Here is a 72,089-nt window from a genome sequence, read left to right on the forward strand (position 1 = left end):
ACAAGGATGATCTCCAAGTTTTAAAAGAAGGGCTACAATTATGATCCCAAGAAGAAAAAATTCACCCAAAGAAATTTGATAAGTTTGGTGGCAGAGACAAGAAGAAGTGCTACAATTGTGGTAACCTTGCCCACATATTATATGATTGCCCTCATCCCAATAAGAGAAACAAGAACAAGTCCAAGAAGATTGACGCAATTGAGGATGAGGATAAGCACAAGAAGAAGGATCAAGACAAAAGGAAGAAGAAGCTCTTCAACAAGAAGGGTGGAGACCGCAAGGTCTACATTGCTAATGAATGGGTCTTCAGTGAAAGCTCAAGCGATGATGAAGACAACAACTTCACGGGCCTCGCCATCACCAATGATGATCCACCTCTACCTCCACCACCTATGTGCCTCATGGAAAAAGGTAACAACAAGATGAGTAGTGAGGATGATGGTAGTAGTAGTGATGATGATGGTCTTTCTCCTAATGATCTATCTAAGCTCATGAATGACTATGCTACTATCATCAAGAAATAAAAAGTTAAAATGAAGTCTCTTGAAAATGCTAATGCTATGCTTAGTTTTAATCATAACGAGTTGTTTGCTAAATACAATGATGTGCTTAAGAAACATGATGAAGTAGTTGCATCTAGCAAGTCACTTGAGGATAGTAACAAGAAGCTAAAACTTGAGTATGTTGACTTGAAATGCAAATATCAAGAACTTGAGCTAGCTTATGATGCTATTGATCATAGCATAAATGAATTGCCTACTATTGATGTTGTTAGGGTCAACGCATCTACTTCTTGCGATGATCTTCTTGCTATACCATGCTCCTATTCATATGATAATATATCATCTTCTAAGACTAATCATGAAAGGGAGCAAGAGCTCAAAGAGGAGATTGCAAATCTCAATTCATGTGTGGCCCGGTTGACTAAGGGAGAGTACAAGCACAAGGAAATTCTCATGAAGAATACATTGTACTACAACAAGAGAGACCTTGGATGCTTCCCTAAACCAGTGGATAAGATCATCAAGTCACCGGAGATCAAGAATTGCTTCATCAAGGAAGTTGGTTCATATTGCCAACATTGTGAAGTCACCGGTCACCACACAAGGGAGTGTCCAATTCCTACTAAACCCCTTCCTACTTTGCCTTCCAAATACAAGTCTACTTTCAATGGTCACCATTTTCTATTGCATAAACTTAAAAGTGGCAAAGTCATGGCTAAATTCATTGGAACACAAGCTAAGGGAAAGCTTCCTAGGCAAATTTGGGTGTCTAAAGCTCTTGTGAGCCACTTCAAAGGTACCAAACCTGGTTAGGTAACTAAACAAAAAACTTGATCCATGTGTGTATGTGAACTACAAAGCTGGTGGAAAACATTGGGTGCTCGATAGTGGATGTACACAACATATGACCGGCAATGTAAAGATGTACACAACACATTGGGTGCTCGATAGTGGGTGATCATGACAAAGTCACTTTTGGTGATAATTCTAAGGCAAATATGGTAGGGTTAGGTAAGATAGAAATCTCCAATGATCTCTCTATTTCCAATATTCTTTTAGTAGAGTCACTTAGCTTTAATTTGCTTTCCGTAGCTCAACTATGTGGTTTAAGCTTCACATGTTTATTTAGTGATGTTGACGTTATTATAACTAGCAAGAAGTATAATGATCTAATCTTTAAAGTCTTTAGACATGGACATATATATCTTGTGGATTTCTCCTCTAATGAAGCTAGCTTGACTGCATGTCTCTTTACCAAAGCATCTATGGGTTGGCTTTGGTATTGTCGACTTACAAACATTGGAATGAGCCAACTTAAGAAGGTGTTCAAGAATGGAATTGTAGTTGGATTGAAAGATGTTGTATTCAAGAAGGACAAGTTGTGCAGCGCCTGCCAAGGGGGAAAACAAGTTGCAAGCTCACATCCATAAAAATCTATGATGTCTACATCAAGATCCTTAGAGCTTCTACACATGGATCTCTTCGGACCAACTACCTTCAAATGTCTTGGTGGTAATCTCTATTGCCTTGTTATTGTTTATGATTATACAAGATACACTTGAACTTTCTTTCTAAATTACAAGAGCAAGACCGTTGGGATCTTCAAGAAGTTCGCGAAGAGAGCTCAAAATGAATCTGAGTCCAAAATTGTGAAGATTTGAAGTGACAATGGTACGGAGTTCAAGAACACATACATTGAAGAATTTTGTGATGATAGAGGTATCAAACATAAGTTCTCATCAAACTACACCCCTCAACAAAATGGCGTGGTGGAGAGGAAGAATAAAACCGTGATCACTCTTGCAAGAGCAATGTTGGATAAGTATGGTACACTAGAGAAGTTTTGGGCAGAAGCAATCAATACGGCGTGTCATGCATCCAACCGAGTATATCTCCACCGACTCTTGAAAAAGACACCATACGAGCTTCTCATTGGGAGGCAACCAAATATCTCATACTTCCGGGTTTTCGGTTGAGAAGGTGTTTCTTGTGATGATGTAGGTGATGAACCCCTGGGAGATGCAATAAAAAAATATGGCAATTGGTGATATTAAGCCTAAGGAGGATAATGAAGATGTACCCTCTACCTCAATTCCACACACCTCTATGGCGCCACATGTTGATGAAGATGTGGACAAGGATGATCAACCACTTCCATCACATGATATCCATATCTCTCAAGAGGAAGCTCAAGCTCAAGTTCAAGATGTTGCATCACCGCAAGATACATCTCAAGAACCACAAGTTAAACATACACATATTTCCAAGGATCACCCCATTGATTTGATCATTGGAAGTCCATCTAGGGGAGTACGAACTCGCTCTCGTCAATATGCTTTATTTTGTGAACATTACTCGTTTGTCTCTTGTTTGGAACCCACACATATAGATGAGGCTGTTAAGGATCTAGATTGGATGATAGCCATGCAAGAAGAACTCAATAACTTCACTCGCAATGAAGTATGGATTCTTGAAGAAAAGCCTCAAGATAAGAATGTAATAGGAACCAAGTGGGTCTTCAGCAACAAGCAAGATGAACATGGTATGGTGGTACGCAACAAGGTAAGACTAGTCGCACAAGACTTTGCACAAGTTGAAAGTTTGGATTTTGGTGAAACATTCGCTCCCGTGGCAAGGCTTGAGGCCATTCATATCCTTCTTGCATTTTCTTCACATCATAACATTAAGTTTTATCAAATAGATGTGAAGAGTGTATTCTTAAATGACTTCATTAATGAACTTGTCTATGTTGAACAACCCCTTGGTTTCGAAGATCCTAGATATCCTAATGAATTACATTAGCGCGGTTAAGAGGATCCTTAGATACCTAAAGCATACTCCTAGCATAGGCTTGTGGTATCCCAAAGGTGCTAGTTTCTTACTCTTGGGTTACTCGGATTCGGACTTTGTCGGTTGCCGTGTGGATCGTAAGAGTACTTCGGGTGGGTGCCACTTGCTAGGGCAGTCCCTAGTCTCATGGTCTTCTAAGAAGCAAAATTACGCGGCCTTGTCCACCGCGAAAGCTGAATAGATAGCCGCCAGAGCATGTTATGCTCAAATCCTTTATATGAAGAAAACCTTGTTAGACTTTGGTGTTCATTTAGAGAAGAGTGCCATAAAAATTACAAACAATCCCATTCAACACTTTCGCACAAAGCACATTAATATTCGCCATCACTTCCTTAGAGATCATGTAGCTAATAATGATATCTCTCTTAGTAGTGTAAAGTCGGAAGATCAATTGGTGGATATCTTCACAAAACCTCTAGATGAAACCATATTTCATAGATTGTGAAGTGAGTTGAACGTGATAGATGCTTCAAACATCATGTGATGCCTTGTCATATAGATGCATTTCATAATAGGTGCTTGTCTAACCTTCTCAAGATAGTGGTAAGCATGGGTTTTGCCTGAGTTGGTGGTCCTCTAGTTTCACTCAAGGCATGTTGTTGGGTTCACCATGAAGAAACTTGAGAAGGGAAGTAATATGACAAGATAGATTTATGTTATGTTATTCATTCACATGTCATATAGTGTGCACTCATGTTTACTTTCATGTATATGTTTTGCACTACAAGTGCATTGGCGGTAGAGAGATCAAAAAGGAGGATATCACTTTTTGAGAAGGTTGTTCACTCTCAATGTGAACTTACACCTTAATAAGTATGATTAGATAGATGTGAGTGCTTAATGCCTATTGAGTCATGTCCTAGCGAATTTAAAGCCTTAATCTTTAAGTTCATAGGCAATATAACTCAAACATTTTCTTGGAGTTTCCTTTCTCCTGTCTTTAGTTTTTGTTGCCTATTTCAAATTTATTATAAGATAGTTGTTTGGTAAATATTTCCAAATGAGTATTTGAGAGGGTGAGACTTCACTCAAACTGGTCCAAATATGTCTTTTTGTTAAGTGGTTATTTGAAATTTGGACTCAGTGAGATAGTTTAGTTCAATAGAAAGTTTTTCTTCTCACCGGATGATCTGGTGCTCCTTTCTTTCTTCTCAGCAGATCATTCGGCGCTCAGTTCTTTCTCAGTCCTGCTAAACCCTGAAAAATATTCTGGCGTTTCCTTGAGGTCATCACCGGACCTTACGGTGTTCAATCAAAATCAGAAAGTCTGAACATAAATTCAGTGCATATGTCCGGTGGGCAGTGCAAAATCACCATAATATCCAGTGAGTGAAAGTGGTTTTGGCTGAGGTTTCGAATGCTCTCTACAAGAATTTGTCCGGTGCTCTGTGTCAGCATGACCGGACAATCCGGTGCTCACAAAATTCGCGGGACCCACCTGTCATATATGAGCATATCGGTCGGCGTCTTCCTCGCTATTTCTGCACTCAGTCGTCATCGCCCGTACGCCCGCCTGTCTCCCCGGCTCATCGCTGCTCACTGAAGCTATGGCCGTCCGTGCACCCTGCGCCCTCACCGCCGTTCACCGCCGCCAGCTCGCCGCCGCTCCACTGAGCTCCCGCGCCCAGAGCCACCGAGTCGTCGTGTCCCAGCGCGACCTCCGTGTCCAGCGTCGTCGTTTGACGTCTCCGGTTGCCGTGACTTCCTCACCGCCGGCTCCTTCCTCAATCTCATCGCGGTGAGCACAAATTCGGTTGAATTTATCGAATTTTGCAAACCCTAGATGAAAATTCATGCAAATTTATGCAAGATTTGAGCAAATTCATGCTAAATTTTTTCAAATATGAGCAAATTTGTTGCAATGTCATGAATTTAGGGCATGTTGATCAAATTTCATGATTGAATTGCTAAATTCTTTCAAATCCAAGCAAATCATACAAAATTGGCTCAAATTTATGCCAACCTTGGTCAATTTGTTCAAATTCAAGTCATATAATGTGCAATTGATCAATGCCTTGTGTCGCTAACTTGAATTGATAGCGTGTTCATCCAAATTCACATCCAATTCATGTGTATGGTTCAATTTCGGGTCGTTTTCATGCAATCTTCTTATACCCGAAGCTCTCGCTCATCCATATGTCATCTTTCCTTCTGTTAGATGGGTCGTGATCACAGTGACAAGAGCAAGGGCAAGGCGAATCAGCAGCCGGAGAAGAAGAAGTCAAAGGCTTAGAAAGAGATGGATCGAGCTATTGCCACCGCAGATGCAGCAGAGTCTCAGAGGGGTTTTGAGATCAGAGACGACACTACTCCAGCACGTCGGTCCACCCGCACTCATTCTGTCGTGGGGTTGGGCTCGACGCCTTTCAGCCAGTCAGGCAGCCGGATGAGGGCTCGTCAGGAGCCAATGACAGAGGAGGAGAAGGAGCAGCCGCAGCCAGAGCAGCCTCAACCCCAGGGAGAGATCCGCTTGCGTGACTTGACCTCTTACAAGTCACCAAAGATCAAGAAGCTGAGGTTTGTGTCGATCACCGAGTCATTTCCTTCAGTCAGAGAGGAGGGAGCCAATCCCAGGTTCCAGACCATACTGCAAGAGAGTTTCTTCATCTCTTCCATCAGGAAAAAGGTCAAGTTGAGTGTGCACAGGACGCTCAACTGGTGCTATATGCAGTTGGTTGCAGGGGGAGTGGACGTGAAGCACCACTTTGACTCCATCTCAGGACTTTCAGCTCTGCTCACAGGTGTGGACAGATATGTTGAGGAGTGGGTCAGAGTCTTCTACGCTACTGTGTAGATTCCAGCAGAGAGGTCGTTCGTTCAGTTCATGTTCCAGGGAGAGGTGCACAGGGTATACAGGAACACTCTTCTTGAGGCTTTAGGGGTTCAGGCAAGTTCCAGATATCTACATGAGATTGTTCATCCGGACGCTAAACCCGCTCATCATCCTTTGACTGGCGGTGTCTTTCTCACTAATGATGAGATCAGACCGCTGTTCAGGCCACCCTTCACTCCAAGTTCACCGAGGATACCAGACATGCTTACACCTAAGGCGAAGGCCATTCAATTTGGTTTGAGACGTAGTTTGCTGCCGAGGATCAGCTATGGAGAGGCTATCACCAGTTTGCAGCAGTGGTTGCTTCTTTCTATCATCACTCACCAGCACTTTGATATAGTGGATCTGATTCTGTGTGAGATCAAGGATTCTATTGCAAAGGGGATGTCCCTAACTAGACAACAGCCTTATGCACACTTCATCTCCCACATTTTGGCTTATTTGATTCATCATCCTGAGTTCCTTAAGGCCTACGAGGATTCCCCTACTCAGTTCTACCAGTATATTCCTAACTCTCCTATCGACAGAAGTCGTGGTCAACATGCCATGGTTCGTGCTTAGCAGCAGATACCAGTTGAGGAGAGGGACACATCAGCAGCAGAGGATCATACCCTAGCAAAGGCCGAGGTAGAGCTTCCACATTATATATTTGATGTGGACAGCGATAACGATAGTGACTCAGGCGACCACGACTACTTTCCGCATGTCGCTAGAGCACACGACGCCAAGGCAAGAGGTTCTTCTCAGGCTACCCTCCAAACTTCAATTCCCACTGCTTTAGCACCTGCGACTACACCTCCAGTGACTCCTGCTGCATCGCCTTCAGAGACAACACTCCTTTTGCAGTAGATGCAGTAGCAACAGTTGATGATGGAGCAGCAGATGGCAACCCAGGCAGAGATGCAGGCGAAGCTTCAGGATGATATGCTTCTAGCAGGAGTAGCAGACGGTACTCATGCAGTCACTCCAGCAGCAGTAGCAGGCCATGTTTGCAGCACTTTCGGTAGACAGGGAGAACAACTCTCGAATGTTCTCGTTCCTGCTTCAGCATACAGGTCTTCAGTTGCCAGCTGCACCTCTAGCTCCAGCTCCGAGTCCTCTCCCAGGCAGTGTTGGTGGTCTCTTGAGTACTTTGGTATCAGGCTTCCCACTTTCAGCTCTTTTCACCACCGGTCTTATCTCTACCTATCGGGACTTCTCAGAGGCCAGTGCTTCCTTCGTTGACATCACCTCTGACCACTGGACCTCTTAGCTTCGAGGACTCTCTACAGCCGATCGTCCCTGCTCAGCCCTCTTCAGTCGAGCCTCCTTTAGTTGTATAGTCATCTTTTGATGAGCTTGAGGCTACTCTTCAGCAGATAGTAGCTCAGGGTGTTGTTTCTTACAGCTCCGACCCCTATCCCGACGCAGTGTCGTCAGAGGTTCCTGCTCCCTCTGCATCTGTTCAGCCTTCAGCAGGATCACTCTCACCTGTTGTTGATGCTGCCGCCGAGCTCATCTCTTCCGACTCAGAGTCCGATGCTTCTCAGTTTGTGATGCCACCTTCTTCAACTGCGTTGGCTCCTCCGTCTTCTTCAGCCCCGGATGTACAGATGTGTTCTCTTTTTGGTTCTTAGATGCCAAGGGGGAGAGAGTCTAGTGATAGGGGGAGTTGGGAGAGAGAGTCTTAGCTTGAGTGTCTAACGAGCTTTTGTTTCAAGGGGCGTTTAGGAGTTTGGGTGGTTAGGTTCGGTTTATTGGATCTTATGGGTTTTGATGTAATGACAGGCTATTTGGCTCTCTCTATGGATGTGTTTCGCTTGTCATCACATTGTGTTTTATTTCATACTTGTTTAATTCTTATTATACTAGCATGATAGGTTGTTCTAGTGCTAGATTTTCTCTTGCTTAATTGTTATATGCTAAAAATTGCCTAGTATGATAGGGTGTACTTCAATTCATATCTCTATATTCTCAATTGTGTTGTCATCAATCACCAAAAAGGGGGAGATTGTAGCATCTAGGCCCCTAGGTAAGTGGTAAGTGTTTTGGTGATTAATGACAACCGTATCACTGTGACTAATAAATTTGTTTTGAAGGGTATACAAATTTTTAGTTCATAATGATGATTAGGTATTCTTAGTCCCTAAGTTGATTATATGGATGATCAAATGAGATGTGAATCAAGATTAAGGATCTTTTAGTTATAAGTGTCACCAAGGAGATGAATGACACTTAGAGTAGTATAGGTCTTCTTTCTTAGTCTTTTGATCGTACTATAAAGAGGGGATAAGAGTAGTAGCTTGATCTAGTTGAGTCTAGACTTGGTTTGATGCACACTTGTGAAATTCTAGCACTACGTAGCTCAGAGAAGCCCATGGTAGAGATGTCAAGAAGTTAGAGCTCAAAGAAGTTTGAATTGGATGAGCTCGGAGATGTTTACTTCACCGGATAGTCCGGTCATGTGAAAGGTGAACTCACCGGATAAATTTTGTTTCTCAACTCAGGAATTGAGTCACCAAATGGTTCGGTGATAAAGAAGGTCTTCGCACCGAAGCATCTTCTTCGTGACACGTGTCCTCAAATTTTTTAAGTGTTTTACCGGATAGTCCAGTGTTACACTTGTGGGAGTACCAGAGCTTTTTCAACTGAAGTGAAATTTCCTAGGAAAATTCAAGTTGAACTCACCAGATTATCCGGTGAGGGAAAGAGGGGATCAACAGACTATTTCTTGTAGAGGCTAATTCAAAGTGCAAAAAAATGAAGCTCTACTTATTGGATAGTCCGGTATTTACGTTGTGCTCACCGGACAAAAACACCGGAGCAATGTTGTAACGAGGTTTAGAAGAGGCTTCACTTATTGGATGGTCCGGCGCATGCATAGAGGGATTACCAGACTATTTCTTGCAGAGAGGTTTGCAACTGGTGTTTTGGCCTGGTTCTTCTGACCGGATTGTCCGGTGTGACTTCAGTGTTCATCAGATGAGTACACCGGAGGATGAACAGCTAATGACAGCTGGCACAATGTGGCTTGGAGTCTGTACTCACCGGATTGTCCGGTGTGAGTGAGATAGTAATCACCGGATCATCCGGTGTTAACAGAAAAAGTTGGTGGTTAGGCAACGGCTATAATTTGGATCTCTAGCCTAATAATACCCCTCCACTTATTTTCATTTCGTGTGCAAGCGACCCAGAGAAGCTCATACATTGTGTGTGTCATCAAGAAGCAAGAGAGAGCACTTGAGTTGATTTTCAAGTCCCTAATTGAAGATTAAGGACATTATTAGTGATTGGGGAGTAGCAAGTGTGAATCTACCTGTAGTCTAGGCTTGATCTTGGTTAAGTGAAGCTATTAGCTTGTTACTCTTGGTGGTTGGCAACACATATCCGGTCTTGGTGATTGTGGTGTTATCGGTGAGCTCTTAAAGTTCTTGTGGGAGCCTTGGGAAGAGCTTTGTACTTGGTTTGATGCCCGCCAATCCGAAGATGGAGAAGTGGCAATCATGAGGGAGCACTTGAGTCTTGGTGACTCAAGCAACTCCAACGAGGACTAGGGGGGAGTGCTAACTCCTCGATACCTCGGGGAAAAATCTGGTGTTCGCTTATCCATCTCTTTACTATTCCGTAAATTAATTTGAGCATTTACATTCTTGTAAGCTTTAAATTCCGCATTTTCTTAGTGTCTTTGCTTGCTTGTTTAGTTGTCTTCTCCTAGTTTGTTTGTGTAGCCGTATTTCATTTCTTCCAAGTTTAGGTTGCTTTTGTTCCAGTTTTTCGGTATATGTTTTTTGGTTGCCCAATTCACCCCCCCCCCTCTTGGGCCATTCGATCCTTTCAACAGAGCACCACGTGTCACCTTCATTAATCCAGTTAGTGCCCCATCATCGTCCACCTCAGCAGCCCCATCAACCGCTTTGACAACGTGTTAGCCCAGCCACCAGCTACATCAGCCATCAATTTACCCAATCAATTTTAATGGTTTTTAATTCGGCAAAATTAGTAATGTTGCACTTTAGCCCCTGAACTTCTATGTACTTACCAAAAAGCTCCTATCTTTTATAGTTTAGTCCTTAAACTTTTATTTATTTACAAATAGGTCCCTCTATTTTTACAAAAAGGCTCATTTCCTCTCTGGTTTATTCAAAACAAGTCTTTTTCTTTTACAGTTATCCCTAAACTTATTTTTAGCGTAACTTTCTCGTCCTAGCTCCGATTTAGACGATTTTCACGCTCTCACATTTGTAGCAATGTGTACTATCTTTTAGTACCTTTTTCATAGATGTTGGCTATTGTTTGGTGTACTTTTATTAGTTAGTTCTGTTATGTGCTTTTTTGGTGTGTTCCGAGAGCACATGAGGAGCAGTTCGATAATCTTCAGGACCAAATCTTCGAAGAGTCTGAGCAGCAAGTTGAAAGAGGAAAGTGTCCTTGAACATTCTGATCCAAGATTTTCAAATGTGTTCTTTATTTCAAACATGCATGCTGTTAATTCTGAATCCTATTTACTTATAGTACTATGTTCCATATATTTCTTTTCGCCTAGTTGTCAATAGTTGTTATGTTGGGTAACTTATGCTTAGCTTTGCACAAGGGTATGGATGGGTAGTCAGTTGAACATTACTAATGATCTATGCAACTATGAGTTAGAAAATTTTGGTAATGGTATAGCAACATGAAACCTTAGGTCTTGAGCAAAAAGGTGCTAGTGATGGTGAGTTACAGTTAAGTTGTTGGTTTGGCAATTGCTCAAGTGATCTAAGTAAGGAACAGTTCATGGAGTGACAACCCAAGAAGTATCGTACCAACCACGAGACCTGGTAAGGGATAAGCTTGGCCTATTAAATAGTGGATTCTAGTTTTGTGTGTGCCAAACTGTAATAGTGGATGTGTGGGGACGGTTAAGGTTAGAATCATTTGGTTAGTGGTATGGGATGTGTAGTGGAAGGGAAGAGTGAAATCTTGCTGGAGCTACAAGGCGCAAAAGAGGGCTTCTAAGTGGCGTGAATAACATTTTGACGGCATGAAACCTAGCGGGTGTGCACATACTAGATGAAACTTTGTAATGGCCTTGTAGTGATTTTCTGAGCGACATATATGGGTGTGTTTTAAGTGTTTCGCGGACATGGCAACAAAGAAAACATGACTCATGGGGAAAGATGGACAACCTCTACAGAATTTAAAATCTGATATATCATCCATGCTCACGATCATGAGATACTTGGATCCTCACATGATTAGTTTGTCGGTATGGTTTAGTTGGATTGGTTGGTGGGTTGCTACTTATGATGGGTATCAAGTCAGTTGGTTTGGGATCTCGATGTGATGTTCAGGTAGTTGGAGAACATATGAAGATATTTTTAGGAGTTGAAAGTCTAGTGATGAATCACATAGTTAAATAGGTTGCTTTTATAACTCTACGATAGCATAGTCGGTATTTATGCAAATTTAACATGTTATAGTCTTTTCCTTTATTTATGCTTGCCTGTCATTTATTTCCTACACTTACGGTGTACGACATGTACTCACACTTGTTATTTCCATCCAAATATTCATCAAACGCTGCTTAGACAATGAAGGAGAACCAGACTACTACATCGATGAAGATGAAGATTGCTAGGCTGGTGGACCCCCGGTCAATTCACTATGGAAAATGCGAGCTTCGCTGTATTTTGTTAGTGTGCTTTAGTTAAAGACTTTGAGGACTTTCTATTTTGTTTAAGTTAAACGTGGTAATAATGGCACTGTGTGTGATACACTGATAAAGTTGCTACATGTACGAAACTTGATCTTGGCATACATATGGTTTACATCTGGTTTTGCCCCTTTATAAAACTTGGTGTGACAGAGGTGGTATCATAGCCGTGTTGACCGTAGGTCGTGAGCCTAACTAGAATGGTCGAGTCTTAAGGATTATTTTGATTAAGAAAACTATTTTTGAAAACTCTTCCTTGGCTTTACAGTGCTTTTCTTGACTAATTCTATTTAAACCCTATTATTGACTTCTTCTTTCCCTTTCAAAATGTTGTAGATGGCTCGTACCCATCTGACTGCGCGCAAGAGCACATGTGGTTGTCTTCTGGCTTGACCATTGACCTCAACCCGTGCTATGACTTTTGCAAAACCGCAACCGCCCTGTGTTCAGCGTTGGACCGTGTCTACAACTCTGATAGACAGGAGGAATACTCAACGAATTCATCATCACTTACATCGTTTTTCATATCTTTGCTCATAAGACATTTATTTAATGATGACTTGCATGGTGATGACTTTGAGGAAGAGCTTCTCTTGGAGGAGTGGGTGGCGAAACTCTTATCACTTGAGCTTGAATCTTCATCTTCACACACCCATTTTCCCATGCTTGCAAATGCTTGCTTCTTCCTCTTGTCTCCCTCTTATTCTTGGTCTTCTTCTCTTTCTTGATATGATCAATTATTTTGATCAAATCTTTCAATGAGATTGGATGATCAATCTTAGTATTGATCCTCTTGATGTTCTTATCCACTTGTGACATGAGCTTAGCCATCTTGGGATCAATCTCTACATCACTTGATGTGCTTTGATTATCCTCTTCATTGCTCTCTTCATTTTGATCACCATCATCTTCGCTTGAGCTTGACTCTTGCTATTGCCTCCTCAACTTTACCTTTATGTGTTGATATTAAGCTTGCTTACTTATAAGAGCAAAGTTCTTGGCGTCGAATGAGGTAGAAACTTCAACCCTCATGTTCATGGTCATCTCATGGGTGATGATCTTGCAAAGAACTTGATTTGAAGTTATCTTGCTCGTGTCATAACTGTCGTAGATGATAGAGATAATTAGCTTGTACTTCAGAAGAAGAGCTTGAAGTATTCGTCTCACCACTTGAGCATCTTCTACTTATATCAAACCTAACATATTGATCCCATTGACAAGAATATTCAAACGTGAGTATATGTCATTAGCAATTTCATAGGGGAACTTGTTTGATGTCATTGAGCTTAGTGACTAGCACATGATATTTCTCATTATGCACATCCATTGTGCTTCATATATTTCAATGAGACTAGTCCATATCATGTGCATTGGTGGGAGAATAAACACGATTAAATGCATCAATATTTAAATATGATAAAAGGATATTCTTCGTCAATACATCTAATTGCCTCTCTTTATTGGTAATGTGAGGTCTCATCTCGGAGCGCTATAGGTATCTATCCCAACCCCGAATGTTATAACACTAGGAGGTTAAACCTATCAAGAGCATGAGGCTTTAATACTGATTGTGAAGAACGGTGATATCTTAAGAGGGAGGGTGAACTAGGACAATTAAAAACTAATAGCTTCAAAGACTTCACAAGATAAACATATCTCAATTTCTATCTAAATATACTCTAGTTTTATCTACTATATCTACTATGCAGCTCAAGAGGATTGCAACCTACTCTAACAAGGTAAATTAAAGATATCTAAATGCGGAAACATAAATAGGGTAGACAGACAAACTCAGCACAAGGGATTTTATCCTGTGGTATCGGTGGCACACAAGCCACCCCTAGTTCATGTTAGAGATCCACATAGCCTCAACCTCGCTTACTAACCGTTGCTTCAACGGCTCAACTTTATTGTGAACGTCGAATGATCCGGTGACAATAGTAATACAAACATTGGAACATCCGTTGTGTACAACCTTAGAAACTAGCTGTTAGAACCCATTTAGAACCACTTTTGAACATCAGATTGTCTGATGTATACTTCATCTTCATCACCAAACTATCCAGTATGTATACTTGAGCCTGACCGAGCTAACTTCTTCACTGTTCAACTATTTGTATTGATCTTCTGATCACCAGACCTTCCGGTGTATATAGCTTTATCTTCTCTGAGTTTAAAAAACACTTTGGTGTGCATTATCTTTTCATTACCATACCTTCTGATGTATTGATATTTAGTCTTCGACAGTTATAGAGCTTCTGTTAAATATTCTGGTATACACTGATTCTGATCACCGAACTTTCTGATGAGTACAACTTTATTTCCGCTCGATTTTCCATCCTTCTAGAAAATACTATGTGTACAATTATGATATCACCAAACTATCTGGTGTAATTATTTTTTTTAAAACTTCTCCAATTCAATCAATATTTATCTCGATTTTGATGGTTTCTTCATATATTATATCTATAAGACTTACTAATTATAAATTCTTAACAAACATATTAATTACAATGACTGTTATTATTAATCATCAAAATCATAATTATAACCTAATAAAACTATTTTTGTTATAACTTACCGCTATTGTTTCTTAGCACCGTCCCAAATCCAAGGCTAGTCATGGTATCAAACCCTTCACTATTGTTTGCAGAGGATATATGTAAAAGGTCAGGGTGAAAGATTAACACACCCAAGCCGTTTACCATGTGTTTTACTATGCTATCGCCAGGGGTGAAGTAACATGGATAATACAAAACAAGTATTTCACAATGATACAAAATCCTATTACATTATATGGTGATACAAATTCTTCTCCGCGACCTGGAGAAGAGATGTACATTACAAAATCCTATTACCTCCATGCTTGTCATCCACGAAATGAGCAATCTCAACTCCTATAACAATCACTCCGTGGAATATGGCCCCAAAAAGGCTCAGGTCGCCATGTGAACATGCTCGTAGAATCATTACAGTAAGGCAGCAGGCACGTGCTCCAGTTCTCTGCAATGTGACCAGTGAGAGCTATTGCTGAGAGAACTTCAATAACCCAGACGATCATTCATCGCAGTGCGCCCATCACCAGTTTGACCTACAGAACATTCAACAATAGTATTAGTAAGGCACAAATCGATTCACATGGTATTGACTGGTATGCAGTAACACATTAGCACAATTTCCGTACCTTCAGGAGGCACCCATGTTTCATAATCTGGTCCTGCTTCAAGAAAACCTGGTCTTGCTGGACCCAGAACACGTTTTTGTTTTGATTTTTTCCCTTCTCTCTTGCTAACATGTTGTTCATTCTTGTCCTCCATTTCTTCTGAAGTTTGTAAACCACGTTTATGCTTAAGCAGAAGGGCCACAGCGTCAGCAGCTGATGCTTCGGATTCAACTGAAGATGAATCTGCTTCACTGTCAGCTGACTGATCAGAAGGCTTTCTCTTCCGTAAAATAAGACCAGGAGCAGCGTCTTCAAGCTCTTTTCCACTGCCTGAATTAGAAAGTACAGCTTTTCGATCTTTGTAGTCCACAAAATTATCAGGCTCCTCAGCATCTGCCTTTTCTTCATTTATGAAGTTCTCTTCTGGTTTTATAATCCTCTTGTCGCCAAGCCACTGAGGTTTTGGCATGGTGAATGCAGGTTTGCTGCCATTTTCTTGCTTTTTGGAGACATCGTTCTCTACTTTAGCAGGTTTATCCAGTACAGTTTTATTAGAAGAATCCTTGAGCTTCTCAGTTGAAGTGGTTTGGGCAATTTTATTTTGTTTGATGGGTTCTGGTCTTGGATTATCATTAGATGCTAGGGTCTTTGCTTCTCGTGGCTTTAGATCCCTCTTGCGAGCTGCTTCTCCCATAGGATCAGCTATTTTTAGTAGGTAAACTACTCTGTCCAGCTCAGCCTGATCATCAGACAGTTCCTTCTGAATTCGGACAATCTTATCATGTACTGCAAGATAGTTCAGATAGTTGGAAGATTGTAAGACAATGAACTATATATAAAACTGGAAATAGATGTAGGAAATAAGTGTGCATAAATGCGTAACTTTCAGGCTAATTAATCAATGTTGCTAAACCTATGCTCAGGGCCAAGCAAAGTGATGCTTACACAATGAAAAAATAGCATGACCACTAACAGTGTGTACCTTATCACTTAATGCTATAAGTATATAGTGTATTGATAATGCTATAAGTATATAGTGTATAATTTAGTCATTTAATACTGTCATTTGAGTGAAAATCAATTAAAAAAACATGTATCCTTTTCCAAATTCTACTGTGTGCGCATGACTAGGCCTCTACTCTGCATTAATCCACAACTGATATTCATAAATAATCAATAAATGTCATTGGAGTGTACTAACATACCCAATTGAGATGATAAGCCACTCATGTAAGCATCAAGGTCATCCCCAACATCCGCAGTATTGCTCTGAGCCAGCTTATGGTTCTCTTCTTCAAGCAATTTCTTTTTACTTATAATATCATTGGTGATAGAATCCTTTTTCTCAAGAAGACTATCAGCAGTCTCAACTGATTGTTGCTCACTGGATTTCTGATTAGATGATTTCTTCTTCGTTCGATCATAAAACTCATCATCATCATCACTGAATTATTTAACAATCCATTAGTCAGCGCATGAGATCAAGCATGTAATACTCTAGCTTTAACCATACTAAAGAACAGCATATATATGCTAAATGGGAGGGAGGAGCTTCAGGTATCAATGTGTCCATGTATAAAAATCATACAAGAATGTAGCAGTCATAAGTCAAATCTATCAGTGTACAAACCTAAGAACGTCATCTTCTTCCTCAAGACTTGATTTACGGCTACCACGATTTGCCTTTCCAGAACGAGCACCAAGACTTTCCCGTATACTGTCATTTAAAGTTTCTTCTAGATTATCTAGCTCCTCCATAATCTGAAGAAAAAAAGGTTGGTCTCACAAAATGAGAAATGGATGGTGACAGCATGTTAACAAATGTAGGTAAAGCATTTGATCCTCCACTAACCTGAGATATCCGTTGTTCATTACGCGCAATCTGTGTTTGCTGACCTTGGGTTAGCCCACCTTGAGAAATATCCTTGACTCTTATTGCATCAATTTCTTTCTTCATGTTGGCAATCTGAAACAAAAGAATGGCATGCTGGTAAAGCTTCATGACAAGCAGAGATGCAATCATATACAAGTGCGGAGCCTCAGTATATACATCAGAAAAGGTAGGGTGGACTTTTCTCAAACAATTTTTCAGAAGTTTTGATCTATCATTCTATCTACACAAAAGGATTGTCATTAAATGGAGACATGGATATCAAGAAGAGCACAGTAGCTGTAGCAGGGCCTTCTGCAACTCAAACAACACCTAAGGCAATGCACCTACAGCATTTTTTTATACATGATTGGTGGCTAAAACCCAGAGGATTTGACATAATAAGCCCTCAGCTAGCGCAGGAGATTGTTCTTTGAGTCTTGATTTCCTTTGAGTCTTGATTTCCCAGTAGCACCAAAAATGATGAAGGGTTCGGTCCTTCAAGTTCTAGACTAGTTCTAGAGAACCTGCCCCTTGAAGCCCTTCACAAAAGTGTAACGAAGGGCTCTATGAGGAAGGACTTCACATTTGTCCTAACTCAATGCAAGCACTTCCTGAAGATAATACAACTAATGCACAACTAACAACATCCACGATTTCAATGTCATTCTTGATTTTGTCTTCGAGAAACATAAAATGGTAGGTGAATCCAAATTGATTTTACATTCTTATTATCCAGCATAGTACTAGCAAGCCAATATTAGCTTCTAGTTCTTACTCTCTAAAATTAAACAAGTGTATGTGTTAACCCTCAATCATCAATTCTCGAAGCCTTTGGTTATCTTATGGTAAGGGGGGCTACAACCGTCATGGCGCATAGAGTAACCGAGTTGTAGCATAAGCACCGTTCATGCAGCATCAATTGCATGCTCAACAAGTTGCTTATTTCTATCTACGTGTGATTTCTTTCAAATGGCATCACTCTGATATACCAAATATAGACTGACTGATTGCACTGTATATAAATGAAGAATCACAAGTATTTGAGATATCAGGCATGGTCATCGAACCAATAAAAGGAACAAACCAACTAATAAATGAGCCACCACCAACAACAACACAGCCATTGTCCCAAGCAACTTGAGGTAGGCTTGAGGTAGGCTAGAGATGAAACCCATGAGATCCAACTAAAAAGATGATGAGAAAACACCAACAATAATAATAAATGTCCTAGTAATAGTAAAAAATAGCAAAAGTAATAACAGTACAAGAAGACTGATGCATAAGTTACGGTTCTAGCACGTGCACTGCTAGCTTTCACGTGCTTCTATTCATAGATAGTTCTTTGGGGATATTTAATTCCTTCAAGTATCTCTTTACAGACTCCTCCCATGTTAGGTTTGGGAGATCCTTGCCTCTCTTCAAATTATCAATGCGCCTTAGGGTCTCACCATGCACAGGTGACTCTGGAGGCCTCCGTTGAATATGTCCAAATCATAGTTATCAAGGCGTCGCTGTGTCGTTTCGTCATATCGACGATATAGTGGTGTGGCAGTAAACTGGACCTCGCCACGTCGCCCGCGTGTGTGGCGTCCGCCGTCTGTGCTCAGATCCGCCCGCCGCGGCGCCGCCCGTGCTCATATCCGTCCGCCACTCCGTTGTCGTGTTAGATCCGCCCGCCCACCGCCACCCACATAGAGAGAGAGAGAGATGATAAGAATGAAGCCATGGTGTCGTGTCGTGCGTGCTGTGTTGAGCTTTTAAGTGCATGACTATGGGTCCCACATGTAAGATGGTCAATTGCTCACTGAAAAAACAAAAAAAGCAAATCAGCTATACATCGCTATTTCAATTTGCTAAAATCCTAGACTATCACTTTCGGGCTACATTTACAATGTCATTTGCTAATATAATATCGTACTATCCTATACTATGATGTGTGTATTCGCCATGCCGAAGTGTATGGCGCTGCCACATCGCGCACCATAGGCGCTGTAAAGTTGTGAAGGTGGTGGGTCATCGTGTCTCGCCACGCCGCCGTAACAACTATGGTTTAAACCATCTCTACCTTTGTTGGACAAACTTTTCTTTAATTGACGCTACCTTTACCCTATCACGTATATCATCATTTTGGATCCGATCCTTTTTTGTATGACCACAAATCCATCACAATATACGCATCTCTACTACACTTAACTGCTAAACAAGCCGTCTTATAGTTGGCCAACACTCGGCACCATACAACATCATAGGTCGAATCGTCGTCCTATAAAACTTACCTTTTAACTTTTATGGCACCCTCTTGCCACAGATGATGCCAGAAGCCTGGCGTCATGTAATACTAAATTTTTTGAGAAAAAAAGAGAGAGATTTGACAAAAAGTTGACTTTTTGATCCGTTGCTCGTATGGACGATCAGAGACCGCGGTTGCGTTCATCTCGTCGAGACGAACCCATTTTGCTATTCATATGTCCGTTCCGGGCACTTTGTAACCCGTAACAAGCCCAATAATTTTAGACCGTTCGTTGTTTTAAATAAAAAATAAAAAAAATGGATAAAGCTCCGGATGGATCGGCCTTCAACCCGATCCATCCAGTTGCTTCTCACTCCCACTGTCGCTGTTTTCTCTCTCTCTGTCTATCTCTCTCTGTCCCTGCGCCGCTCGTCTCCTGCCTCACCGCCGCGTGCCGGCCATCGCGCCGCTGCTGTGCGCGCTGCTGGCGAGCGTTGCTGCCCCGTGCCGTTTGCCGGTCGAGCCCAGCTCCCGCGTGCCGTGCGCCTCGCCACGCCACCTGACCGGCCACGCCTCGCCGCTGCGCCGAGCGCCTGCGCCGCCGTCGCGCCAGGCCGGCTGCCGTGCCCCGCATGCCGCCGCCGTGGTCTCCCTCTCTCTCTGTCTTGACCAAAGGAGCAAGCCAACAGCCGATTGAAGAAGAGCCAGGAAGAAGAAAAGGAAAAAGGAGAGAGAAGAAAAAAAAAAGAGAAAAGAAGAAAGAAAAAAGAAAAAAAAAAGAAGAAAAAAAGGGGAAGAAAAAAAAAGAGAAAAGGAAAAAAAATGGGGAAAGTTGGAAATTTCGGAATTTTGTCGGATTCGTCGTCAATCTTTCGAAGGCGATTTCTCGGTAATTTCTGGACGATTGTGGTTTGATTAAATCAAATCAAGCAATTCGTGTCGTATCATTTCATGTGATCAATAGTTTGATTCGTTTTGATAATCGTTGTTGATTCAAAGATACGACATCCGAGTCGAAGTATTTAATTCGTTCATCGGAGCAAAGTCTAATTAATGAGCATTTTAGTTCGACTCTGAATTGGAAATAGTGTATTATTTCATGTGATACAATTGTCTGTTCAGTTTTTCGGAATGTAGGCGTATACGCGACGTTTTCAGACGTAGAGTTGACGCTTCATATTTTATGTGTTTTAAATGTGTTTTAGTTCTAATAGCATACCTGTACAGGTGGTACTGTTTCTGGGCGTTCTTGATCGAAATCTCTTCGTCGCTTTTGGGTAAAAGGCAAGTAACGTGGGAATGTGGTTCCATGCTATGTTTATATTCATATCTTACTTCTTTTGCAAACAAAATTGAAGTATATGGTTTTCTTTTTTTGATCCATTTAAATCATGGATGTCGCTGCATTCGATTATTTAAATCAATGCTTTTCTTATTGAGTTGGATTGTACCTTTGTCTTCATGAATCAGTTTGTCTTCATGAATCAGTTGTGGTTTTATCATGAGCCATTCAAAAAGAAATAAAGAATTGACGTCAATCCACATGCATACATACGCATTTATGCACTTCATATGGTGATAAAGGCCGATCACTGCCATCGAGCGTGATTCGTACCGGTACATGGAGTTGCATGAGAAGTTGGCATCGTCTAGCTCTCAAATGGAGTTGCATCATGGCATTCATACATTTTTTTTATGATATCTAGAGAATACAGAATTCTGGGAGTTGAATGCCATATTTTGATGGGAGACCGGGTTGAAGTTTGTCGTTATTATCTCGACAAATATTCTGAAAGGATATTCTCTTTAAAACCAGGTGTTTTTTTGTGTCGTGAGAAGAATGTTTTATTCCCTAATACCTTTGAACTGAGTGAGATATGTTTATATTCATAACTGTTACTTGCTGAGCTCGTCTCACCCCCTGTTAAATCTTTACAGGTATGTTTAGCTGCTGATGTGCATTTTGGGGTTGGATCTGGGTAGTTGCACACACTACCTCATCACGATGTCGATAGCCCAACCGGTGTATATAAGTGGTGTGTCTGATGGTCTGTCGTTTGCTTTTGTTTATGTTGTGGTACGACGCTGGTAGCGTCGTGGCGGACTCTATATATATGCTGGTTATATCTGTTTCTGTCTGCCTGAGATCTTTCTTTTGGTCAGTTATACCTCTCTATAGAGGAAATGCTGTCAAAATGTACTATTTTCAAATAATTAGGCTTAGTTGTAAAGTAGGGTGTTACACGTCATTTTATCCATCTGGCTTTGATTCTATGACTAACATCTTCATCGATATTGCTAACCCTCTGTAGCATCAATCCCAAGTATCGAAAGGTATCCTTCTTGAAAACCACCTCTCCACCCAGACTAACATCTTCCCCCTCATGCCTAGTAGCACCGAAATCACACCTCATATACTCGATTTTGGTTCTACTAAGTCTAATACCTTTTGATTCTAAAGTATATCTCCACAACTCCAATTTCCTATTAACCCTTATCCTACTCTCGTCAACTAGCACCACATCGTGAGCAAAGAGCACACACCAAGGGATATCCCCTCGTATGTCCCTTATGACCATATCTATCACCAAAGCAAATAAATAAGGGCTCAAAGCTGATCCTTGATGTAGTCCTATTTTATACGGAAAATCATCGGTGTCGCCTTCACTTGCCACAACGTTATTATACATATCCTTAATGAGGGTAATGTACTTTGTTATGACTTTGTGTTTCTCTAAGGCCCACCACGTGAAATTCCTCAATATTTTGTCAAGCCTTCTCCAAGTCAACGAATATCATGTGCAAATCCTTCTTTTGTTCCCTATCATAGTTATTACGACAATAAGGTAAGGCGAGGCGCCTAACTACCTTCACACCTTTTAGGCAGGTATGACGTGAGGCGAGGCGACCCCATACTTCACTTGAATGTACAAGCATAATCTATTAAACAAGAATAGTACACAACTAATAGTAGTACACAAGTACACTACTAATAGCAAGCAGAGCAATACACAAGTAGCAAATAATCCACCTCTGCAACTAGCAGTACACAACTAATAGCAAGCAAAGCACTAGAGCACACAAGCAAAGCAATAAGGAGGCATGGAGCAAAGCAAGTACCAATCCAGTCCAGTGGACGGTGGAAGAGGAGTTGCGCCAGCGACGCTGCAGCCTTCAGAGGAGACCACGCGCCACCGCAGGGGAGCAGATCACAGATCCGACAGACTGAAGCACTGAGCAGAGGAGGGCATGGCAGGAGGCGATGTCCGCGAACGGCAGAGGGGCAGGAGGCATGCTAGACTAGAGCGTGGAGCATTGGAGGAGGTGGGGATTGGGGAGGCGATGACACACCAACTGAGGGCGGACTGAGCAAAGGGCCGATGGCTGGTGAGGCAATGGCGGCTGTGAGGAACCGTCCAAACAGTATTCTAATTAATCATCAGAAGGATCATTATTCATAATCACAACCTCAATGATTAACCAGAATACCATCCCGGTAGTCCCGGCACGTGTTTTATGCTCAAGATCGGAACACATGTCTTTCCAACATATACATCACAACATAGTTTAAGAAAGAGCGAGTAATTAAAGCTAGATTACAAGTTCTTAAGCATGCAACCATTTACACAAAGAGAAACCTTAACAACAACAGAAGGAGAGTGGAGTCATATGCCCTTAAGCTCTACCCCAAAAGCTACGCCTCACTAGAGTAGGATGCACTACTCTTATCCACCACCTGCATCGGCGGGCACGAAGTAGCCAAACACCATCTCACCCTCACTAGCAGAACCTGAAAGCGCAGGCATGAGTATGAAGGTACTCGCAAAACTTAATCCAACCAGAGCACATATACATAGCTCGACTCTAAGGATTATGCATTGAGCTGTTAGCAAGAGTAGGCCACAAGGTTAAGCAAAAACTACTCTTATCCACCACCTGCATCGGCGGGCACAAAGTAGCCAAACACCGTCTCACCCTCACTAGCAGAATCTGAAAGCGCAGGCATGAGTATGAAGGTACTCGCAAAACTTAATTCAAACAGAGCACATATACATAGCTTGACTCCAAGGATTATGCATTGAGTTGTTAGCAAGAGTAGGCCACAAGGTTAAGCAAAACATATACGGTAAGCAACCTAGACACATGTGTGAGCACCTACACTTAGCCAACATGAACATAGAGTAAAAAGATTCAACATAAACATATGCAAAAAGAACCATCTCATCAACAAACGCACCAACCATTTTCATCATACCATAACCTTATCCCACATTCGTAAACTCTACGACCGATACAAATGAAACAATAGCATGCTCATGACCGAGAGCGCGGTATTTCAAAATATTTTTACAACCTGCAGGGGGTACAACTTTACCTACACGACTCGAGGACCATTCGGCTTGTGCTACTCGCAAAAGTACACACAAGGGGTACTCGTGTCAACCTCTCATACCCAGAACCAACCACTTGCAATACCCCTATAGCACCGGGGTTACCGCGAGCGTGTCCCGGACACCTCCAGCTCCCCGCCACCTTACTTCTCCTTTCTTTTCTTTTTTACGCGTCATAGAGCCGCAAGGCAAGTGTCGGCACGGCATATGATAATCGGCTTACCTTACCATTAGATCAGCATGTAGTGGGTACGGAAAGTGCTAAAGCCAACGGTACCGACGGACGGCTTTAAAACGATGCAAACGGTCTATGACACCGGGCTCCTCTCCCGAACTACCCAGAGAACTCCTCCTGGGCAGAAGATACCCCTAACACCACCCACATCTCACTTCAATCTCAAATCTCAATCATCCATCTCAACCTCATCTTTGTATCTGTGAACAGTGATTAAGCCCTAAGCTCGCGAACAACAGCAACACCGTGGCTCTATTTCTACCGAGGACATAAGCATTGCTGAGCATTTTGAATAATCCTTGAAGCTATACACCAATTATATCATCAAGGCTACAAGGATAAGGATTCATCATTAAGTCAAGGTAGAGATAATGCATCAACATATATTCTACCCATATCAACCTGACACTGGACTCAACACATGCAAACATACATAAAGCATAATTTATCAATTTTAAACTCAATTTAATTTGAACAAAGGGTGCAGTATGCTTAGATGCTTGCCTTGCTGCTTTGGGGTTTGCCCGATACTTCCCAAACAGAACTCACAGAAATGCGGAAGGTTGGCGTTGTCCTCGATCACGCTCGCACCACGCTCCGGACCTTCGTTCACTAATGAAGAACGCATGCAATGATGAATATGAATGACGTGCAATGACGGATGCTCCACAGTGTATGTCAATAGTGGAGATGCAATGCTTTCATATCATGAGTCTAAGGCATCAATTATTTCCTAATTTGGATTAATGTTAAACATTTAACATTTCCTGGAGTAACATGCTTAAAACAAAGCTTCACCCTAAATAGAAATTTAATCATATCTAACATATAAGTGATTATTTTTACTATACAGGGCATAAATTAACCAGATTAACAAAATTGATTTCATCAATTTTGGAGTTACCAATATTTAGTTATGAATTAATGAAGCTTAAATATATTTCATTAAACCATTAAATCTCAGCACATAATTCATGACTACTAGTATTTTTAACAAGTAGAGAATGGTAAAACAATGCTAACAAAATTGGTTTCACAATTTTTAGAGCAACATTCAATTTTCTATGCATTTTTAAGTGCTTCAGCCGATTTATCAATGCAAAACTAATTCTATTTTGCATTTTCTGGAATATCCAAATAAAAAAATAGGCAGGAATCCTATTTCCACCCAGGCCGAGCTAGCCACAGTCGCTGACAACGCGCCCGGGTGCTTTGACCACAAATCAAAATCGAGCATAGGTGGGGCGGCACAGTGCCGGCGACGAGCAATGGCGTAGCTCGGCCAGCAAGCGTCACTAGTGCCAGCACGGTACGATGGATCCATCGGTGGCATACGTGGTCGACAGCGAAGTCCGGAGAGCGGCAACGACAGCGACGACGCACGGCGGCAGCAACACGACGACGGTTCGGTTCAATCGTGCCGGTGGCGAACGACAACCCAAACGGCCCGGCCGATGGCACCTACGGCTTCTACGTGTGATGGAGAACACAACGGTTGGTTGCCTATGAGCCCGGCGAAGGCTCGGTTGGCAGCGTGCTTGGAGAGGCGGCAGCGGCTCAGCCATCACAGAGGAGCACGCCAGCAACGCGCCAAACAAAAATGGATGCGCGCAAAGGATTCAAGAGGTCGCGGGGAAGCTTACCGCGGGATTGATTCGGCCGAAGAAGCGATAACACGGCGGATTGACGGCGAATGGCGGGAAGAAGGGCACCGACGCCGAGGAAGAAGCGTCTGCCGAGGTCGATTAGCGCGGGAAAAGCCAAGGGAAGCGGTGGATGAGCTCAATGAGGGTCCTAACGCCACCCTTCAGTGCTTAGGGGAGCTTGGCCGGGGTGAAATCAAGCTCCTCGGCGCAGTGGATTTTGGGCGGCGACGCTGCTGTGCGTTCTGCTCTGGACTCAGCCGAACGAGTGGGAGAGAGAGGAGAGATCAGCGAGGGGGGAAGAGATAAGGGCGATGGCCCATGCCTCTGGATGCTACAGTGTCGTGGCTTGCTTGCCGGCGACGTGGCTTGGCCACCAAAGTCAGCAATGCCGGTGTCGCCCTCTGGAAGCAGCTCGGCTGGGAGAGGCCGAGAGAAAGAGAGGGGATGACGGGTGGGCCCGATGAACAGTGACCACCGAGTAAAAATATCCCCACCACTTCTTCTAATTCATTTGTAGGTCTTCCTGAGGTCAAAAATTCGTGGGACAAATTTTGTGTGAAACTACAATTCATGTGCAACCCATTTTAACTAGTTTGACTCATAATGCCTGAGCTAATTTCAATCTAAAATTCTCCAAAGATGCAAGCTTTTCTAACTTGTGGTACTTTTTATACCTTCAAAATCATTCCCAAAAATTTGGGAAAAATCACTAATATTCCACATTTAACATGGACTAATTTCTAAAATTGTTTCCAACCTTATGTTTCATAGCAATATTGTGAGTTGCTTCACAAAGCACCACTTAACATTAATTTTCACAATTTATGTTTAATTGAAATTGCATGTTAATAATTGCTTGAAATAATTAAACATGATGTTAATGATGCTTATGATGCTTAATGATATGCCTAAGCCATTTGGGCTGTCACAGCGGCGGACTGGGCAGCGACGGCGGATCTGGTGAGTGGTTTCTGGTGTTCTTTATGGTCTTCTAGAGCTCTCTCGCGCGCACTCTCTGCCTCTTTCTTTTCTTTTTCCCGCCCAAGCTCCCTCTCTTCTTCCCCCCCCCCCCCCGCATGTTCCCCTGCACGCGCTCTCTGCTTCCCTCTCTATTTTCCGTCGTGCGCTAGTTCGGCCTCGCGGCATCACCTTGACCAATATGGCATCCCGATGCGCTAAGGCGACGCCACGAGCAGCAAAGCGACGGCTGCAGCGAACACCACTGAGCGCCTCAACGCCTTAATAACTATGTTCCCTATATCTCTCTGTAAGTTGCCTTATCAAGAAAATCACTTACATAGTCGACCTCCCAAGCACAGAACCAAATTTATTTTTGGTAATGCCCGTCATTCTTCTTAGGCGATGCTCAATAACTATGTCCCATTGCTTCATTGTGATAGCTCATCAACTTAATTCCATAGTAATTAGTACAGCTTTGAATATCTCCCTTATTCTTGAAGATTGATACTAATATACTTCTCCATTCTTCAGGCATCTTATTTGATCGAAAAATAAGGTTGAAGAGCTTAGTTAGCCATACTATCGCTATGTCTTCAAAACATCTCCACACCTCAATGGGGATACTATCAAGGCCTATCGTCTTGCCTCATTTCATCCTTTTTAAGTCTTCCTTGACCTCAACTTCCTAAATCCTTCGTACAAATTGTATGTTGATATCACCATAAGATTCGTCCAGCTCAATGGTAAAGCTCTCATTCACCCCGTTGAACAGTTCGTTGAAGTACTATCGCCATCTAATCTTGATCTCATCATCTCTCACCAGAAGTCGACTGATCCCATCCTTGATACATTTGACTTGGTTGATGTCCCTCGTCTTCCTTTCATGGATCTTGACCATCTTATAGATGTTCTTTTCTCCTCCCTTTGTGCCCAGCCGCTGATAAAGGTCCTCATAAGCCTGACTCCTTGCTTCGCTCACAGCTCGCTTTGCGGTCTTCTTTGTTATTTTGTACTTCTCTATGTTGTCCGCACTCCTGTCAAGGTGTAAGCATCTAAAACATTCTTTCTTCTACTTGATAGCCTTCTAAACATCCTCGTTCACCACCAAGTGTCTTTAGCTTCACACTTGGTTCCTTTGATCACCCCAAACACTTCTGAAGCCACCTTCCTAAGGCAAGTTGTCATCTTCATCCACATGTCGTTTGCATTCTCCCCTTCCTTCCAAGAGCCCCCGTTAATAACCTTCTCCTTAAAATTTTGTGCCGCCTCTCCTTTGAGCTTCCACCACTTCGTTCTTGCAATTTTGGCACGCTTGTCCCATCAAACACGTATGCGGAAGCAAAAATCTGCCACCATAAGCTTATGTTGAGGGACAACACACTCTGTAGGTATCACCTTACAATCTAAGCAAGCATGTCTATCCTCTCTTCTAGCAAAGACAATCGATCTGGCTAAAGTGGTGGCCACTACTAGGTCACTAAATGGGATTGTTTCTTTCTAAAGAAGGTGTTAGCTATTATCAGGTCATAGGCCAAGTGAAACAATCGGTGCCAAGTATTAATAGACTCTGCTGTGCAGTTCAAAAAGCAATTGCAGTTCAGAATGCAATCATAGCTCTAGAGATGATAAAGTATTAATAGACTCTGCTGTGCAGTTCAAAAAGCAATTGCTGCTCCACTTGCCCCCATTTGCTTAATTGGAAATTAACACCTGAAATAATGGCCAAGACTATAAGGCCAGAACATTCCAAATGTAAACTTTTGCGTTCATCACATATCACCAGATTTCCCGTTGGATGAACAAGGCACTCAAAAGTGGTGATTTCACATGCAACCACATTAGATTTTTCGCCGTAGTAGAGTATTGGATAAATGAGAGCTTGCAACGATCATCAAGAGTAATGATATTTTAGTAGAACCAGTGCTTACCTTCTCCATTCGCTTTACTATCTTGCTGCGTGTTTTCTCCTGTCTATCAGTAAGCTGACCTTTGTAGGTTTGCCAGGTGATTTCATCTGCTTCATCCTAAGATACAAAACATGTTCAATAAAAAACACAAAGCAACTTGTGAAAACCAATTAGGGAAGAGCTGCATTGCTGCAAAATATGAAATGATGTAGCTAGAACTTGAGAATAGCTCCATAAGAAGTTTTTATCTAAAACTATAAATACCACCAGCCTTGGTAGAAACAGACAACTAACCTCTGCAGATTCTTCAACTGCATCATCAGCCATACCCCATGAGATTCCCTCTGCTAAAGCAGCCTGAGTTTTTGCACGTGATAGGGAAGCTTCGCGATCAAGAATATCTTGTTGAATCTTAGCATCTCGGAGCTTCTGCATATCTTTTTCCTGCCATGAAAAAGAAACAAGTGAATATAAGAAACTGAACCCATAGAAGCTGAAACAACAGGATATGTTGACAGTGTTTACAGGACTTTAAAATGATTCTCATGACAACATTGATAAGTGGTCTCTCGCAATTAAGAAGCATGAGATCTAAAAGTTAGACTTAAACAGTTAAGGTAGGATAACTAGTTAATTTGTTCGGATTCCATATTAAAAAACTTTCAAATTTTTTGTATGATAATTTATCTTTATTTAACACCGAAATAAAAAGTTTCTCTAAGTATTTCAAAATCCTTTGTAGCTTAAATATTGCTCAAAAACCTATAAAAAAGCACTGATGCGAACTGAGTAGTAGCTCAGCTGGTTAAGTGCCTTCAGTAGAAGGGACGGCCACCCGGGCTTCAACCCGTGATGCACCAATTTGTGGGTACTCCCTGAGAAACTGGTTTCAGCAAGTTTGCTGGCCAGCAAGGGTTTGGTACTCCCCTACCTTAAAATTAATAAATGCCCGAGGGAGTCTCTCCTCATGGTCAAGAAAAAAATACTGATAAAAGGAAAATCAACAGCACACAGATATCATATACCAGGCCTTGCTTTACTTACATTTTGAATATAACTGATACAATGTCAGAAAGTATTACAAAATCAGTAATGACTAATGAGAAACATAATACATTTAATTTGGTTTGTATTTTCACCTATAGGTAACCTCATGAAGCATAAATTAAGAACAGTAGGCTGCTTGTTGCATCATCAATTCACTTTGATTATGATGTGGATGCAGCAGCAAGAAAGTAAATCCTCAAAAATGACAAAAATTGCAGAGTGACGGATGAATCAATTAAATGAGTTTCAGAATCTTACTGGAGGCATCAACTCAGATGGTCCTTGAAAAATGTACAAGCGTGATGATCTGGTTAATACGTAAGAGGAGTGTTAAGTCCAAGTTAACCAAGTGAAAACAACACCAAATAAATACAAAAGTGTAAACAGGTCCCCAAAATAATACAACAAAATAAAAATTGATGGGGAAAAAATAACTTAGCACAAGAACTAGCAAGGATGTGACTAGAAGTTACAGAGGAATAGTGCCATTTTTATTTACCAACATTATTTCCTTCTTCAACCTTTTGGACTTTCTGATCCATTTGAAGGGCATTTGTCAAGCATATAATGCAGTCATGGTTTTATAATATCTAATACGGATAGTGAGCCAACTATAACCACAAGAAATCCTAGTAAAACCAAAGGTTCTGCTGAAAGCATGAAGAACTAGCCACTGAATACATGTCATTGTTTAACATTAGTACACCAATGATCCTGTGTTCACAAATTCTACCATGGACTAAGCTTTGATTCCAGAACAAGGAAGTTATGCAACAAAGTTACTTAGAGGCTAGAAACATTAAATACTGTCAAACATAACAAAATAAGGCACTATTGAGAGATCATGTTGGGAATATTCAACACCACAATGCTGCAATTTATGAAGTAACTTCTGAATAAGAAATGGAAGACGAAGAGAAAAGGGAAACAAGTTCTCTAGAATTAAACATAAGGAACAGGAAAAATTTGGTTAACAAGCTTACTTACTGCCCAAATCGAATTACATCTCCGACATGAATCTCCATGTACAACTTCTTCTTGATCTGCTAGTTTAGTAATATATCATCAATACAAACAATAGACAATATACAGTGAAGTTCAAAAATTTGAGATAAGGAACAGATAGATACACATGCCAGTCAAATAGAGAGTCGACTAGATCAATTTGAAGAAATTACAGCATTGACATGACACATTGATCAATAGCCTAACATATTCTACATGTATAACTCTAAAAAGTAAGAATTTGCAAGAGTATGAACATGTGACAAAGCTGTTACTTTTGTAGAACAAAAGGGATCGTACAGAAAAGCTAGAGGAAAAAATAGCTCAAAGGAACAGCAGTCAGCTAGCATAAAAGGAACAAAGGATACACATTGAACTGTTCTATAATTTTTTAGGTCATGGATGTGGCTAATTTACAGACTGGTGAATCAGCAGTGCAACAACATAAAATGCTAGTATACTACCAACACAAATCATGCCGCTTACTAATTAAAAAGACAGATATAATGCCTTCATGTAGTGTAATGATATAAAGATCTTCAAAAGAAAAAATGAAAGGCTTATCAGAAATCCATATTACCTGAGTTTTGTTGATGAAAGACCCATGTGTGCTTTCAAGATCATAAAGGAAAACCTTCCCATCATTTCTGAACTGCAGAACTAAAAAAACATAAAAGCAGCTCATGAGTGCACTGCTTAAGCACTAAAAATGAAATCCATTGTGATAAATACCACAGAATTTGTATTCCTTTATTAGATGAAATCACAGAACATTCAAAACAAGGAGGAACAATTGTTTATAAAGACGATTCAAGTAATAAATTGTAAGAAAAATATAGAACCCCTTATTTAAGCAAGAAAACCTACTGCATAATTTTGCTAACCCAGTCTCTCAAGTTTGCTGTATTAGGTTCTTTATGCTATATACAGATAAATGACATTCATATGTTATAGCATACTAAGAAAATGCTTTCTTTTGACAAAAATGACATGTCATTGCTGATAAAATATCAGTATCATCAACAAAAAGGGATCAATTTAGTTTGCTACTTTACCTTATGTTGTCACCAAGTCATTAATAGTTGCGATTTCACCAATAGAGTATGCACAATGGACTTGACATAGAACTCCCTAGCCAAACTAATGGAAAGGTACCATTCAACAAAATCAAGTATTATTGCTTTATTAGTATATTGATTCCATAAATTTTAATGCACAATCTCTTGATTCAACTTTATTTCATTGTTATGAGGTCATCCACACAATTTTGAGCTTTTTGGCAATGAATAAACAGTTTTTAAAGCAATGTTTACCCTCAATAAAAAGGTTGAGCAAAGTGCATTGTTTCCTGATGCAATATCATTTTTAATGTGTTCATGAATGTCAACTGTGCTCACTGTTCTCCGCAAGGTTCAGTAATACTGGGGATGTACCAGCTCCCAGGTTTCCAGCCTGCTATCTCAGGAATCAGTTATAAAAGGTGACCTAGTTTGCTGGTCCAAAAGTATTTCCAGTTTTTGTTTGGAAATGGGAACCATCCAGACAGCTAGGCAATGCAGCTAAGCAGACAGCTACAACACAGATTCCTGATTTGCCATGGTTTCAAAGTAACAACAACAACAACAACAACATCTACTTCAGTTCCAAACATGTCATAATTGACAAGAAAATGGCTAAAACATACCAGCATGAAATCGAGAAATAGTCGGATGCTCCAGTACAAAATCGCATAGATCAATTCGACCAAACATGTAAGCTCCTTTCTTGGACCTGCAACAAGTAACGCCAGTCATTTGACCAACCCAAATCTTGGTAATATAACTGACCAACATAATTCTATAGAGGACACTTTAAGTTCCAGTGTAAAAATGTCTCAACAAGACAGCAAGCCATATCAAATGCAGCGAATCAAAATGTGAGGAATGTGAGGAAGCAAACTTAGCTAACGTTCCTTAGAGCACTAAGGATTACTCGTTCCACACAACCATAAAACACATAATCATGAGCTAAACATCACTACCAACTAAACTAACCGCGTGAATAACCACAAATTATCCTTTATGAAGACATGCGCAGAGGAAATAGCCAAAAATCACAACCACACCAAAACGAAATCCTCAAATCAAACTAACATAATTACGGAGACGACGACTCACACGTCAAGCTGGTCGACGATCGTGCCGTCTTTGAGCACCTCGAGGGAGAAGGGGTGGCCCGGCGCGGAGCTCCACTCGGGAATGGCGTACGGCGCGCTCGGCCGCTGCTGCTGCCTCTGCCGCTCCGCTGGCGGCGCGGCCGCCTCCTCCATCTCGGTGTCGCCGGAGGAGGGCCCGCTGGCGTTCACGGCCTCATCAGCCGACGATTCGCTCGCGCTAGGACGGCTAGGGTTCGCACTCCACTCCGCCTCCGCCCCCGCCGCCGACGCGCCAGGCTCCGATGCCGCATCCGCCTCCGGCTGCAGTGTAGGTTGCGAGAGTTTTGAGCGCAGGGGAGGCGGCATAGAGGAGGACGGGCTAGGGTTAGCGCTTCCCTCCGCCGGGGATGCGTCAGTCTGCGACGCCGCCTCCGCCTCCGCCTCCGGCTGCGAGGGTTTCGGGGGTGGTGGAGGCGGCATGGAGGCGGAGGAGGAGGAGGAGGGGTTAGGGTTTCGCGGCGGGGGTGGGGGCATGGAACGGTCCATGGTGTCAAGTCCCGGCGATGGTCCCGTGGCTGCGGCGGAAGCGATCAGAGAGGAGAGGAAGACGGCGGCGAGGTGGGAGACGAGCCGAGCTCGAGCAAAGACTGTAGCAACGTGAGGGGGGTTGTAGCAAATATATTGTTCGAGATGTAGCACAGGATCCTATTCATCCATCTAATATTCAATGGCTCAGGATGGAATAAAATCACAATAAATTTACTCTACCGTGAAGTCAGATAATCTGAATTCTAGTGGAAATGGTGGATAGAGAAAAGGATGGCTAGAGTATCTGGGTTCACTCAGAGTATCCAGATCTGTATAATTCGAAGTCTTCGGACTTACCCGGAGTATCCGGACAAGAAACGTCTATTCATCTTTCTCTAGAAGACATCTCGTACATTTAATAGCACGGTGGAGTTGCGGCGGCAACTCCACGGCAACACGGCGACACGGGCGGCGTGACACAGCGCGACGATGCGAAGCTGACTGGCTGGGCCAGCCGAGTGGTGCAACGATGGCACGATGGCGTGGTGACAGCACAACTTCGCGAGTCAACGGCTTTGGAATGGCGTGTGCGAGCTCAGATGCCGTGGATCAGAGCTTGGTCATGCGACGCTTAGGCAACGGCGGGAGGACACATGGACTCTGCGACGTTGGCACGCGCACAACGACTATGAGGCGCGTTAGAACGCGACATCGGTATGCACAGCAACAGCGGAGCTTCTAGGCAGCGGACAACGCAGACACGGTGATGGTAGTGCGCACGGTAAGGAGGAGCAGAGCACAACGACGACCTGGACGGCATGAGCAAGCCGCGAAGACTGGCTGTGCTAGAGATCCCGTGTTGCTTCTGCCACTTTGTGTTTGTGCCGTGAGTATGAATAATTTGTGGGTGTATGTATGCTCGATTATGTGTGTGCTTGTGATGTATGCATGGGGAGGGTTGCTGGCTGGCGAAGGAAGGGAGAGGAGGAGAAATGGCTTTTGCCTATCAGTGAAAGATCAATAGGGGGAGGCATGGGTGTGGTGTGAATGCGGAAGAAAGTGGCGGCGGTTTGAACTGTGAGAGGACTTTGGGCTGCTGTGGGAGAAAGATCAGGGAGAGAGGAGAAAATGGACTTCTCTTGGTGCTATGTGATGCTGTGCTTTGGCCGATGCAGATGAACGGAGAGAGAGTAGTGAGATGAGAGAGAGTGGGAGAGAAAAAGATCTTGGGAAAAAATCTGAGAGATAGAATGAGAGAGGGAGCATTTGAATGTTAAACTCAATTGATGTAATCGAATTTGAGATGGATTTGTTAATGATTCAAATTTAACAATTTGAATTGGTAATTGGATTTGGAAAGATTCAATGAATATATTTGAATTAAATTGGATTGGCAATTCAATTTGGAATTGAATTGGAAATGGATTTAATATGAGATTCGAATTTGAAACTTGATTCAAAAAGAAAAGAATTGCTTTTACGAAGCAATTGAACTAGAAAAGAATTGAATTATAACTCGAATGATTCGAATTGCATTCCAATACTAAATCGACAAAGATTTGAATGAGACTGGCTTTGAGATATTTGGGATTAAATTCAAATATAAGTATTTGAAATTAAGATTTGGATTTGAGATTGATTCAAAAAGAATATTTGAGTTGGATTGGAAAATTGATTTTCACGGATTCATTTGGATTAGGAAATTACCGAAAGGAATTAAAACATATTCGAATTTGAGAGAAACTCAAATTCGAATCGTCACAAAAGAACCATAAAAACAATAAACCAAAATGCATATGCTTAATTTATTGCAAACAATTAATTTAGAAATTAATTTAGTGATCTTTGGAATACTTAGCCAAAATAATATATTTGAATATATACATATGAGTATATATACATAAAAAAAATATTTCCTTGGTTTTATCTAGTTTAATAACTAAAAAATTAATTTGGAGTGAATTTTGCTATTTTTTATACGCTAAAACTCAGGGTGTTACAAGGGATAGATGCGGCCGTAGTGAAGACGGTGACCGTCGCATCGCTTTGACTGCCATTACCCCTCAAGAGCATCTTCTGGAGATTGGGAGCGAAGTGAGCTAGGCGTGGCTGAGGCAGACATGCTCAGATTTTGTCGAGGGTAAATCACTGGCAGTGATTATGGGGTATGTTGGACAGTGGATGTGTGATCTTTGTTCGGGATGTGTCTTCTGAATCTGTTTGTGTATGTGCAACTCAAGAACACCGGGGATTATCCAAGTTCAGACCCCCATTAGGGTAATAGTCCTACATCCTATGTATTCTCTTCTTTGGTTTAAGTTGGTTACAGATGTTGTTCTTGCCAAGCCTTCTTCTCGGCCTCTTTCGCCTCTAGGCCTCTCCCTTTTTTTTCTCTCATCCTCACAAGCCTGGTACTCCTCCCTTTATATATCAGAGGGAGAGAGGATTTACACGCGAGTCAAAACATAGACCCAGGCCTAGCTAGATCCTCCCACCTAGGCCCAACATTACTAAGAGCAGACGTATCCCATTTGCTCTTCGGCGCTATAGATCATGTCCCATCGCTCCACCGCCTGCGTCATCCCGGTTGCCCGGACTGCCCTGTCCTGTCCCCACGCTGAAAGTGCATCTAGGCCCCTAAGTGGGTTTTGGTGATAATGACAAAACAATTACAGAACTAATGAACTTTATGAAGTATGGACAGGTATAATTTCATCAAGCAAAAATTTGACGAATGGTGTACACCCCCAAAAAGGAAAAAGGAAAGCGGCACATGAATCCTATAGCTTTTAAATTATTTATCTTTTGAAATTGAGTTTAGTATGTCGTACTATAAATGGGGACATGAAATTACTTGCTTACGTAGAAACAATGCTCAAAAGTCCAAACAAATCTATGAGAGACATATATGCCATGCTTAACACCTCATATAGCCCCAAAAACTTTTAAAACAAGGAAACGCGGAAGTCCCTCATATTTGTGCGGAAGTTCCGCACTTTGGATGTCTTGTGTTATCCTGCGAAAGGTCCGCATTTATACGGAAGTTCCGCATATCTATGCGGAAGTTCCGCACTTTGGCTATCTTGAGTTATCTTGCGAAAGGTCCGCATTTATGCGGAAGGTCCACATATTTGCGGAAGTTTCGCACTTTTCAGAGAGTAACGGGTAGTTTTTGGCTGTGAGGTATTTATACCCCACACCCTTTCAATCCAATAGCAGTCAAGCATTCATTTCGACCAACTTTAAGACAAAAGGCTCTAGCTCCTTAAAAGCTCCTTTCTCACTCCCCTTTGTGATTCTTTGTGAGATCTTTTGCTAGCATTAAGTGAGATTTAAGAGAAGAGCTTGTGAGATTCAAAAGCCATCATTTGAACATTTGCTTCTTCGTTATGCGGGTGGATTTCTTGTTTGTTACTCTTGGTGGTTCATCCACCTAGACGGCTAGGCGTCGCTCGGTGAGCTCTCAAGCTTGTGGTGAGCCCGGGACGTTTGTGTCACCCGACGAGGTAAGTAAGAAACCCTAGCTCGATCTTTGTGGTCGCTTGGGTGAGAAAAGAGTTGAAAGAGACTCGACTCTTTGTGAGCTCCTTAATGGAGATGTAGGCACTTCTTTGTGGAGTGGCCGAACTCCGGTAAATAAATCCTCGTGTCACTCTTGTCAATTTCTTATATTTGGTTACATACTCTTGTTTGAATTGATTTTTAGGGTTTCAACCCGATCTATCTCTTTGTAATGATTGAGTTGAAGGTACTTGGATATATAGGTTGAAAGACATCTCCTAGTGCTTGGTAATTTGTAAAATTGTATCACCTTGTTCCTGCATAGGCGTAGATTCATTTTCTCTCAGGAAATGGACCTCACTTCCGAATAAGAGCAAAGCATCCATCGCAATGGACAAGCCACAAGTGTATTGCTTAGCGCCTTGAGCCCTGAAGAATTCAACAAAGTGGATGGGCTTGAGAAAACCAAGCAAATTTGGAACACTCTCCAAGTTACTCATGAAGGTACCACAAGTGTGAGAGAATCCAAGATAGAATTACTTGAAGGCAAGTTGAGAAGGTTTGTCATGGAGGATAATGAGACTCCACAATCTATGTATGATTGGATGATGATGTTTGTCAACAAGATTAGAGGATTTGGTAGTGAAGAGCTTGATGATCACAAGGTGGTGAGGAGATTGCTTAGAGCCTTTGCACCAAAAAACCCCACCTTGATCACTCTTATCCGAGAGAGAAGAGACTACAAGAGACTCACACCGAGTGATATGCTCGGGAGAATTCTTGCTCATGAGCTTATGGAGGAGGAAGCAAATGAAGTAAAAAAATCTAGCCAAGCAAAGCTCCACCTCCAAGAATAAGAATATTGCATTCAAGGCAAGCAAGAGCAAGCTAAAAGAAGAATCAAGCTCAAGTGAAGATGAGAGCTCGGAAGATGAAGAAATAGCATTCTTTGTTAAGAAAGTTCAAGAAGTTCATGAAGAAAGAAGGCTTTAACAAGTACAAGAGAGATATGCCCAAAAGAAGAACTTCCAAGAGGGCGCGCTATGAGTGTGGCGAAGTTGGCCACTTCATAGCCAATTGTCCTAACAAGAAGAAGGGCAAAGATAAAGAAGAAAAGAAGGGCAAGCCATTTAAAAAAGATAAGTACAAGACCCACAAGAAGAAATATTCGGGTCAAGCTCATATTAGCGAGGAGTGGGACTCTAACTCCAACTCCGACTCCGATGATGAGGAATCGCCACCATCGCCATCCGCTCTTCACTCTTTAGCGATATGAGTGATGAAGACACTCCCAAGTATCTCATGGCGAAAGGGCGCAAAGTAAAATCACAATCCAAGCTTCTAGATAGTGATAGTGATAGTGATAATGGCTGTGAAAGCGTGCTTAAAGGTTTAAGTAAAAATACCATGTCTAAATTTAAGGAACTTATGGAAACAATAGAGGGTCAAGAGGAGATCCTCGAGAAATAAGAAAACTTATTCATCCTTGAAAAGGAGAGAAACCTTGAACTCGAGGAACTTCTTGCTAAAGAAAAGGAGAAGGTTGAGAAATTGACCAAAGACATAAATTTGACCAATAGCTCAATTGCTAGTCTTGATAATAATAATTCTATGCTTCAAGAGAAATGGTCGAGTTTAGATGAGAGTCGTAAAACTCTTGAAGCACAAATTAATATCCTCAAAAATAGCTCATTCCACTCTAATGATGCAACATTGCTCTCTAGTGTTTCCACCAGCAATGGTTGTTCCCAATGCTACAGCATTTATATAAATGCTTGTGCTACTAACATTGAATCCTTGCAAGCTTTACAAAAGGAGAATGAAAGGCTAAATGTCTTGGTCAAGTATGGATGCATTAAAACCTATAAATCAAATGATGCACTATACAAGACCATTGAGACCAAATACAGCAAGCTAAAAAGAGGCCTCGTGTTTGACATACATACAAACAAGCCTAATGGGCATGTAATGATCAATGGAGTGGAGTGCCTCAAGTTCATCCAAGGAGGCAAGCAAAGTGAACCCACCGCACAAGCAAAGCAACCAAAGAGCTATGCTCTACAATCTACCTTTTATGCATATTATGTTCTTAAGAGAAACCACCATGGTAAAGGAGTGTGTGGGTGCCAAAAATACTTGTGACTAACATGAAAGGACCCAAACAAATTTGGGTACCTAAAACAAAGGCTTAAACTTATTTTGTAGGTATACTCCTCTGGTGGATCAAGTTGAGTGATCGATAGTGGATGTACAAATCATATGACCGGAGAAAAGAGTATGTTCTCATCATTTGAAGAAGATGGAGGTCCACATGAAAACATCATTTTGGGTGATGATGGAAAAGGAGATGTAATAGGTCTAGGTAAAATTGCTATCTCAAATGATCATTCCATCTCTAATGTGTTGTTAGTTAAATCTCTTAGCTACAATTTGTTATCCGTGTCACAATTGTGTGAGATGGGTTATAATTACCTTTCTATTAATAAGGGTGTGACCGTTTCTAGAAGGGAGGACGTCTCAATAGCTTTCACGAGTAAATTGAAAGGTAAGCTTTATCTTGTTGATTTTTTAATGCATGAAGTGAGGCCTAAAACTTGCTTGATTGTTAAGTCTAGCATGGGTTGGCTATGACATCGCCGACTAGCCCATGTTGGTATGAGGAATTTGTCTAAGCTTCTAAAAGGGGACCACATTCTAGGACTAATAAATGTTTCTTTTAAGAAAGATAGAATTTATAGTACATGTCAAACGGGAAAGTAAGTTGGAGCTTCTCACCCTATCAAGAACGTGATGACAACCACAAGACCATTGGAGCTTCTTCACATGGACTTATTCGGGCCAATCTCATACATAAGTATTGGTGGTAACAAATATAGTTTAGTTATTGTTGATGATTATACACGTTTTATTTGGGTGTTCTTTTTGTATGATAAAAGTGAAACACAAGGAATATTCAAGAAACTTGTGAGAAGAGCCCAAAATGAGTTTGATGTGAAGATTAAAAGGGTGAGAAGCAACAACGAAAGTGAGTTCAAGAATACACAAGTTGAGGAGTTTTTGATGAAGAAGGAACCAAACATGAATTCTCGGTACCCTACTCCCCTCAACAAAATGGGGTTGTCGAGAGGAAGAATAGGACTCTCATAGAGTCGGCAAGAACAATGTTTGATGAGTACAAGGTCTTGGATCAATTTTGGGCGGAAGCAATCAACACCGCATGCCATGTTATCAACTGACTATATCTCCACAAGATCTTGAAGAAGACCGCCTACGAGCTCCTAACCGGTAACAAACCCAATGTATCATATTTTAGAGTTTTTGGTAGTAAATATTTTATTCTAAATAAGAAAACCAAAAGTTCTAAATTTGCTCCTAAGGTTGATGAAGGGTTTATGCTTGGTTATGGATCAAATGCTTATGCCTATCGTGTTTTCAACAAAACCACTGGTTGTGTTGAAATCACGTGTGACGTGACATTTGATGAATCTAACGGCTCTCAAGTGGAACAAGTTGATCTAAATATTGTAGGTAAAGAAGAACCTCCTTGTGAAGCAATCAAGAAGCTAGCTATTGGTGAAATAAGACCCAAGGAAGCTCAAGATCAAAAGGAAATCGAAGAAGATAGTGAAAAACCATCAGCTGCTGCGAAGTCCGATAGTTCCGCAAAAAGGTGCGGAAGTTCCGCACATTACCAAAAAAATGGGGACAGCCACATACATGCACAAGATCAAGGACAAACTCAAGTTAGTGATCAAGTAATTGAAGAAGATGATGCTGAAGGACAAATTCAAGCTCATTCTCAAGTGCCACACTCAAGAGTTCACCAAAGCATTCAAAGAGATCACCCGGTCGATAACATTCTTGGTGATATACAAAATAGGGTAACTACTCGTTCAAGAATTGCAAATTTGTGTGAATATTACTCTTTTGTTTCCTCTTTTGAACCTTTGAAGGTAAAATATGCTCTTGGAGATCCGGATTAGGTGTTGGTCATCCAAGAGGAGTTAAACAACTTCAAGAGGAATGAAGTCTAGTCCTTGATGGAAAACCAAATCAAAATGTGATCGGCACCAAATGGGTCTTCCGTAATTAACAAGACGAGAATGGGATCATGACAAGAAACAAAGCAAGGTTGGTTGCTCAAGGCTTCACACAAATCGAATATTTAGATTTTGGTGAGATTTATGCTCCCGTAGCTAGACTTGAATCAATTCGTATATTAGTTGCCTATGCTACTCACTATGAATTCAAGCTATATCAAATGGACGTGAATAATGCCTTTCTTAATAGACCAATCTCCGAATTAGTGTATGTGAAGCAACCACTTGGATTTGAAGATCCCAAGTATCCTCAACATGTTTATAAACTCCATAAGGCGCTCTATGGGATTAAACAAGCATCTAGAGCATGGTATGAATGCATTAGGGATTTTCTTGTTAAAAATGGCTTTAAAATAGGGAAAGTCGATTCTACTCTTTTCACTAAAAATATTGATAATGATTTATTTGTTTGCCAAATATATGTCGATGACATTATATTTGGTTCTATTAATCAACTCTTTTGTGAAAAATTTAGTAGGATCATGACCAAAATATTCGAGATGTCTATGATGGGTGAATTGAAGTTCTTCCTAGGATTTCAAATCAAACAACTCAAGGAAGGAACTTTCATATGTCAAACAAAATATATCAAGGATATGCTAAAAAAATTGACATGAAGAATGCCAAGCCCATCAAGACACCAATGCAAGCAAATGGACATCTCGATCTAAACGAAGAAGGCAAGGCCGTAGATCAAAAGGTATATCGCTCCATGATTGATTCTTTGCTTTACCTTTGTGCATCTAGACCTGATATTATGCTTAGTGTGTGCATGTGTGCAAGATTTCAAGCCGCTCCAAAAGAGTGCCACTTAGTGGCCGTTAAGAGAATTCTTAGATATTTGGTTTATACACTTTACCTTGTCCTATGGTATCATAATGGGTTATCCTTCGACCTCATCGGCTATTCGGATTTCGATTACGCCGGTTGCAAAGTGGTTAGGAAAAGCACATCTGGGACTTGCCAATTCTTGGGTAGGTCCTTGGTGTCTTGGTCATCAAAGAAATAAAATTCCGTAGCTTTATCCACCGCCGAAGCCGAGTATGTTACCGCGGGTGCTTGTTGTGCATAACTACTTTAGATGAGGCAAACTTTGAGAGATTATGGCTACAATATATCCAAAGTCCCACTTTTGTGTGACAATGATAGTGCCATCAAAATAGCCAACAATCCCGTGTAATACTCAAGAATCAAACACACAAACATCCGTTATCATTTCTTGAGAGACCATTCAACTAAATGGGATATCAAAATTCATCATGTGAGAACCAAAAAACAACTAGCCGATATCCTCATCAAGCCACTAGATGAGCAAAGGTTTTGTGAGTTGAGAAGTGAGCTAAATATCCTAGATTCTCGCAACGCGGCTTGACTTATTGCACATACTTGATTGTTGTAGATTTTTAGATTTTAGATAGGGTTTTTTCAAAAATTAGGCATAGAGTTGTGTGTTTTATAAAATCTGGATCTTTGATCTTTGATAATGGCATATCACTTATGGATATTGTTTTGATTAGTTGAATGATGGCTAATCACAAGTGATATGATCTTTCATGTCCATCAATACACATCTCTTTCTTTTTCTCCTCCTTATCTATCTTTTCTTTGCTGCTAATCAAAGTGCGGAACTTCCGCACATCTATGGAACCTCCGCATAATTTTGCGGAAGGTCCGCATTTCGTTAGTCCTTATCCTTTTTAATCCTTTTTTACCCTCCCTTCAGGTTAAAATACCCCTTCACCTAGCAGCTGTTACTTTTACCACCGTCTCTCTCTCTCTCTCTCTCTCTCTCTCTCTCTCTCTCTCTCTCTCTCTTGTGCCCTCATCTCTAACTCAAGTTTCCCCACTCAAATCCAAATCTCTGGTGTTTTGGAAGGAAAATCTTCGGAGTCTTTGCACCTTCATCAAGCTCATCAACCCTAGCGTGGTTTTTCCTTGATGTTTCTCAAAGATCGGCTTCAAGCTCATCTTCTCTCTCTCTCTCAAGCTGTGATGGAGCATACTGATCCATGGGATTCGGCGGAGGAAGCACACACCAAATGTTGCCTTGATCCTCTAGTTTAAGGAGGAGGAGATGACGCCAGTGGCTCTGGCACGACTAGGCCTCGTGGTGGTCGTGTCAAGTTTGCTGCAAGGAAAGAACCGACGAGATGTGGTGGGAGAGCCAGTGCTCAAGGTATTCGGATTGAGAAGCCTAGTGGTGGTAGTGGTGGTGATGATACTACCGCCGCCGCTGCTCAAAGGGCAAGAGGCTTTAAGACTCAAGTCGAGAGAGATGAAGAGCGGTTGGGCAATAAGATAGATCCAAGGACGTGCCCTCGCACCCCTCCTCAGATTGAACTTACTTTTGGACGGGATCAAGTGCAATAGGATGAGTTTCCACAAATGCATGCCCCTCAAGTTCTCATGGGCTATGATCCTCGACTACCCAAGAGCTACAAAAATCAAAGTATAGTTGTCAACAAAGAAAGAAAGAATGATCCTTTCTTATGGCCAAGAGATGAGTCATTGGATGCAAGGTTTTGGAATCAATTTCACTTTGACTTCTATCTCACGGTTATTTATCAAAGTAAGAACAAGCCAATTGTGCCTATGCAATACATTGATTGGAAGTATATGGAAGAAGCAGAAGATCCTATCTTTGATCAAGTAATTGATGCATGCACGGAGAAAGGAATGAAGGAAATCATGGGATTCAAATATGATTGGAATGAAGAAATTATCGCTCAATTCCATGCTTCCTTCTTCTTCAAGGCCAACAAGAACGAGATCCATTGGACAACTCTTGGCATCCACTATTGCATTGACTACAAAACTTTCTCTCGCTTTCTTGCCCTTGGAACAAAGGATGATGAATATGGTTCCATTCATGTAGAGAAAAAGATTAAGGAGTACAACATGGGCATTTTGTATGAGGATGGAAACTTGCCCGATGGCACCACTCATGGTTTGAAGCCATTCTATTTTCTTCTCAATAACCTCTTCCGTCAAACCATCTATCCAAAGAAGGGAGATGCGACAAAGATTCATGGGTTATCTTGGAACTTTCTTCTTCGTATGGGTACCGGTGGACGCCCCTTTAGTATTGGTGATTTTATATGGGTTGAGCTAATTGACACCATGAATGATGCAAGGAAGAGCCTACCATATGCTCCATATATCATGTATATCATTGAGAAGATCACCAAGATATCCTTTCTAAAGGATTGTATTCATGAATCCTACCGCCCAAAGAAAATTAAGATCTCTAGTGGTGGTGCAAGTTCGTCCCATGCTACACCACCTCGTGCATCATCTTCACAATCTCATGGTGGTGGTGGCTCTCGTCGTCGTGGCTCTCGTGTCAAGTCTGTGCTCCACTCTATCTTCAACATATGCAAGTACCACGCCATGGAAGTGAATGAGATGCAAAGGGAAGTGAAGGAAATTAAAGCACATTTAGGTCTTACCACTTCTCCTCCTCGGGCTTTGCCCGATTTCGATGATCCTTTTGCTGAATGGGACGCAACAGAAGAAGAAGAAGAGGCCCCTCCGGCTCTCTGCTCTCGCCGTACTCGCTCGACCGGTGAGATCATAGAAGAAAGTGAAGAAGAGGGTGAGAATGAAGAAGAAGGTGATGATGATGAAGAGGGCGAGGATGGAGATGATGATGAGTAGCTGCTCTTCAATGCTTCCTCTTTTCCCTTTTTGGCGCTTGATGCCAAAGGGGGAGTGAATGTCTATCTACTCGTGTTTGTATAATCATCTTGTTCTATCCGTGTGGTGGTGAACATGAGAACCTGCGTTTGTGGTGTGCTAAACTGCTATTTATTTATTGAAACTAAGTTTCTCATGTTAGTGTGTGTTTTTTTTTAAAAAAGAGCTGAGATCTATTCTTAGAGTAGAAACTGTCAAAGTGCGGAAGTTCCGCATTTTTGCACGGAAGTTCCGCACATTGACAGAATTTCAGTCTTTTGCTGTGTATAACATGTCATGCGCATCTCATCTATCCATGTTTTTGTACATATATTGTTGTTGCACCCCACAGATGCTATAATATAGGGGAGCCTCCACACTATCCCAAAATTGTGCAATTGACATTTTAGGCCAAAGTTTTGAAGTCCATTCAAATGCACACTTTTAGGGGGGAGCTCTCTATATCATTAATATTCAAAACTTTTATCATTTAATATCTTTTATAAGTTTTAATTGTGTTGTCATCAATCACCAAAAATGGGAGATTGAAAGTGCATTTAGGCCCCTAAGTGGGTTTTGGTGATAATGACAAAATAATTAAAGAACTAATGAACTTTATGAAGTATGGACATGTATAATTTTATCAAGCAAGAATTTGACGAATGGTGTGCACCCCCAAAAAGGAAAAAGGAAAGCGGCACATGAATCCTATAGCTTTTAAATTCTTTATCTTTTGAAATTGAGTTTAGAATGTCGTACTATAAAGGGGGACATGAAATTTACTTGCTTACATAGAAACAATGCTCAAAAGTCCAAACAAACCTATGAGAGACATATAACCCATGCTTAACACCTCAGATAGCCCCAAAAACTTTTAAAACAAGGAAATGCGGAAGTTCCGCATATCTGTGCGGAAGTTCCGCACTTTGGCTGTCTTGTGTTATCCTGTGGAAGGTTCGCATTTATGCGGAAGTTCTGCATATCTATGCGGAAGTTCCGCACTTTGGCTGTCTTGAGTTATCCTGCGGAAGGTCTGCATTTATGCGGAAGGTCCGCATATTTGCGGAAGTTCCGCACTTTCCAGAGAGTAATTGCTAGTTTTTTATTGTGAGGTATTTATATCCCACACCCTTTCAATCAACAGCAGTCAAGCATTCATTTCGATTAGTTTTAAGACAAAAGGCTCTAGCTCCTTAAAAGCTCATTTCTTACTCCCCTTTGTGATTCTTTGTGAGATCTTTTGCTAGCATTAAGTGAGATTCAAGAGAAGAGCTTGTGAGATTCAAAAGCCATCATTTGAGCATTTGCTTCTTTGTTAAACGGGTGGATTTCTTGTTTGTTACTCTTGGTGGTTCGTCCACCTAGACGACTAGGCGTCGCCCGGTGAGCTCCCAAGCTTGTGGTGAGCCTCGGGACGTTTTTGTCACCCCGACGAAGTAAGTAAGAAACCCTAGCTCGATCTTTGTGGTCGCTTGGGTGAAGAAAGAGTTGAAAGAGACTCGGCTCTTTGTGAGCTCCTCAACAGAGACGTAGACACTTCTTTGTGGAGTGGCCGAACTCTAGTAAACAAATCCTCGTGTCACTCTCGTCAATTTCTTATATTTGGTTACATACTCTTGTTTGAATTGATTTTTAGGGTTTCAACCCGATCTATCTCTTTGTAAGGATTGAGTTGCAGGTACTTGGATATACAGGTTGAAAAATATCTCTTAGTGCTTGGTAATTTGTGAAATTGTATCACCTTGTTCCTGCATAGGCGCAGATTCATTGTGATTAGACTGTTTAGACACATACTTGTCCCGCGACCAGAGGAGACTGGTCGCGGGGTTTGCTCCTGCGACCTGGTGACTGGTCGTGGAGCTTGGTTGGAGAGCCTGGTTGTGTGGTTGCTGGCTGGTCGCGCGGGGTGGCCACGGTTCCGGTCAACATGGCATACAACACCTATTGATATATTACCAGCGTGGGACCACCCACGAGAGGACCCCACTATTATTAACACCGACAGTAGCCCCTAAGCTCCTTCGCGGATGCGGTAGTCCGAGCGGTTTGTCAAATGGTCGTGGCTGGACCCAGTCGAACCACTTGGGCCCTATGTGAACATGAGTTCACCCGGGGAGTGGTCAGCGATACGGTCCACTTTTGTGGTTTAGCTCAGAAAACCGTAATCCGAGGGGAGGTTAATCGTCCATATAAAAAGGATAGTGGCGGAGAGAGAAATTAGGGAAGCGTGCACAAGGGAGAGAATAATGGGAGAGAGAAAACTTTAATGGAAGCTCGATTTCGAGGGAATTTTGGTTCCCCAGATGGATCCTCGCGAGCCAGGGCGGCGGAACCGAGTCGGTCCTATAAATTGGAGGACGGAAGGCCCCAGAAATCTCTCCCCCACCTGAGCTCTTGTGCTAGAGACCTCCGCCTCCAGCCCCCACTAGAGTCTTTCAAACAACCACCATTGCATCCTCGTGGCGCCGCGCACCAGAAAGGAGGCCGACTTCCCCAAGTCCAAGTGCACCGCCACGAAGCTGAAGCGGATGTATGAGAATCGACTGCTTCCGCGTCGTCTGTCCTCCGGATACCGCCCTGGGGGAGATGTTCTAGCTCCCCGCCAGGGGGAGGTCGTAATCTTCGCTCTATTTTTCTTGGCGGGTCTTGTTCCCTCTTTCTCCTTATACGGGAGTGGACCAACTGTGAACAGGCCCTTTCTTCCATCACAAACAGGCAATCTTCCATTCAAGGATTGCTTGTGCAATTTAACGAGCTCGTTAACTATCCATCTATTTCTTTCCCATAATTTCGATTCTGGAGTAATCGACACATATCCTTGTCGGTGGCGTGGAAACGGCCCCCACTCTCAGCTGCGGCACGGCCACCTCGCGTCGCGCCGCCGCGATCACCACGGCCGCCTCCCCGATGGTGCCTCGGCCCGATACCCCAACACCTCTGCCAGTGTTGGCTTTGATCCTCGACGTATTAACGGCGGCTCCAAGCCCCACGGGCTCGGTCGAGGAGTCTGTTTTGACTCCTGACTTGCTCTCGTGGGTCAGCCGTTTCCCAGCCACTGTCCGTAAGCTGGTTGAAGAGATGGAGACAGTGACGAGCAGATGCACCGAGCTGGAGAAGCAGCTGGCCAAGATGCAGAGGAGATGCAGCAAGTTCTCCCAAGAGAAAGTCGTGCTAGCCGCCGAGCGCTCCTAGCTCAAGGAGGATGAGCGCACTACCCTCAACATTCTCCGGGAAGCCTTTGGAGTGCTGGCGGATCCCCTGGGTGGCCTCAGGCTCAGGTGGTGCTTACTACAGAGTATATCTTCTGGTGCTACCACAGTCGTGACCCCAACTTCAACCCTGACTTGGTCTGAGAAGGGACCGCGGTTGCCAAACCAGAAGCCGAGGAGAGACTTCAGTGGGAGTGCCAGGGGCGGTGGACTACTTGATGTCCATCTTCCGGGTGGAGGCCGCCGAGGAGTAAAAAACTCGATTGTAACATTTGTTATGTAACATTTTTTGAATGGAGCCCCCATAGCTTTGTTTCCTGATAAGATTGTCTCGTTGTGGTCGTAGAGTTCCAGGAGTGTCCAAACCTTCCGCCCGAACCGATCCGCTGCCCATGCTGATTGGCCCCTCAGCCCTCATCGAATCCCCGACCATATCCGTTGATCACCCTTCCGACTGACAATCCATGGAGGTGGTGACCAGACGTGTGCGGGGGTCTATGGCTGAGCGAGTGAGTACGTCGAGCGACCTTTAAGGTGCGTTGCACTGACCACTCGCATTGTGTGATGGTCCTAGGTTACACAAGTAGGGTTCGACCGGCTGACACCGGTATGGCTTACGCTTTGTTTTTTGACTAGCCTGCCGGGAGGAGTTATTTGGGGTGCAGAGGGACCTCAAACGAGTGACTAGGGAAAGCGCCTAGCAGAGGGAGGAGTTCTACGACCGCCTTTGCCACTGCCAGGAAGATCTCCATGCGGTGCAAAAAGAACTCGAGCAGCTGACCAAGGAGAGCGACGAGCGATGAGTGGCGTTCTACAACCAGCTCAGCTGAGCTTTTACCCCTTTCGACTAGTTGCCTCGGTCCGCCGTCGTCCAGGTTCATCCGACCCCTGGGAACACCATGACCGGTCATGTTGAGTGGTTTCTGGCGGCCTTCGTGGAGGCCAGCGGCCTCGAGCAGAGGATTCACGAGACTATCGGAGACCATCTTTTTTAGGTCAAGGTCTTTGGTGCCTGGCTGGCCCTTGCCTGCGTCCGTGACCACTTCCACGACCTGGACCTCTTGTCGGCTGTCAGCGTCGGTTTTGAGGGTACTCGGATGACCGCGAAGGAGCTCGGCGTCCGGGCTGATTCATTTTTGTATGTTGTTCGCTCTTGTCTTTGGACCATCCGGTTCGACTCTCTCAAGGGTATTTTTGGGTCCTAGGACGAATGTCGTAGGTTTGTCTGGAACCAGCCCCCAGGCTTTGTAATGACAGTCATTGGCCTTTATGTGGGTCTTCCCCGTGTTTGGATGATAAATAGCCTTTGGAGTGCCTGTATCGCTTAGGGAGGATTGCATCAAGCTGCTCGCGTGCAACATTCCTGGTGCTAAGGGAGACCCTTAGCACGATGAGCCTTTCGGTGGCGACCAGCGCTCGACCCGATTTAGGACTTGCGGCCTTGTGGTCATTAATCCTCGGGCGCCTTCACCTTGTCATCGTGCAAGCGGGTTAGCTTTGGATCTCGTCCCCTCAACACGAGTGAGTGGGCTAAACAAATCTCGGAACTTGGCGGGAGACCACTTTTGTCCATGAAGTCTTGCAACATAAAGAGCTAGCTTACTTGGATTTGGAAAAACTTACAAGTCATGTCCACGCTCGTCCGGAAGGTCCTGCAAAATATACAAACAGGCTCGTCTCTGAGCAGCTTCATTCATAGAGTTGGCGCTCCGTGAGCTATATGATCGGTGCCCGACCGCCTCGGCAAACCTGACCGCATGAGACTAGGAAACTGAAGGTTGTCAGTGACCTGCGATCAGTTTCGTACATGGTGGTCATGGTTGTGCCCGAGGTTAGGAATTTTAGGGCTGCTTGGGGCTTCAGAGAACGGTCCCACAACGTCCAGCCCCCAGACAACAAAATACCGAGAGAGTGGTATGGTCTGCAGTGCCCGGGCTGGTAGGTTGGTATTTCGGTCGTGGTGCCGGCACGACTCGCACCTTTTCACCTGCTCGCGAGCATCCTGGAGGGTGGTGGGAGGTCTAGCCTCCACGTCTGCCTCCGAAGATGTTAGGGAGCGTTGTGCTCCCCCCGTCTTGAGCGATGTATTTCAGTAAAGGGTCGTTGCTCCCTTGGTGGTAGAGGCACCCCTCTACCAAGGAGGATTCTCGCAACTAGCCCGCGTGACCTTTTATGCTGACACATCGTCGTCATGGGTTGCTTGATTCTGAAGGTAGTCCGAGATCTGATCCATCCAGATCGTACCCAAATCAAGCAGGGTGACCACATGATGGCCAACCGAGGTCGACGACACCGAGGGTGGCGTTGCCTCCAAAGGTGTTGCCTCTGGTGTTCTGTTTCCAAGCGAAGCATCCCTTCCGCTTTGGCTCGAGACCGCAGCGGGTGGCCATGTGAGTCTTTTTCTCAAAGACTCCGACCGGGATAGGTTCGCAAGAACAGGCTTGACGGGCCAACCCGTTGGCTAGGGAAGAAGTCCTTGCGAGGGACGTGTGTGACTTCCCGGCCGATGGAGCGTTGCACTAGCTTTGTCACTTCGAAGAGGTATGTCACCATCGTCCGGTGTGAGTACTAAAAATCCCTTGGCGATGGGGCTACACCTAGTAGCGAGTCCCACATCACTAGTAGGTGTTTTTCCCTGCACGGGTGATGCTCGTGTTCCGGTTAAGAGTCACTCATACTCCGCTTCGTATTTAAAAATTGGAAAAAAAACAGAATTAAACCATGTACCTAACGATGCATGGTCCTGTGCTCGCTCCTTCGTTTCTGAGATTCTGGTAAGCTGCCTTCCTTTCTAGTACCCTACAGGGAGTGGTCGTTAATCGTGCCAAAAGTTTGAGGTGTAGACCCTTATGTTCGTCCTTGGGTTGAACCTACTCGAACAAATGACACACGCGATTAGTTCCCCGATATTCTTGAAAGTATTTGATGTCGACTAGAGAGGGGTGAATAGTTATTTTTGAAAATTAAAACTCTGCAGCGGATCAGACAGGGTCTGGAAACTCCAGCTCAATCCGGATACTCCATGTTCCGGAGTATCCGAGTTCACCCGGATTATCCGGACTATACAGGAACTCGAAATCAAAGTAAATCTAAGCAAGTCTAATATTGTCTACAAGTTACCACAATATCTATAAGATGTATATGCTCCTCTTCAACAATAACCTACACTCAAATACTCACAAGCAACAATATTTAGGCAAATCCCCAAATAACAATTTGAATGAGTAAAGTGCAAGAAAGTAAATGGAGACAAGATTTGTTCCCGAAGTTCAGCCACTTCACAAAGAAGTGCCTACGTCTCCGTTGAAGAGCTCACAAAGAGCCGGGTCTTTTTCAACCCTATCCTCACCCAAACAACCACAAAGATCGAGTTAGAGTTCTTACTCAATTCACGGGTAATACAAACTTCCCGTGGCACTCCACAAAGATTGGGTGCTCTACGGGTGACCTCTAGCCGTCTAGAAGCACGAAGCTTCAAGAGTAAAGAACGCAAATCGCAGCTTGGCAAGAACTCAAAATGCTCAAAGATTTGATTGTTGCTCTCTTGCTCTAAATTTCACTCCCCAAACCCTAACTCTCAAATCTTGCAAAGATCAAGCACTATAGGGGTTTGGGAGGGCTATTGAATGCTCTTGAGAGGGTTAGTTCACAGGTAGCTCAGCAGCATTGAATGGAGGACGGAAGAGGTAATTATACCTTCCCTCAAAAACTAGCTGTTACTGTGCTTTTTAGACAGACTCGGAGTATCCGGGTTCACCTGGAGACTTCGGGTAGCACATAAACACTGACTCGGAGTATCCGGGTAACACTTGTGGAAAATAGCCAAGACACTAGTTCAGAGGATGCCCGGAAGGTCTGGAAGCATCAGGACCCGGAGACTCCGAACCAACTCGGAGACTCCAACTTTAACACCCTCGGCAGATAGAGACCCTTTCTCGGAGTCACTCGAAGACTCCAGGACATTGACAACATCTGGAGTATCTGGGCTAACCCAGAGACTCCAGACTCAGGCTTTGAAGCGAGACAGAGACTCTCTCTCGGAGTCTCACTCGGAGACTTCGGAACACTTACACAGTCCAGAGTATCCGGGCTAACCCGGAGACTCCAGGCTCAGACTTAAAGCCAGACAGAGATTTTCTCTCGCACACTTAACATAATCCGAAGTTTCCAAACTAACTCGGAGACTACGAGCTCAGACAACTCTGCCCTTTTTCTCGGTGTCTGTGAGTGATTGTGTCTCTCAAAAATTTAGTTTTAACAAGATACTTTGAGCACTGAGACACTAGCAAGACTACCAAAATGCATCCCTCTTAATATTACGACATTCATAAACTCAAATTCAAAAGAAAAATAAATTGAACCCTATGAGTTTCTTCATGCCGCTTCTCTTTTCTTTTTGAGGGACGTCGACTTCTTTTAACCTTTTCAATGGAACTAAAACCTGTTCATAAACTTGATAAACTCATTAGTCCCTTAATCGTTTGTCATTAGTTAGCTAAAACACACAAAGGGCCTAGATGCACTTTCAATCTTTTGTCGGATCGAATCATACCTTCCCGATGGTTTCGGTTCACGTCACGGGGCTGGGGGTGGCAGTCCCAGCGCGGTGCGTAATCCTCCGGGTGGGGCAGCCACCGAAGAAACCTATTCCCCCAGAGCTTGCGGTCCGTGAGGTCTCTTTGGCGCCGGGAGCCTGGATGCCTCTGCTACCTCCCGTTGCCTCCCGGATCCTTCAGATCCTAATCCAATGTCTCGAGTTTGGGACATATTGTCTCTGTCTGGGTCGTACCCAACGAAGAACACCTTACAACATCTTGGATCCTGAACTCAGAAACACGCCCCCTACCTAGCGTGCCAAATGTCGGGGGTAAATCTCTGACAGTGATTTCGATGTATGTTGGACAGTGGGCACGTGATCTTTGTTCGGGATGTGTCTGCTGAATCTATTTGTGTATGTGCAACTCAAGAACATCGGGGATTATCTAGGTTGAAGCCCCTATTAGGGTAATATCCCTACATCCTGTGTATTCTCTTTTTTAGTCTAAGTTGGTTACAGATGATGTTCTTGCCAAGCCTTCTTCTCGGCCTCTCCCTATTTTTCTCTCATCCTCACAAGCCTGGTACTCCTCCCTTTATATATCAGAGGGAGAGAGGATTTACACGCGAGTCAAAACATAGACCCAGGCCTAGCTAGAGCCTCCCACCTAGGCCCAACGTTTCTAAGAGCAGATGTATCACATTTGCTCTTCGGCGCTACAGAGCCTGTCCCATCGCTCCACCGTCTGCGTCATCCTGGTCGCTCGGACTGCCTTGTCCCGTCCCCACGTGCCGCTTGCAAACCTGCAAAAGACATCTTGCCACTCCTGTTAGGCAATCCCGTGGCATTTAATGCCATGGGACGGGACACAACAGTTCTGCGCCGGCCATGCCTTGGTCGACTAGAAAGAGGACCTGGGGAAGGGGAATACTCGAGTGAAAAATATTTATTGTGATTAGACTGTTTAGACACATACCTGTTCCGCGACTAGAGGAGACTGGTCGCGGGGTTTGCTCCTGCGACCTAGTGACTGGTCGTGGAGCTTGGTCGAAGAGCCTGGTTGCATGGTCGTTGGTTGGTCGCGCGGGTTGGTCACGATTCCGGTCAACGTGGCATACAACACCTGTTGATATCTTACCGGCGTAGGACCGCCCTCGAGGGGACCCCACTATTTAACACCTACAGATTTATAAAAAAATTATCACTACTTGTTTGAAATATGAACCGACAGTGATAATAATTAACATGGTTCGTATTCGCTCAATTATTGCTCCATCGGTGAGTATATGAACCGATAGTGATAATAATTAACACAGTTTGGAATACGAGTCGGTGGAGATAAGGATTATCACTACCGGTTTGTATTAGTTTAATTATTACTCTTTCGGTGAGCTTTTGAACATACATTATTGTTTAATATCACTGCTAGTTCTTAAAGGTTTACGGTTAGATCTGTCGGTTTAGCTTATGAATCATCAGTTATAATTTATCACTAACGGTTATTTTTAACCGATACTAAAAGTAAGATATGGATGATCCTTCCTATAGCTGTGAGAGGGAGTATAGGATATGTGGGGCAGATTTGTTTCGTTCTTGAGATTGTTTATAACCTCCATGCAGTCCGATACAATTCTGAATATGGCAGGCAATCCAAGGCCAAAGAGATTGGTTCATTACAGGCGTGTGCCTCTAGTGCAGCTGGATCAGTCAGGACGTCGATTACCACCGGCGCACTAGCAACTGTCTAGCAGCAACATACCTCCCGTCCTGCAGCATAGCACCACTCCAACCTGAGCACTCAACAACTGCGCTAGCCAACTCATAATGTTCATTGCAAAGCAAAATTGTGGACAACGGGTTGCTTTAAGTCAGATCATCTTCAACCATATTCTCTTCATTTCGTTCCTTTTTCGATTCTCTTTCCCGTTTTAATTTCTTTTATTTTTTTTTCATCTCCAACAGCTTTCCTTCGAGCGGAATCGTGAAAGGAAAGGAAAGAGAATCCCGTTCTAGAGAGAATGACCTTAGGAATCTCTTCGTGACGGGAACCATAAAGAAAAACCATTGAAACGTCGAAGAAAACAAAAATCCCACTATAAAAAAATTCTGAACCCTGAAGAGAAACCGTTAGAGATGTTCTCATGCTCCCCATACTTCCCAGCATGTGATGCTACCAAGAACCTTGCTGCATCAGCATCATCCAAAGTATCTAAGAGACGAAACAGCCAAAGCATTGGTTCATCTATTTGTATAGCTGCAATATGCTCCGTCAAGTTCTCATTCAGTAATGCGCACACACATTTAGAAGCACACGCGGCCAAGTATCTATATCCGCTCCACAGATTTTTGCAAACCGGTGTGATGGACATCTTTCGCTAACATCATTTAGGAGTAAAATCGGCTCGGAATTGGACGGATATCATCATGTCCCTATCCTATTTCATATTTTTTATCTGAATCAGAATCATACACTGTTGGATATGAATACGTCACGGATAATATCAATCGTGAATATAAATTGAATACATATAAAAAACGTGCGGTAACAAATCAATTTTTTTGATAGCACACGAAAACAGCTATCGCAAATGTCATGATCATTCGGCTGTCAAAGTCGGTGCAACCACAGGCCCGGCCTACTGCTGGCCCGTGTGAGTGTGGCAGCCCCTCTAGTCCCTCCCCTCTACCACAGGCCCGGCCCAACATACCCTGGACCCAAGAATACATATACTACTGGACTCAAGGAACCCACCAAAACCCTGCTACTTCCTGCTCCGCCTCTCTAGTCCCTCCCCTCTCCGCTCCACTCGCGCTCCCTCCCCCACCTCCGCCGCCATCTCCTGCGAGAGAGAGAGAGAGAGAGAGAGAGAGAGAGAGAGGGTGAGACAATCCGAGCCCAGTAGCCATGTCGCTCCGCGTGCTGAACCCGAACGCGGAGGTGCTCAACAAGTCGGCGGCGCTGCACATGAACATCAACGCCGCCAAGGGCCTCCAGGACGTGCTCAAGACCAACCTCGGACCCAAGGGCACCATCAAGATGTAACCGGTTCCTCTCCTCTCTGCCCATCCCCCTCGCCGCCCCGCTCGCATGCTTACTTTACGCGTTGTGGCTAGATCCACGAGGCGTAGGGGGTTTCTTCTCCGATCCATCAAATTTCGTGCGGCGGTACGGGTCTAGGTTTCGAGGTGCAGTTGATCACCTTTTGTTTTGTGGGTAGCTGCTCTGATGGTGGTCCCTGCTTGATCTAGTTCATAGATTTGATATGGAGCGTGGGGATTTTTCTGCTTGGATCTCCATTTGCCATTTGGTGCTGCATTGATTTATTATGCAAGTGCATGGGTGCTGTTGTTTACGGGATGGTGATCTGCTTTCGGCATTTCTCCTCATTTGATAAATTGGTGTAGTTAATTAGCTAGTGGTACAAACATTTTCAACTATTGATGGATATTATGTGCGACATTTTCTTTTTGTTGACAGCATTGGCTGCTTATCTGAGTTCGTTTATTTTGCGGTTTGTGCTTCTCAGGCTTGTGGGTGGAGCTGGTGACATCAAGCTGACAAAGGATGGGAACACCCTCCTGAAGGAAATGGTATGTTTTATGCTTCGCATTGACATATGTGATGACACATTGATGGTTATATGCGCTGGTGGTGCGCATTTTAAGCTCTTCTGTCATTATTTGCAGCAAATCCAAAACCCAACGGCAATCATGATTGCGAGGACGGCTGTGGCACAGGACGACACCAGTGGTGATGGAACGACATCCACTGTGCTTTTTATCGGGGAGCTTATGAAGCAGTCTGAGCGCTGCATCGATGAAGGTGTGGCTATAGACTTATAGGAACCTGTCTCCTTCACTCTGTTTTGGTGGATCAATATGACTTTTGTTGACTGCATCTGAGATATCCTAATGCTTCTAGGATCAACACACAAGCCTGTTATATACATAATAAGGCGGTTGTCTACAGTTACACAGTACACTTCTGCCAAATTTATAACTGCGATTTGGTATCACAACATTTAGGTTTGATGTTAGTTTCTGAATACTGTATTGTTGCTGCGATTGTGGTTTGGACATCCTTAGTTAATGTATCTCCTTATCAAATTAAGGCTAAGAATGAATAGACACCATAGCTATGCATCTTCAGTTCTTCACATGTAAACAAGACATGGTAAGGCTAAGATTGAGTATGCAGCATAGTTATAAATAAGGCCTTTACGAAATGGTGAAACACTGCTAATGGTTTAGGGATATCACATGGTTGACACATTTGCATGTGGTGCTTCATTACTCACCACTAATAATTTTTTGGTTGTATCAGAACACAGTAGCTGCAGTCAGTGTCCGAGCTGAAAGGTAAACAGCAATACAATTTGACAGAGGGTCTCGTTTAAGCATTAGGCTCGCTTCTATTATACCTGATAAGGAATTATGCTGGGAGGTTCTTGCACAGCTCATTGTGTTTTCTGAATATAGTAGTGCAGTTACCAGGTTTATTTGGATGTTACATAAATTAGCCAAAAACAATAATCACACAAGCCAAGGATCTTCTGCTCTAAGCTCACAACCGTTTGTAATGGTGCAGTAATGAAGCTGTTCTTATTAATTGAAGTCTTATCTTTATGTTGTAATCTGGCTACTTACTGTATACTTACAGTAACCACTTGTTATTCTTGTAGGTACTCATCCAAGATTTTTGGTTGATGGCTTCGATGTTGCCAAGAGAGCAACTCTTGAGTTTCTTGAGAAATTCAAGACATCAGTTGTTATGGGTGACGAACCTGACAGAGATATCTTGAAAATGATAGCAAGAACAACTATTAGGACAAAGGTAGTCACATGTTATTTCATCCTTCACCTCATAGGCACTTTACTTATCACCCTTCCTTTATAAGTTTTGTATGAAATTCATTATTTTGCAGTTGTATGAAGGATTGGCTGATCAATTGACGGACATTGTTGTAAATGCGGTACGCTTGATTTCTCATCTCATGCTTATTTTGGAAGTTTTTGACACTCCATTCTAAGCACATTTGAATTTTCTGTGCGATCTCCGCTGTAGGTTCTATGCATCCGCAAACCTGATGAACCAATTGATCTTTTTATGGTGGAAATAATGCACATGCGACACAAATTTGATGTTGACACACGTTTGGTATGTGTTCATTTTTTTTTCTGTACCCCAATATGGCATCACGCTGAATATCAAATTCCATTTGAAAGAATATTTTACCTGTCTTGTTTATACATGAGCTTGTGAACTCAGCAGCTCCCTGCACTTTCATTTATAGTAATTTGAATCTATGCATGATTTGGCACGGAAATCTATGATCCTGGGTTTAACATAGTAAGATACCTTGATATCTAGTTGTTATTTGATGTCAGAATGCTTATCATTTTGCTTTGGTATTATTGTAGGTTGAGGGTCTGGTCTTGGATCATGGTTCTCGGCACCCTGATATGAAACGCAGGGCAGAGAACTGTTACATCTTGACCTGCAATGTCTCACTAGAATATGAGAAAAGGTGAATACTTCTACGTAGATGTGTACTTAGATAGTTAGATACTTTGGTTTCTTTATGGCTTTTTTTATTTAGAATTTTTCTGCACTAGATATGAGTGAAAGTGCATACTTTAACCATATGTTTTGTGTTATTTGTATATGTGTCCATATTATATATGTTACGATCATTGCTACTCATATTTTGTTGGAATGGACTACTCCCTAGGATTCCAAATTTATGTCGTTTTAGACTTGTGCACAAGGACAAATGACCTTTTTAGTTTTCATTTATACTACATTAGGAAGAGATGGGTCATTTATTTGTGAGAATGATAGCATTTATTTAGCAAGGGCTATGAAGGAAGAAAAGAGAAAAAATGTATAGTAGTTCTTGGATGACATACATTTAGAGAAGTTGACAAAGCTAAAACGACATCATTTGAAATCGGAGTGAGTATTGAAGTAATGTACTCTCTGTGTTCATGCTGGCCTGTATGAATGGTTATGCAAACTTTTAAAGCTTTCCTCTTTACTTCGACATTATCTGTCAATCTCTTGAATGCTGTGAGCCAAAAGCGTAGTTTATGAGTTAAATGACATGATACTTAGATTTTTTTCATGCATTATTGAACCCTATTGTCTAACTAAATTGTATGTTCGTCAGTGAAATAAATGCAGGTTTTTTCTACTCAAGCGCAGAACAAAGAGAAAAGATGGTTACTGCAGAAAGACGCCAAGTTGATGAACGTGTCCAGAAGATTATTGAAATGAAAAACAAGGTAATTTGCTTGCTGTGCCCATGAGGCCATGAGTTTCATTGTTGTCGGTACTTCTTGGGAAAAAGCGCCTTCTAATGTTTCCTTTGCATGCAGGTTTGCTCAGGAAGTGACAAAAACTTTGTGGTAATCAATCAGAAGGGCATTGACCCTCCATCTCTGGACCTCCTAGCTAGAGAAGGGGTAACCAATTCTGACTTGCTTTTGCTTGGTGGTTCTAAGCTATTATTTATCTTCATTCTTTAACCTTGAACTGTTTGAGGTTTTCAATTAAGAATCTGGGTCTCCTGAAATTTACAGTTGAACTTGGAGTTGATTGGCCTTAAATGCCTGTGCTGCTTAGTAAGCTAGAAGATAATAAGTTAAGGTCAAAACAGGCCCAGCTACCAATGCAATTTCAGGAACCCTTTGGGCAATTACTTAAGGCATGCATATTAGGTTTGCTTAAAATTGATCTCAACAATCAAACTCTCTGCATGCAAGCCTATTAACATCTTAATTTTTGTTGTTAAATGTATTTCACTGTTTGGAGCACGCTTCTTGACATGATTTCGCATGCTTCAGATTATTGCTCTCCGAAGAGCAAAGAGGAGGAACATGGAGAGGCTTGTGCTAGCATGTGGCGGTGAGGCTGTCAATTCAGTTGATGACTTGACTGAAGATTGTCTTGGCTGGGCTGGGCTTGTCTATGAGCACGTTCTTGGAGAAGAAAAGTACACGTTTGTGGAGAATGTAAAAAATCCTCGCTCTTGTACTATATTGATTAAAGGTTAGTTTATTCTTGAGAGATTATAGCATCTTTTCCTATATCCTCGTTGGGCTGTGAACTTACTATAAATTCAACATCTTCAGGGCCTAATGACCATACCATTGCACAAATCAAGGATGCTGTTCGTGATGGTCTAAGGTCTGTTAAGAACACAGTTGAGGATGAAGCAGTTGTGCTGGTAAGATTTGTAAATTTCCTCATAGAAAAAAGATAGCCAGGGATGAGACGAAAGATATAGGTTTTGAATTTTTCAAGGGTAGCTGACTCTCACAAGTCACAAGGATCACTTATTAGTTAGTTCTAATTAGAGGTATATGTAGATAAATTATTCACTGTATTCACAGTAAAGTTTTGTTAAACTTGCACACTGTGTACTGTCAATTCCACAATATTCATAATCCGGCGAATTTGATTTAAAGCATCACGTGTACTAGTAGGCTGGCTTATGTTGCTTGAGGCCCTTATTTATTTGCTTTATTCGGCTGAGCAATTGCCCATAGGCTTCTCGATCGTACCTTGCCATCTCATTTTATTAATTGTAGGGTGCTGGAGCTTTTGAGGTCTCATTTCATTAATTGTAGGGTGCTGGAGCTTTTGAGGTTGCTGCGAAGAAGCATCTTATTGATAACGTGAAGAAAACCGTCAAAGGAGTAAGTGCACTGAAGTATTGATATGCTATAATTTTACTGTAGAAACATCAGCCTGCTGCTGACATCAGAATCCTGTAACAGCGAGCACAACTTGGGGTGGTGGCATTTGCAGAAGCTCTTCTTGTTATACCCAAGACCCTAGCTGAAAATTCTGGCCTAGATACCCAGGATGTCATGGTCTCTCTCCAGGTATATATACATCTAGTTTTATGTTGTCTTCTCTGTTGCACTTCATTCTAAGTTTTGAGGTCAGAAAGTATTGATTGTTTTGCTTATGCTATCATAAGAACGAACATGATCGTGGATTGGTTGTGGGATTGAACCATCACTCTGGGGAACCAGTTGATCCCCAGATGGAAGGCATCTTTGACAATTACTCTGTGAAACGCCAAATCATCAACTCGGGGTATGTGATGCAGCTACCAGCTGTTGTGGGTTTATGTTCTTATTGCCTATGCTATCCAAAACAAAATCTTGTCAATGTGCTAGCTAACTTCTGTTTTTTGCTGCAGACCCATCATTGCGTCGCAATTGCTGCTTGTGGATGAAGTGATCAGGGCGGGCCGCAACATGAGGAAACCAACTTAAATACCTTGCGCCCCCCTAGCTGAAACATTGTTTCATGAGCTGTCATGGTTTTTGTTTGGCTATTGTCTTGTTTTTCCTTCTTATTTTGTGCTGATTAGTGACCTAGGCGGAACATTTGGGGTTTCGATAGTCACCCGTTTCGTGTAACAGGTTGCACTTGTAATCTCTGTGACTGTCTAGTTTTGTGCCGTTCTAATACGGGGATTCCTGTGTGCTTATATTTGAACTTCGGGGAGCATGCGGTGATTGGATTCTTGACCATGATTTGAGTTTCGGATGGACGGAATCTCTTGCGAGTTCATAGATTTTTGGCAACAATGTATTTTGGTCATTCGGATATCTTGATAGTTGTTATTTGGTTACTTAATTTTGTTCTTGTCACGGGACGATGCAAGCATGTTTTTGAGGCAAAAGGGCCCTAAGATGAGATGTGAAGATGAAAGCAGCTGACGTTTCTTCTGCGTTAGGTAGATAAAGAAGATAAAGAAAAAGGCAAATGATCATATCGAATCCGAACTGCAGCAGGAGCTATCACATCTAAGGATTACTTTTCTTGGTTACAGAATTTTACCCGAGGTCACTTGTAAAACCGAAAGCGGGATTTTTCTGATGAACTTTTTGGACTTCTCGGACAACATCTTCACATAAATATTGAAATTTGGAGCAAATTTAGAGCAAACAGGTTGTTTTTGACCAGTTTAACCTTTACCCGCATCCACCGATAAAACCGAGATTTTGGGAATTTGGGTGGTAACTGGTCGAAAAAGAAATCCCTGGTACTCCACATCTCCAGCTCTACTTGTAAAACTATGTCACCTTGCATGCAAACACGAAGAGGCCAGGCCGGGACAAATTGAAGAGCTCTCATAGCACTATGGATATGCTGAATGTTTTTGCTCGATGTTGTTTCAGTACTTGTATCTCCATATTGTAAGTTAACTAAACCAGTGTAATGGCTACTTGGGTAGCCACATGGAAACTCTTTTCTTTCTTTCTTCTAAGCTTCAAGAGCGGCAGTGCTCGAGCCATCTTCGTCAATATTTTCAGTCCGCCGCATGTACATGGGTGTAATAAGAATTAGAAATAGCGCATCAAACACTTGATAGTGTATGAAATGTTTGAAAATGTGCAATGGCCCGGTAACATGACTGGAAGCTATACTATTTCTGAGTGATTATAAATGTGTTCGTAACATCCTTATTAAGGATTCAGTAGCCTCCTCTTGATTATATTGTCGGTTACTGAAGAACATCAAGCAATGCTTTAGTAGTCCTTTTCGTCATTCATGCTTCACTAGCTGATTTTCCTATGATTCGGTAGTTGACTGATTATCCTATAGTTCGGAACCCCAAAAATTAAACTAGAATTTGCTGTAACTTAGATTAGTAGGTCTCCAGTAGTCCTCCTTTCCTCAAGTATTTTTCCCTTATTTTCAATATTTTTCCCTTTTCTTCAGTATTTTTCCTTTTCTTCAGCATCTTTTTCTTTTTCTCTTTAGTATTTTCTTTTTTTAGTTTTTTTTTCTTTTTCTTTGGTAGCCTCCTTTTCTTCAGTAGTCCTATTTCTTTCTTTCCTTCAATAGTCCTTTTTTTCCAGTATTCTTTCTTTTCTTCAGTAGTTCCACGTCATTCTTTTCTTCAGTAGTTCCACATCATAGACAATTTTGTATCAATAGTCTTTCCAACCCATAAGCAAATTTTGTCAAGTGAGAATTTGATATGATTTGGTAGTTCATCCATCATGGTTCAGTAGTTCTTCCTTTCGTGATTCAATAATTCATCCTTTACTGGTTTGGTAGTACATTCTTTCCCTATTCAGTAGTTCACTCTTTCATATAGTATTTTTTTTTCCTTTCCCTCAGTACCTTTAGTAATTTTTCCTTTCCTCTAGTATTGCCCTTTTCCTTTTTCAGTATTTAATGTCCTCTTCCATAGTATATATTTCTTTCCTTCAGTATTATCTTTTTCTTCAGTATTTTTTTTGCTTTCCTTCAGTATTTTAATTTTCTTTTCTTCAGTATATATTTCTTTCCTTCAATATTTATTCCTTTTCTTTAGTATTTTTTGGTTTCCTTCAGTATTTTAATTTCCTTTGCTTCAGTATATATTTCTTTCCTTCAGTATTTATTCCTATTTTCAATATTTTTTTTTGGACAAAAGAAATATGTACTATCTACCAATTATATTGAAAAAAAACTAACATATCGACAAACTTGAATCGATAGTACCCTATTACTTGGATTTAGTAGCTGTCCTATGTTTTAGTAGTTCATCCCTTATGGTTCGGTAATTGATCCATCGTGCTTGAGTAGGTGGGCTTTAATAGTTCTTCATTGTTCGGTAGGTAATCCTTTCTCCTTTTCAGTAGTTCATTCTTTAATGGCTTTAGTATTTCATCCTTTAATCTTTCAATACTTCATCCAAGTCTTGCATCCAATACATAGTAAAATCGTTTAGTAAATTTTAGATTCAGTACGATTCAGTACTCCAACTCATAGCACCCAAATCATAGGAACATAGGAAATTATTTTCCTATTTGAGTAGTTCTTCTTGATCCTCTTCAAAAATTTATGCTTCAGTAGTTCATCTTGAGGCTGTAGCACGCCAAAAACCGGTAGCCAATCCTCCTCCAATCCCCCTCAATTATTAATTGACAGATGGTCCCTCGATTTCTCCATTTCACGGTTTTGGTAGGTGCTCCCTCGTTACCTAAAGTGACACGAACAAGGTTGCACCATCTGGAAGGCTGGAACTCGCAGCACCACGGAGACCATCTTCACAGTAATGGTTGCCAGACCACTGCCTCCACCGAGTTCCAGTCTATTTTTGCCATCGAGCGTCCGCCTAAATCCCTTTTCCCCTGCCATTGTTGGGAGCTGCTTCGGCAATGGCGGCTGGGGCCACGGATGGGGGCACGCCAATGCACAGGCAAGGACACTGGGCCGCTGAAATTTGTCGGGCTGGGCAGCGTGGTTGGTGCACGGGACGGGCGGTCGGGCTGGATCGCGGTCTGATGGACGGCATGATGGAGGATTTGGAGCGGCTTCCAGCACAGGACGGTGGCGAGGTGGTGATGGACAGGACGGTGGCGAGGTGGCGAGGGTGGGGACAGGCGCTCAATCCTGCGTGAGATGGTGGACGCGGTTGGGGTTGCACTCGATCCCGATTAGATTAACGAAAATGATAATATTTGGGCGTTCGACGTATCAAACCGTCCGTTCAGTCCGTAGCCTATCATCGATAATTAGTCTAACCCACCTTCGATCATTAATACCAATCTTGTCGCCCCTCACAGCCTCACCCTATCACTTTGCTCTGGTCGCATTCGCCTCGCCTCCTCCGCCACTCCCCCCACTGGATCCGACCTCTTGCTGCGCTGGCCTTCAGCCACCGTTCCACTTCCAGATCCATCTCCCCACGGCTCAATCCAGCTCCCCTCCTTTCATCTCATCCCTCTTCCTCTTCAGATTGGCTCATATTTGATAGCAGCACTACGTCCATAGGCTAGCTCGTTCGGTGAACCAGCTCGAACTTTGTGGATCAAGCTTGTGGTAGTGGATCTAGTGGCCCAATACGAGGCGAGCCATAGGGTCAAGGGTGACGAGGCAAGGGGAGCAAGGCTGGGAGCTCGGTGGCCCTGGCGTCGTCTGCGCCATTCAACGAGCGTGGCAACGGTGGCTCCTCCAGCGGTAGCTGTGACTCCTCCTGCTCTGAGCATCTTAGCGAGTGTGGCAGCGACGACCTCTCCTTTCTATGGCAAAACATCTTTCTGTGGCAGTCATCTTCTACTCTTTTGTGATAAAAATGTTGCAGTCCTTCGATTTAATTTGCTGCAGCGATTCATTCTGTACATGATGTTGCAGTTCTTAATTTAGAATGTTGTATCAATTCATTTTTGATGTTGCAGTGAATACTTTTCGATGTTGCAACTGTCTTTTTTAATGTTGCACGATGTTGCAATCCTTCGTTTAGAATGTTGCATCGATTCCTTTTTGATGTTGCAGTAAATACCTTTTGATGTTGTAATGATTCTTTTTTTTATGTTGCACTAATTATTATTCGATGTTGCATTGTTTCTTTTTTGATGTTGTATTAATTAACTTTCGATTCCAGGTTAGTTAACCTAGCTCAGATTCGGCTAATTTGAGTGGCTTATGACTCCAAGTTTTCTTCTATATGTACGCGGACAAATCTACGAGGTGGACGACAACATGGTGTTGCATGGAGATCCAGTGGCGACATCTTCAGAAGAAGTGCCAGCTCCTGGTCGATGAAGAGGATGTTGACGATGATAGATGGCAGCATCGAGCTGGTTCGGTGCGATGGTATCCTCCATAACGGTGTGGTTTGAGAGGAGCACCAGTATCACCGGATCTGGAGGCTACGCGGCTCAGGACCGCCGGATCTGGAGGCAACGCGGCTCAGGACCGCCGGATCCGACAGTGACGAGTGGTGAGGAGCACGAGGGAGGAGGGAGGGCACATGAAGAAATGGAGATGGGGAGGCATAGATCGGAAGCACATCCCACTAATTAGTCTTGCGGGCGTCCAGGGGAATCATTTTGATCGGAGGGCAGCTGACTACCTTGCTCCTTCGATCTAACGGCTAGGAACCATCTGATACTGTGCCCAGATCAGACATCCGGGCTCTAGTAGTGTCCTTAGATTAAGGATGAGCAGGCCGCGGGATCGGGTGGAGCGCGTTGGGCTGCTGGTTGGGTTGATGGGAGATTCGGTCGGGACCTGATGTAGGATAGCGTTACCGTGTGTATATACACAAACACGATGAGTCTGTTCTATGTCTAGGTGTACTATAGTTCACTGTTGTGTCATCTTTCAGTTACAATTCAATCAACTGTCAGTTACAATCTGCTACGTAGACCAGTTACAACCGCACGCCCAAAAGTACATAATAGCAACACGAGAAGTTGACATTTTAGATTGTACTACGATTATAAATTATTTATGTACCAAGTGTGTGTCTTTTTTTTGGGTGGGTTGCATGTGTGTGGTATCATTGTATTTGTGTGCTTGTGTATGTGTATGTAAATCGTGGTGCAATAATTTCTTACTGTTTTGTCTGTGGTGGTACAAAATAATGCTTTTTTAGAGATGCATGGTCATAATTCATATTAGAAACTTCATCCTTCTAGGAATTTTGTTCTACCAACATATGTTTTGTAGCTCATGATTTGTTTAATGTTCAATATCATTTTTCTATTAGTAGATGCTTGATTTTTTCTATAAAAAAATGATAAAATGAGATTTTAACATAACAACAACAATTAGGATGGACGTTAGTATGAGGATACTTGTGCAGGACTTATTATCATGTTTTTGTTCCTTCTTTCTTATGTCAAATCCTTAGTATTTGTATTGTTTTCTGCCTTCTTTGTGTCATCTAAGTCTTAGTATGATATGAGTTTTTTTCTTCATGTTTTTATATATTCTTTCCTACACAAACCACTTATGTTACTTGGTATTGAATATCGTATGTTGGTTACATTTTTGCTTTTTAATATTGTTTTATTTTCTGTTACGAGCTAATGTTTAGATCCATTTAATATCTGCTTCTATCAAATTATTCGCATACACCATTCTTTTTTTTGGTGGGCCTAAACACGTTATCTTGTTTTCTACAGACATGGCGGGAATGGTAGCATAATGACCCCTATTTATGATGCTAAGCACTATGATTCTTAAAAATGCATGTGCTGCTTGCTGTAAGAAATATTGAACATATTTTTTTTTCACTTTTACCTACTTTATCTTTTTTATCCATGAAGAAACAAGAGTATAATAAAAATTATCGATATGCCTAGTAGGAATAGCTTACAATTTGTCTCCTTTGTCTATATACTCTTTCTTTCTAGTTCTAGAATATAGATTTATAAGATGTTTTTGAATCAGACCTAAGTGTCTTGAAATTTCACTAACATGCATTTGAAGTTTGATCTGGCATGCTTATTTAGGTATATACTTCCTTTTCTAGTTCTAAATCTAGTTTTCTAAGATGTGTTGTATGTGTTCTAAGTACATTGCAATTCCACTAACACTAAGTTGTGTGTTGTGAAAATGAATCGTGTGAGTAGGAATAGCTTTTTCATCTGATCTGCTTCATTGTCTATATATTCATTCTTTTTTTCAGTTCAGAAACTTGATTTAGATACTCAGATCTATGTGATTTATGTTTTATGTATCTATTATGTGTGATATTTGTGTATGTTATCTATGCGATGCATGTAGGTATATTATGTGATCTATATGATCCATATGATCCAGGGGACTAGTAGCTAGACAGACACAACGAGCTATCTAGTTTGTGCATCGGTTGAGCTACAGATGAGGATTCAAACAGGACGATAGACAACGAGGAGCTGCGGAACTGTCTGAACAAGCTCCAGGTTCAGATGTCGGAGAAGGAGATCGACAACGTTCACCGCTACAGCGACATCGACAGCAGGAAAGGGATTCAGTTCCAGGAGTTCGTCGTCATCCTCTGCCTCATGTACCTGCTGTTAGGTCCGGATGTCACACGCCGTGTACTCTTCTCTCCGCTTGCCTTCTCTTTTCTACCTGCAAAACATCTTCCTGTCGACTTGCTTATGCTGGAAAATTCAGTTCATGGTATTTGATTTGTGTTCGTGTGAATCGGGTTCCAGTTCATGTCTTTGACGAGCTGATTGACGCCTTTTTGTTCTTGGATAAGGACGGGGACAGGAAGATGAAGAGGAAATATGTCACCCAGAGGAGGAAGAGGAAGCGTCTCATCAGGAGAGGACTCCCGGCCACATAATATCACAGATATTCAGTATTCCTGCTGCCTCTCCCTATTCTCACAGCAGTAACTTATAGCATCCACGTATGTCATTGTTACAGCAGAATGCAATTTCAACTGATTTACAGAGTTCTGAATACTAAGGACAAAATCTTTCACAGCACCAGGGTCATCTCCCCGTAGCTTCATTGCACAGCCTGCCCATCGAAATGAAAACATGTCCCCAGCTTCGCTCATAAACAGAACAAGAGGGTATGGTACTCTATACAAGATGGTTCGATGTGCCAGTTGTGTTACTAATGAAATATTACTAACGTCATACACTGTAGGATGGTCAATACTGTAGAGACATCCAGCTCTGTCAGGCGCTTGCTCAGTACCAATAGAAGATCGTACACAAGATTACTGCAATTTTAAACAAGAGGATTCATCAATTAAGACTGGTAGACTTTATCTAGAAGTGGTTTATAGAAACATGGCATGCTGTTCCATTCAAACAGCAGGCCTTGAGATGACACCAAATATGCACAAATAGCAGAAGAGTAAGGTAAGATTTCTCAGAGATAGACCAAGGGAAACACAAATATTATCAGATTATCTACAAAAACTGGAACTCCACCGGGATCATCACACAAAAGAAAATGATGCAAGCATCCTGAAGGTAACCAGATATACAGAAAGGCAAGGGGTTGGGGAGAAAACAAGAGAGTACCAAGTCATGTTTATCTTAGTCAGAATAGCCATACCTAAAATGACTTGCAAGAGAAGCAAGGATCTTGGCCCTGTAGTCAATACCAACCTACAAATGACAAAACCATTAGTTTGGTAGCAGTAGGGGTGTAATTGGATCGGATACAGACGAATATCGTTGATCCTGTATCCTATCTCATATGTTTTTCATCGCAATCGGAGCCAGATACGGATGATGTTGATATAGATACGGATGCGAATAGTCTTGGTCAGATACAGACAATGTCGGTGACAAATATTTATTCGGATATTGAGTAAAGCAACAATCATATATATCGCGTATGTTATGATTGTTCGATCATTCCACATATCAAACTCAATTGCATTAGAGGTCCAACAAGCAAATCAATAATATACTCCTATAGAAGGAGTTATGTTAGAGTGAAATCAGAGAAGTTATGAGTGCTCAATATGCTAGCTGAAGTTTCTATTAATTATTTGAATATATTAATAATTTCAAATAAAAATATATCAACTAAAACTTGTAGATTTCATAGATAGCTACAATTTTCATATAAAGATTGTCTCCATCCGATTTCATATGGAAAAGTTACAAGCTCTGAAGATAGACTCAGATAGTTGTCGGATAGTCTTCGGATATATCGATTTTATTCTCAGATATCCGATATCTGATGGATACCTGGCTCTCTGCACCCTCCGATATCCGATCTGACATTTGAGATTTATTTTGTATATATGATATCCGAGATTCGATTAGCATCAAAAATGGTTCGAGCAGGCGAGAAAAATTTGACCTGTTTTCACCCCAGGTAGCAGGAAACTCCATTACATGACTTTAGTATACCATACAAAAAATGGGATTGTGGAATAAGATATATGTGCTTAATCAATCTAAAGAAAAGATATACGTGATCAATAAGGAAGATCTTTAACTCTTCAGGTTAGGGAACAGATAGACTACGCTATTAGGAAATAAAATTTACTACCAAATTTAACCAGGAAATCATACGAGTAGAGGATTATGGATCGTTACCATTAGACACGTAGTGCAGCGAAAGAAGAGTTAGAGCAGATCGATCAAACGTCGTGCGCATCGATGTAAAGCAAGCAACTTTGTCTCCTTCTCGCTAAGCTGACTAGCACCGTAGTTGTAGCAACACCTCTACGATATTCATATGTCCTGGGGTGGAATGCTATGCTCCGGTGTGCTAGCACCATGCGTGCGACTAAAGTTTTGAGAGGTCTGGTGGAGAGGTGCGGCTATAGTTTGGAGTGGTTGAACCGTACATGCTCTCACCCCACGCATCCCCTTGTATAGAGCCCACTAATGGACTTTCACATCGGTAGTCCATTATGACTCTAATATCTCATGGATCGCAATCCAATCAAACCCACTAACGGATCCAATCTGTATATATATTGTTCCAGTATATTAAGTTTGTGACTCGTTAAATTCATGTATAAACAGCCACAACTCGGAAACCCTTTTCCAAACCGAAGTCAATAGCGGTTCCTAACATGACATATTGAATCCCAAATATATACAAAATCAAATCGGTTGAACCTTGATATACACATCCACCAATCTCTTTGCCTCATGATACTAGTCAAACTCAAGGTAGGGATGGTAATCAGGTATGACGGATATGAGTAGTGCTCACCCATATCTGTACCCCTAGTTTTTGCCCACTCACGGATATACCCACGAACACCCATGGGCGAAGAGCGGGCAAGAAACCCGTTGCCCGTGAGCATACCCGTTTACCCATTGCGGCGCGGTGTACTGGGCGGTGCGATGCGGTGTACTAGCTGACGCAGCGGCGCGGTGTAATGGCCAACGTGGCAAGGTATGCTACAATCTTCTACTGATTCGTCACACACTCACACAATTCCATCACTTATTGCACTCAAGGTGTGCTACAATCTTCTACTGATACCTTTGCGCCTAAATTTCCATGCGAAGCCTGTCCTCAATGAGCGGGAGGGAGGAGCTCACCTTGACGATCCTCCTGTTGTTGAGGCGGTCGCGGCTCATGCAAGTCCGGTCAGGCCGCGGAGCCGCACCCACCGTCGGTCTCGAGGTAGATCAAGCACTACAGCTGGTCCCCATGCCGCCCGCCTCCAGGTCGATCTCCGACGATGACTAGATCAGTGGCGATGACTTCTCCTCCATCCCCACCCGTTGCTCCCCCTCCCCACCCAAAGCAATGCGGGCGCCTCTAGAGCCTCCTCGATGTGTACACCTAATTCCCTAGCCTCCCTCGCCCGCTTTAACCGAATTGAATTAAGGAGAGACGGGGCGAGAGTGGTTGGAGGAGTCAAGTTAGGTGTGTGGACAAGTGGACTGGTGGTGGTGGACTCGTGGTGTTGGGAGGTGGTGTGGTGCTGGGAGGTGATGGTCGGATATTTGAAAGGAGAGTGAGGACTGAGGGGTTAGTAGGTGTCAATTGATGGTCGCGGATAAGGGGATCTTGGGAAGGCGATTAGGCTTTGGAGGGTTAGGGCCAACCTGTCAACTAGCTATATGGGTAGACGAGTGTCATGGGTAAGATATACCCATACCCGTATCCGTATACCCATCAGGTAGTGTTTTTCGCCCATAATCGTACTCGCGAATACCAAATTCAAACTATACCCGACCCTATTAGGGTATTTACCTCTAGGTAAATGGGTAATCAGTTTAAATTACCATCCCAAACTCAAGGTGAGACATGTGTCATCTTTGTGATAGCTTGCAATTCATTCAATCTTATAGTGAATTATTAAATTCATGATTAACTCTTTAATCGCATTAGCATAGGTGTGCACTTTCTAATCCAACCATATTGAGGGGCTTAGAGATATCTATCCCGTTATCTAGGAGGGACAATTCTATTTTGATTGCTCAAACCGCATGACATGCTTCATGGTAAATTCGAAAACTACATTTATGACTACCCAGTTACGGATAGTGCTGGTCAAGTGGGCCGGGCCAAATGGGTCGACACGAGGCACAAGATTGTTGGTTTGGCCCAAGCACGGCACAACACGATAAGCCAGACTGAGGTCTCGGCATTGCGTGCCGACACGACACGGTAAGGCATGACCCTGCCCGATCGCCGCACTGCACTACCTACCTGCCCTGTTGTCACCTCGCCCGACCGGCACCCCACCCTGTAGGGCCACCCTGCTACCACCCAGCTGTGCCCCTCTGGCCGGCTATGCCCGAACTGGCCCAGCATGACACATGCCACACGGGCTATGCTATGAGCCGATCCTTCAGCACGTCCTAGTTATGTAGCCGGACTTGACGGGCCATGCCCATGTCAGGCCAGCCCGTTAGGCCCACTTGACCAGCACTAGTTACGAAGCAACATTTGACAGCCCTTAAGTTGGTCATTACACATTCTATGAATCAATGACGATATAAGGTTCAAGTATTATGTATGTATATCATTTGAGATTATAACTGATATCACATTATATAACAATTATCATTGTCCCACATAATGATACGAGACCAAAATCACTCAGAATATCATCATAATACAAACAAATAGCATCATGAACAAGTCACATATTTGCTTATTCATGTAGATGATAGTTATCTGTGGAACATGATAACATATTATTCAAAAGTATATAAATATAGATATGATACAATCATTATTATGATTGTCTAAAGACATATCACTAACACTTTATTGCCAGGAGGTTGCCGTGAACAACTTTGCCAAAAGTTCATCCCCAATTATCTGAGAACCAACACTCCGCGGAACAGACTGTGAGTAGATAAAACAACAAAACCGGAAAACAGTGCCCTGTTATTAATCAAGCTGGAAGAAAACAACTGAAAAACGTACGGTAATACAACATCAGGAGAATGAGAGATGGAGTAGTCTAGGACTATACTAAAAAAAGTGCGGCAATTTCCTGAGTAGTGGACTCCACGTTTGACTCTGAAAGCCTGTTCAGAAGTCCTAATGCATATCAAACATTAGGTCATACATGGGAATACACTTCCAAACCCAAAGGATAAATAAATGTGATACATCAAGCAAATAAACAATGGAATTTAGACTCATACCTCTTACTCTCCGGCGCATCTGAGCGATCTCTTCTGATTCCGAATTGGTAGCAGAACGCAAACTCGGAGGTACATACTTCCCTTTTGATTCTGTGGGCAGTTCAACCACACTAGGCTCTCCATCCTCATATTCCAGAATTGGCCTATCATTCGCTTCATCCATGTCAACACCCCTGTGATCCGGTTCCTCCGCCTCAGTGTCATCCTTCTTGACCTTCTTGCAAGTACAACTAAAAGAGCTCCTTGCAA

General features: G+C 42.5%; 3 protein-coding genes across 3 annotated transcripts in view; 1 reads left to right on the top strand and 2 right to left on the bottom strand.

Moving 5' to 3' along the window:
* Nucleotides 1–14,540: 14,540 nt before the first annotated feature.
* Nucleotides 14,541–33,116, bottom strand: LOC133930446 (uncharacterized). Its single transcript, XM_062377097.1, has 12 exons — nucleotides 32,471–33,116; nucleotides 31,999–32,084; nucleotides 30,895–30,974; nucleotides 30,297–30,352; nucleotides 29,568–29,616; nucleotides 28,557–28,706; nucleotides 28,284–28,379; nucleotides 16,873–16,986; nucleotides 16,651–16,781; nucleotides 16,226–16,464; nucleotides 15,042–15,806; nucleotides 14,541–14,948 (listed from the first exon to the last, which is right to left on the bottom strand). The coding sequence occupies exons 1-12, from the start codon at nucleotides 32,992–32,994 to the stop codon at nucleotides 14,899–14,901; spliced, it is 2,340 nt and encodes a 779-aa protein (XP_062233081.1). The 5' UTR covers nucleotides 32,995–33,116; the 3' UTR covers nucleotides 14,541–14,898.
* Nucleotides 33,117–54,761: 21,645 nt separating this feature from the next.
* LOC133930447 (T-complex protein 1 subunit zeta 1-like) lies at nucleotides 54,762–60,548 on the top strand. The gene is made up of 15 exons (XM_062377098.1): nucleotides 54,762–55,037; nucleotides 55,526–55,589; nucleotides 55,686–55,821; nucleotides 56,681–56,832; nucleotides 56,924–56,971; nucleotides 57,064–57,156; nucleotides 57,420–57,526; nucleotides 58,169–58,283; nucleotides 58,377–58,463; nucleotides 58,845–59,049; nucleotides 59,133–59,227; nucleotides 59,631–59,699; nucleotides 59,781–59,888; nucleotides 59,987–60,105; nucleotides 60,212–60,548. Exons 1-15 carry the CDS (start codon nucleotides 54,904–54,906, stop codon nucleotides 60,285–60,287), a joined length of 1,608 nt encoding a protein of 535 aa, XP_062233082.1. The 5' UTR covers nucleotides 54,762–54,903; the 3' UTR covers nucleotides 60,288–60,548.
* A 10,733-nt stretch (nucleotides 60,549–71,281) lies between these two features.
* Nucleotides 71,282–72,089, bottom strand: part of LOC133930450 (uncharacterized) — a 956-nt gene continuing 148 nt past the window's right edge. Inside the window, exons 1-3 of the mRNA XM_062377102.1 lie at nucleotides 71,841–72,089; nucleotides 71,666–71,733; nucleotides 71,282–71,535 (exon numbers count right to left, since the gene is read on the bottom strand). The exon at nucleotides 71,841–72,089 is cut by the window's right edge and continues 148 nt beyond it. Coding sequence (XP_062233086.1) covers nucleotides 71,455–71,535; nucleotides 71,666–71,733; nucleotides 71,841–72,003 — 312 coding nt within the window. The 5' untranslated portion in view covers nucleotides 72,004–72,089 and the 3' untranslated portion in view covers nucleotides 71,282–71,454. The remainder of the gene's footprint in view (nucleotides 71,536–71,665; nucleotides 71,734–71,840) is intronic.

This window comes from Phragmites australis, chromosome 10 (genome assembly GCF_958298935.1).
Source record: "Phragmites australis chromosome 10, lpPhrAust1.1, whole genome shotgun sequence".
NCBI lineage: Eukaryota > Viridiplantae > Streptophyta > Magnoliopsida > Poales > Poaceae > Phragmites > Phragmites australis.

What these genes read in the sequence shown, in the direction of transcription:
- LOC133930446 (XM_062377097.1), bottom strand. Translation starts at nt 32,994, where the DNA reads ATGGACCGTTCCATGCCCCCACCCCCGCCGCGAAACCCTAACCCCTCC. An exon ending in TGGCTTATCATCTCAATTGG is followed by an intron (nt 15,807 to 16,225) that starts GTATGTTAGTAC and finishes ACTATCTTGCAG; the next exon opens with TACATGATAAGATTGTCCGA. An exon ending in AACATGGGTGCCTCCTGAAG is followed by an intron (nt 14,949 to 15,041) that starts GTACGGAAATTG and finishes AATGTTCTGTAG; the next exon opens with GTCAAACTGGTGATGGGCGC.
- LOC133930447 (XM_062377098.1), top strand. Translation starts at nt 54,904, where the DNA reads ATGTCGCTCCGCGTGCTGAACCCGAACGCGGAGGTGCTCAACAAGTCG. An exon ending in TGAGCGCTGCATCGATGAAG is followed by an intron (nt 55,822 to 56,680) that starts GTGTGGCTATAG and finishes TTATTCTTGTAG; the next exon opens with GTACTCATCCAAGATTTTTG. An exon ending in ACCTCCTAGCTAGAGAAGGG is followed by an intron (nt 58,464 to 58,844) that starts GTAACCAATTCT and finishes CGCATGCTTCAG; the next exon opens with ATTATTGCTCTCCGAAGAGC.